Source organism: Coffea arabica, chromosome 3c (assembly GCF_036785885.1).
Source record: "Coffea arabica cultivar ET-39 chromosome 3c, Coffea Arabica ET-39 HiFi, whole genome shotgun sequence".
NCBI lineage: Eukaryota > Viridiplantae > Streptophyta > Magnoliopsida > Gentianales > Rubiaceae > Coffea > Coffea arabica.
Genome location: NC_092314.1, coordinates 2,516,746 through 2,586,648, shown reverse-complemented (window position 1 = coordinate 2,586,648; position 69,903 = coordinate 2,516,746). Strand labels below are relative to the sequence as shown.

General features: G+C 36.3%; 9 protein-coding genes, 1 long non-coding RNA gene, 1 other non-coding gene and 2 pseudogenes across 15 annotated transcripts; 3 read left to right on the top strand and 10 right to left on the bottom strand.

Annotated features, from left to right (window-relative positions):
• Positions 1 to 918: 918 nt before the first annotated feature.
• LOC113735352 (chitinase CLP-like) lies at positions 919 to 2,404 on the bottom strand. Its single transcript, XM_027262366.2, has one exon. It carries the CDS (start codon positions 2,217 to 2,219, stop codon positions 978 to 980), a length of 1,242 nt encoding a protein of 413 aa, XP_027118167.2. The 5' UTR covers positions 2,220 to 2,404; the 3' UTR covers positions 919 to 977.
• A 27-nt stretch (positions 2,405 to 2,431) lies between these two features.
• LOC113735280 (probable aspartic proteinase GIP2) lies at positions 2,432 to 4,066 on the bottom strand (annotated as a pseudogene).
• A 681-nt stretch (positions 4,067 to 4,747) lies between these two features.
• Positions 4,748 to 6,115, bottom strand: LOC113735354 (probable aspartic proteinase GIP2; annotated as a pseudogene).
• Positions 5,937 to 7,583, bottom strand: LOC113734082 (probable aspartic proteinase GIP2). The gene has a single exon (XM_027260409.2). It carries the CDS (start codon positions 7,420 to 7,422, stop codon positions 6,160 to 6,162), a length of 1,263 nt encoding a protein of 420 aa, XP_027116210.1. The 5' UTR covers positions 7,423 to 7,583; the 3' UTR covers positions 5,937 to 6,159.
• Positions 7,584 to 8,437: 854 nt separating this feature from the next.
• On the top strand, positions 8,438 to 11,753 carry LOC113734079 (dual specificity protein phosphatase 1-like). Of its 5 annotated transcripts, none has more exons than XM_027260403.2 (6): positions 8,438 to 8,631; positions 9,429 to 9,666; positions 9,780 to 9,915; positions 10,349 to 10,469; positions 10,966 to 11,111; positions 11,382 to 11,753. In XM_027260403.2, the coding sequence occupies exons 2-6, from the start codon at positions 9,559 to 9,561 to the stop codon at positions 11,405 to 11,407; spliced, it is 537 nt and encodes a 178-aa protein (XP_027116204.1). In that variant the 5' UTR covers positions 8,438 to 8,631; positions 9,429 to 9,558; the 3' UTR covers positions 11,408 to 11,753. The 5 variants fall into 5 exon arrangements, with proteins under 5 accessions (XP_027116204.1, XP_027116203.1, XP_071937917.1 ...); XM_027260402.2 differs by having other exon boundaries at positions 8,448 to 8,631; positions 9,490 to 9,666; XM_072081816.1 differs by having other exon boundaries at positions 8,448 to 8,631; positions 9,432 to 9,666.
• A 1,896-nt stretch (positions 11,754 to 13,649) lies between these two features.
• LOC113734081 (transcription factor MUTE-like) lies at positions 13,650 to 15,509 on the top strand. Its single transcript, XM_027260407.2, has 3 exons — positions 13,650 to 13,819; positions 14,070 to 14,471; positions 15,112 to 15,509. The coding sequence occupies exons 1-3, from the start codon at positions 13,724 to 13,726 to the stop codon at positions 15,208 to 15,210; spliced, it is 597 nt and encodes a 198-aa protein (XP_027116208.1). The 5' UTR covers positions 13,650 to 13,723; the 3' UTR covers positions 15,211 to 15,509.
• A 23,157-nt stretch (positions 15,510 to 38,666) lies between these two features.
• On the bottom strand, positions 38,667 to 41,720 carry LOC113734076 (uncharacterized). The gene is made up of 4 exons (XM_072081813.1): positions 41,669 to 41,720; positions 41,124 to 41,231; positions 40,762 to 40,837; positions 38,667 to 40,556 (listed from the first exon to the last, which is right to left on the bottom strand). Exons 2-4 carry the CDS (start codon positions 41,151 to 41,153, stop codon positions 39,025 to 39,027), a joined length of 1,638 nt encoding a protein of 545 aa, XP_071937914.1. The 5' UTR covers positions 41,154 to 41,231; positions 41,669 to 41,720; the 3' UTR covers positions 38,667 to 39,024.
• A 6,804-nt stretch (positions 41,721 to 48,524) lies between these two features.
• LOC113734546 (uncharacterized) lies at positions 48,525 to 50,496 on the bottom strand. Its single transcript, XR_003459325.2, has 2 exons — positions 50,277 to 50,496; positions 48,525 to 48,947 (listed from the first exon to the last, which is right to left on the bottom strand). It is a non-coding gene; the product is annotated as an uncharacterized lncRNA (long non-coding RNA).
• On the bottom strand, positions 48,879 to 48,952 carry TRNAI-UAU (transfer RNA isoleucine (anticodon UAU)). The gene has a single exon. It is a non-coding gene; the product is annotated as a tRNA-Ile (tRNA).
• Positions 50,497 to 53,411: 2,915 nt separating the features above from the next.
• Positions 53,412 to 54,014, top strand: LOC113735350 (anthocyanidin 5,3-O-glucosyltransferase-like). The gene has a single exon (XM_027262364.1). It carries the CDS (start codon positions 53,412 to 53,414, stop codon positions 54,012 to 54,014), a length of 603 nt encoding a protein of 200 aa, XP_027118165.1.
• A 2,700-nt stretch (positions 54,015 to 56,714) lies between these two features.
• On the bottom strand, positions 56,715 to 57,164 carry LOC113735347 (uncharacterized). Its single transcript, XM_027262362.2, has one exon. It carries the CDS (start codon positions 57,162 to 57,164, stop codon positions 56,715 to 56,717), a length of 450 nt encoding a protein of 149 aa, XP_027118163.1.
• Positions 57,165 to 58,407: 1,243 nt separating this feature from the next.
• Positions 58,408 to 64,912, bottom strand: LOC113734073 (uncharacterized). The gene is made up of 9 exons (XM_027260394.2): positions 64,422 to 64,912; positions 62,249 to 62,310; positions 61,467 to 61,521; positions 60,996 to 61,094; positions 60,705 to 60,791; positions 60,494 to 60,610; positions 60,196 to 60,288; positions 59,116 to 59,146; positions 58,408 to 58,852 (listed from the first exon to the last, which is right to left on the bottom strand). The coding sequence occupies exons 1-9, from the start codon at positions 64,521 to 64,523 to the stop codon at positions 58,668 to 58,670; spliced, it is 831 nt and encodes a 276-aa protein (XP_027116195.1). The 5' UTR covers positions 64,524 to 64,912; the 3' UTR covers positions 58,408 to 58,667.
• A 1,314-nt stretch (positions 64,913 to 66,226) lies between these two features.
• LOC113734072 (uncharacterized) lies at positions 66,227 to 69,005 on the bottom strand. Its single transcript, XM_027260393.2, has 2 exons — positions 68,696 to 69,005; positions 66,227 to 68,509 (listed from the first exon to the last, which is right to left on the bottom strand). The coding sequence occupies exon 2, from the start codon at positions 68,499 to 68,501 to the stop codon at positions 66,618 to 66,620; it is 1,884 nt and encodes a 627-aa protein (XP_027116194.1). The 5' UTR covers positions 68,502 to 68,509; positions 68,696 to 69,005; the 3' UTR covers positions 66,227 to 66,617.
• Between the last annotated feature and the right edge of the window lie 898 nt (positions 69,006 to 69,903).

The window sequence follows — 69,903 nt, the reverse complement described above, 5'->3', positions numbered from 1 at the left end:
TTTTTTGGTCTTCGTATTGTCTGAGATCTTAATTGGCGGACGGACACTTGAGAGGTCTAGTGTATATCCTTCAGCACAATCTTTGCGTTCCTTTGGCTTGAGAAAAGAAATAATTCATGCCTCTTAAATGTCCTGTAAATAAACGGGATATGAGCTATTTTCTACCTAACTGTTTCAACTTTTGGTTGAATCATATATGTGATCATTTCTTCGCTTCTGGTTTACAATAACTTGTACGAGGAACTATGCAGATGGTGGACTAGTGTAGGTTTTCAGCTGTCATACAAATATTGTTGTATAATACGGTAGCCTATTTGGTCAACAAATTCTGTAAGATCACTTGGTAAACGGAAACTCATCTGTGATAGCCGTAGATTGTGATTCAGGAACAGCAATAAGAATTGTCCAAACAATAGATATATTAGCTCATGAACAGGTAATAAAGGCTATATAAGACAGCATTTTCTCGTTGGAGTGTGCCTAGCTTCATGTAACATAAACTTTAATTACCATTCTAGGTACAATAAACAAAACCACTATTTTTGCAGGCCATAGAAAGCCTGATCAAGGGGCTTGATGACCATCGTTTCCCATGCATAAATTTGGTTAATCTTTCAAAAATATGCGATTGATTGATGACAGTTATCATCTATTCGTCAAGCTAAACAGGCGCCAAATCTTTTAATGTCTAAGTCCGAAAAATAGTGGTTTTTGGCTCCTAACCATGATAAGATGAAAATAACAGCAAGGCAAGAATTCTGCAACAGTGAGGCAAGGAATTGTTGAGAATCCAACCTTCAACTTGAAAATAACTTGTTAGTGATTCCAACAATGATGCCTGACCAGATGAATCCAACAGTGATTGCCAAATGATGCGTTGGTAATGCAATTAATGATAATTCAATTCGTAATGCAATTAATGGCACCTGAGGCAATTTGATTTATTTTTGAGTTGATCTTCAGAAGATATTTTGAGATCATGGTACATTTGTAAAATTAAAGTTACCACATGTGGTCCTAATAAAGAACAGGGAAGAACTGAAGCCCAGCGTTGACTTTGCTAGATCAAACAGTAAAAAGTTATTCTCCATCTGGAATGATCCAATCAAAACTGCCTGTTCAGCTGTCTTCCCACCATTGACAAATGCCAGACAGGCTATCTCTTCACCGACTTGCTTCATAGAGTTTGCGCCAAATATTGTCCAATTCTTGCCATTTGCCAACTCCAAGTCAATCGGAGGCACATGCAAACCAACCCGACTAAAGCCAATTGCAGTAGAGTTGAAACATAATCTGAATGGCTTCACTGCATTTAGCTGAGGAAGGCCCTGAGTGGACTCTAGAAAGCTGTTGACAAATGCCCCGTAAACATCAGATCTCAGTGTGGTGTAAGGGACAACTGTGCTGAGCTTCACCCCGCTGTGGCCTAATTTATCAGCTGCTAGCGACTTTCTTGGAACAAGAATCGCCTTTCCACCTATTGAAATAGCCTTAATGTCAATGTAATAATCTGGTGATTTTGGAATCTTTTGCAATGGAGTGTAAGTGAGAATGCTTGCTACATCAAAATTTGTTGGAGGCATCAGATTATACGGGCCATCCCCAAAGAAGACGAGGCCAGGGGCTGCATCTGTGTCAGGCAAACAGATTGCGAACTTCTTGCTTAGTCCAAGAAATGAAGGAGTAAATTGAGACACTAGAGCCAAAGGTGCCCTGGAAATGCCAGCCAAGCCAATAACTCCTTTAGGCAGGGACTTCGAGAGGGAGTCAGGTGCACAAGACACATAAGTATTACTGAATGCTAAGCTACCAGTAGGAGTACTACCGTTTATTGAGGAGATAGCGAAATTTTTGTATGTCAACTGGGCCGAGGCACACAATTTGGTGACAGGATTTACAGGTGTGACCAGACAAGTACATGGTACTTGCGGGAGTTGTTGTTTAGATTCTAGGATACACGAAGGTGGAGGGTAAGACTGGGCTTGCAAGCACTGAGGTGATCTGCAGATCACAAGAGGGTGTTGCTGTGGGCAGTTATACCACAGAAAAGGAGAACTGAGGTCAATGACATAGTGCTCATTGATGTTAAGTCTAATGCTGTAAAGGGAAGTTTTGGTGTCTTTAGCGATGGATGCAACAAGAGTTTTGTGAGGTCGAGCTGCAGAGACTTCATATGCTATGAAGGCCAGCAGAAGCAGGAAGAACTTAGAAAGATGCATAATTATCAGCTAGGTGCTTGTCTACAATCTTTGGTGATTATTATGGAGATTGCTGGAGAATAATGAGCTGGAACGCTATTAAAAAAAAAAGGAAAATGATATGGTCGATTCAAATTGTCTGACCAAAGCTAACAAGCAATACCATTGACTTAAAACAGTTGATTGACAACTAAGGGATATTTTGACTTTGAAATTATCCACAAAGGCCATCCTTAGTTACTGCCTCGATATCGCAGGCTCAAGTTTCGTTAGTCTTCATAAAATGTACTAAAACAGTTTGCTTTAATGCTAAATAGTGAAGAATATCTTGAATCAGTAGATGTGACAAGTAATCATCATAAATGCAATTTTTCACGCGGCATCAGTTGGTCTGCTTGTTCATTCCAGCAAAATATTACACAAACCCCCACACCACAAATTTTCACGCGGCAGCAGCTGGTCTGCTTATTCATTCCAGGAAACTATTACAGAAAATAGTTGTCTATTGCCTATGGATTGGAAATTGGAAAATGAATCGAAGCTCTTTCAGCTCGAGATATGAAGTTGAAGTTGGCACATGTTGTTTGGCGAAACAGAAGTGAAGAACTGAATCCCAGCCTTGAATTGGCAATATCAAATTGCAGTAAATTCTCCTCAATCTGATATCCGCCAATGACAATTGAGGTGGTAGGACTAACACCTCCATCAACAAAAGCCAGACAAATAACATCCTTGTTCACCTGCACCATTGAATTTGCACCAAAAATTCTCCAAAACACATTTTTGCTTTGCAAGACAAGATCAATGGGAGGAACTGCTGGTCCAGCGCGTGTGCTGCCAATACTAGTAGAACTGAAACATGTCCCAAAAGAAGCAACGGATGCCACCCTAGAGACATCAGAAAGCTCTTCAGCAAAAGCCTTGGAAACTGCATTATATATTGAAGTTTCCATAACTGTATAAGCTCTGCCAGTGCTGATTTTAGTTCCACCATTGCCTTTCTTGTCAATGGCCAACAATTTTCTATTGACTGGCACTGCTTTACCATTGATATTGATAGCTTTCACCCCAATGAAGTACTCAGAGGATGACTCATTTAAGTAGGGGACGTATCCAGTTCCAAATGGATTAATAAACAATGGAGTATAGGTAAGAGACTTGGAGATATCAATATTAGGAAGCATGATATAAGGGCCATCACCAAAAAATACAGCACCTTTAGAACTCGTGGAAGCACTCAAACATATTGCAAATTTTCTTGCGAAGCCAAAAACCCGAGCAAACTGAGAAGGGAGTGCTATGTCATTTCTTCCCAAACCTGCTGTGCCTTTAACTCCACTAGCAAGACCTTCAGTGAGAAAAGTTGGAACACAGGTGAAAATGAACTGCGGTACCTTAACAAATTGTCCTGGATTGAATCCATCAGTTGATTGGATTGATACCACGTCCTCGGCAATTTCACCACCATCATATAAAGTGTTAATGAAAGGATTTTCAGGTGTATTCAAACATGCATTCTTGTTGCACCCTGGCCTTGGTGTTGGGGAGGAGGTGCAGTTATAACAGGTATTAGGCTTGGCAATTGTGCATTGAGGTGAACCACAAATTGCTGACCGATAAGTTGAGCTCGTGAAGCCTTGTTCACAGTCTACCCATAAGGTTTGGCCACCAAGATGAATGCTTAGTTTTAATGGAACAAAAGGAGTTCGCTGGCTAATTTGGGTAAGTTATTGGGAGGATGACAAGTCTTTTGTTACTGGGAGCACAAGTGCCTTAGGACTAAAGGAAGTTTGGGCTGTGGAGATAGAGATGAAAAGGAAAAGAGAGTAGAGTAAAAACTGAAAGATATTGCGAAGATTGGAAGCCATGGAAATTATGACTTGAACAGTTTGGATGCATAAGCTGGAGACTTGTTATACGTGTAGTTGATTTCTTCTAAATCTTCTCTGGAGGGTACCGTTAGGCATTCCTAATTCTGGTAAGTCCCTTTCTTATCAAATTGGATGGTTGACTTATCGTGTAAGTCAACGATCAAACTACAGCTTGTCAACTTTATAGAAGGATATGAATGTAGTGTAAGACAATACAGACCAAAGGGATGTTGTACATTGGAAAAAAAATTAGTCAAAAAATTCTAGTTGGTCCAAATCTGCTATCGGATTTCATATTAAAAGCATATGAATGTAGTGTAATACAGCACAGACTAGAAGATATTGTACATTGGCAAGAATAGTGAAAGGTGCTAGTTGGTCCAAATCTGCATATCTGGTTTCATATTGAGGAAAGACTGGGGGCACATGACAGATCAGAAGTTGAAACATTCAACATACAGTACTCAGCTCCAAGTTCCAAGTAGTTATCATGCTTTATACTTAAATATTTGGCTCTGGCAGCTGAAACTGAAGGAGTTGTATCCTGTTTCACATTTCTCATGTAATAGATTAGGTTTAAACGAAGATTTTAACTTTGTTAGAAAATGTAGTCAAATTCCAGTTCCAACAAATATCTTTTATTCAAAAGCAGGAGTTACAAGTGGAATTTATTAGCAACTGAGATATTAGAAGGAATTCACTCGCTAAGAAATCACTCCCTAACTTGTTTGTTGGAAGACTTTTCATCTCTACTACCAATTTTTCAACCTTCAGAAGTAAAGTAGAAGTTGGGACAAGTAGTTTGGCTGCCCAAGGTTGTAGACAGGAACCCCAACCTTGATCTTGCTAGATCAAATTGCAAAAGCGCATTCTCAAGCTGATATCCTCCTATTGTAATAGATTCTGCAGGAGAATTTACGCCTCCATTTACAAATCAGAAACACAAACTTCATTTCCAACAGGCACTATTGAATTTCCTCCAAAAAAGTTCCAAAAAGCACTCCTGCTTTGCAAAACAAATTCAATTGATGGAACACCAGGACCAACACGTATAGAACCAAGGCTTTTTGCACTGTAACGTGCCTTAAATGGTGCCACAGCTTTCACTCTAGGGACTTTTGCTACTGAATCAATGAAAGCATTAGTAACAGCACCGTAAATTGACCTTTCCAAGACTCTGTATGGAACTGAAACAACAGGGCCAGGATTTGATCCATGAGTAGAACGAAGGGAGATGACATCTTTGGCATGCTCACCAATGGTTTGAATACGAACTATGGTGTTTTCATGTGAGACTGAACATGCATGGTTGTTGCAGGCTGGTTTTGGACCATCATGGCATGTGCCGCATCCAAAAGGGGTATTGATAAGTGAACAGAGAGATGAACGGCAATGGACACGCTGATATGTTGAGCTGGTGTAGCCTTTCTCGCAATCGACCCATTAAGGATTCGCCACCAAGATCTAGTGTGAGTTTTATTGGCACCAGTGGACTTCTTTGGCTGATTTGAGAGAATATGAAAAGGAGTATGGTTTCTGATCCTATGGGTCTTCAGACGTTCCAGTATTAGAGATGCTGCCGTTGCAGGTCAGTTCCATTGAATCATATGATCAGCTCATGTTAAACTGACAGGTGAATGTTTGCATGCAGGAATATCGGATTCCTAAATAGGATTTTCTGGTGACGTATTAGAGTATGCAGCCAGCGACTGGTTCTTTGGAGCCTACTACAACGTTTGAGCAAATGGCTAGTTCAGATTGCATAGTGATCAATTGATATTCTGAACTAAACGCATTGCAAAACAATGATGATATTAATCGCGATTGGTCAGAAACCACAAAATGTAAGCACAGGAGGACCGAGATATTAGAGACTAATGCTCAGTATGAATTAATCACGATGCATCAAAGAAAACTTTTTAAGTTACACAGAAAGTTTCACAAGTAATTCTACAAGCTCTCAGTAAGGGATGTTGTATTTTGATTCAGCTAAAATCCTAAACAGCTACTTCCAATGAGTTGGCCCCTAACATGTACAAGGGTCATCTGTCTTCCAAGTCACATCTAGAACTTTTCAACAAAACCAAGAATCAAAATGCTTCCCTAGGGATATAACTTGTCCTTAAATCAGAGCAAGTTGTATGTCCCATCGCCAAAGCAGAAAATCCTAGCATTTTAGTTCCAAGTTTGAACTCCAGCAAATTGTCCTCCAATTGATAACCTCCTAGTACGACAGAAGCCTTTGAGCTCGATCCTCCATCCAAGAACCCCAAGCACATAACTTTATCATTAACCTGCACGAACGAATTCCTCCCCTCAATTCTCCACTTAACCATCTCACTTTGCAGCACAAGATCAATAATTGGCACATTAGATGCATCCCTATTGGCCTCCAACCGTTCTGATCTGAAGCAGATCCCAAATGGTGCCACAGGAGGCGCCATGGTCATGTTCATACCAATTGCAGCCTTGATATAGGCCTTAATAAATGTATTATACAATGTGCTCACCATGGTGGTATAGGGAACTGCTGTGCTGATTTTGGTCCCTCCAACACCTTCTTGATTTACCGATAACATCGATTCATTAATCGACAACTTCTTGCCGTTGATTTTGATGGATTTCACATTAATGTAGTAACCTTGCACCTTGCTACCTTCTCTAAAGACAAGGGGTGTGTACATTAATGACTTTGCAACGTCATTATTAGGAGGTAAAGCATAAGGAATTTCGCCGGCGATCAAAGCCCCATTTGATGATGACAGACACAAAGAAAATGTCCTCTGGAAGCTAAATGCATCAGCAACTTGTGATGGTAGTGAAATTCTAGTGTTTCCGAGGCCTAACACACCTTTGACACCATCACCCAATCCCCGCAGTAATAATGCAGGCACACATGAAAACAGAAAATGAGGAACAGAAGCTAATCCTGTCTTTATCCCATCAGTGACTTGCACAGCTATGATCTCTTCTGTTAACTCTCCTCTGGTGACCATATTCGTGATGGGATTTTCTGCTTCAAGAGTACAAGTATTGCGACTAGTCCCGCTGGGCCTGGTGCAGCTATTAGCCTCTGCCCATGAGCACTGCAATGAAAAACAACCAAAGGGTCTGGGATGCCCAGATGAAGATAGCAGATGGGCAGAATCAATCCAAGAAGATGAACCACTAATATCTATCACAAGTTTGGTTGGAGCGAGGGGTTGATCACCTACGTATGTTTGTGTCACATACTGATGTGTTGCAATATCTTTTGTCACCGGAAGAATTACAGAATTTGGCAAAAAGGGGCCTTCTTTGGCTATGGTAACAGTGCAGAAGCAAATCAGAACAAGGGGAAAGAGGGAAGCCATTGAAGAAAATAGTCGAATACTGAGGAGGAGGGAGACACACAGAAAGAGGGGCCTTCATTCGTATTGGCGTCGCTATTTCTAACGCGCTGCGTAGGGGCGCCGCGACTGACTGAGTTGGTCAATAGTCATCCGCTGTCTAGTGGGCCTACAATGCTAAAGAAAAATGGGAAGTGGATAAGGCCTTAGCCTTTGCTGAGTAGATTTTGTATGCTTTTCTGCAATTCCAAGCCAGAAAGCTTGGGATCAGATGCCTCTGCCATGACAGGGTTTTCTCAAATTGAATGATGGAGATTAAATGTAAGACACTAATTTTAATATAATAAAAAGAAATTTAAATATATTTTTATTTATCATGTTATTGTGCTCAAGTGTATTGCATGAATAATAATATGCATGCGCATTTGATCGTAGGTTTTTAAACCATGTATACCATACTCTTGTTTAAAATGTGTCAAAACTATATAGGCCTTGATTGAAAAAAGAAAAAAAAGTTGAAATCTAAACAACTTTAGGATACTTTTATTCAAGGAGTTTAAAAATAATAAATATAGACATGCGTATTTAAGTGATGAATTAAGAAAGTATCTTCAATAGACAAATTTTATTAACAGTTGATCTTCCTTTAAAGCATGTATAAAGACATCTTGTAACCACTAAACAACTTTAAAATAGTGGGGAATTAATTGCCAATTTCACCTCTGTAAAACAATTTGGGATTAAAAATAAGAGAGTGAAATGTTTTCAACGTGAAATTGCCAACTCAAAATGAGAAAATAAATTTTTTTTTCTCACAAAGAGTCAATAACACGCACACACAGTTAGATTAAACACTCGAAGAACGTCAAAGAACGGTCCAAATGAGCAATCTAAGTCGAGACTCACGAAGTAATCGGATTCAGCCAATTGATAACTGAACCAGTCCATGGACCTTAAATCCAGTGACTAATAACAGAAAATAATAGAAAGATAAAAACAGAAAGATAAAAACAGAGAATATGCCAATAGGCAGTAGGCCAGATCACTAATAGCTGACAGAGCAAAACTAGTGGTGGACTCTAAAGAAATCCACTACAAAACCCACCCAATCAAAATTCTCTCTTAACCATTTCTTCCTTACCGCAAAGCGGTTGGTACAAGAGGTTTCTCCACTTTCATCTATACATTGCAATTCAACTATCAAAGCAGATTCCCCTCGCATCATATCTAACTGTGAGTTTTTTCTTCAGATTATCAAGAATTCGTATTATTCATGTGGTAACGTACATCTTGGCTCTCTGAAGTATTGGATGATTTGGTTGTCTTTTTCCTTTTTCCCTCGTTTTGATTGCCAACCAATTAGTAACCTGTAGGTGTAAATATATGGAATTTTGAGGTATTCTTTTGTTCTTGCTTTTGGATTTTGCAATAGCCGAGATAATATTTTGATCTGATTTGGCATCAGTTTCGACTCCTGCCCGATTATCAAATTTGATAGGAATAAAAAGATGCGATTTTTATCTTCAATTTTTTTATTGCTGGTACAATTAACTGAAAAGGAACTGCGGAGCCGAAATTCCTCATGCTTGATAGTGTACTACTAACACACGGTGAAATCTTACATGCCCCGGTTGGTCGAATATGTTACTTCCTCATTAGGTAGGAAGGTGTGTGTGTGTGTGTGTGTTCTTTTTCTTTGTTTCTTTTTTTGTTGGTGATGAGATGGTTTCATTTTTCATGGGCAGCACCTTTGCCATTTCAAGAAAATAAGCACAATAGAAGTTGGTTTCTTGACTAAGTAAATGCCAATGATCTAAGAAAATTTGCATCTTTTTGAGAGTCAAGAATAACTTAGCAGTAGAAAATGGAAAACCTTTAAAGTTGGGTGAAACAGGTGGAATGGAGCTCTATGTGTAGGTTATTGTTTCATGGATTAGGGTACTCATTTTTTATTTTGTATTTTTTCTTCTTTCGAATTTGTTCATTTAACTTGTTTTGAGATGCATCAACAGTTTGCGTCTCTTCTGCAGCAGGAAACTGATATATACTGATTACACATCGTATTCAATTTTGTTTTGGAGAAATTCTCAGAACTTGGAAAGTTCAGTACTTTATTGGAAGAAAAAGATAAAGAAATATCAACCAATTCGTGTTCTGAAAATGGATCGATTCGATGAAATCTATAAAGAACGCATTGCAGCATTATGGCGAGCAATGTATACTACAAAATGCGTCAGAGAGGACAATATTCCGAGCAAAATTGAAGAGGTAACTTGACCTGGACTTTGTTTAGTTTTTTCTGTTGTGATTAGTTGCAACCTGGTAATTGTATACTTCAAATGGATATCCTATATTCACGTTAAAGTTCTGATACTTATCAGGGTCTCTACTTGGGTTCTCTTGGAGCTGCCAGTAATAAGACTGCATTGAAAAGCTTAAACATAACCCATATTCTGACAGTCGCAAATTCTCTGCCCCCTGCTCATCCGAATGACTTTGTCTACAAAATAGTTAGTAGTAAGATTCTTCAGAGTATCATATTTCTTTTAATTTTAAGCTCAGATGATCTTTAATCCTGGTATGAACTGAGTTTTTAGTTTTTGAATGAGAATAATTCTTCTGTTATTCATAGCTTAATAAGTTGCTTATTTTTTCCTTTTATTGTCATTATCCTTCCCTCTATTCCCCCCTCCCCCCCTCTTCCTTCGGGTGGAAGGGGGGAGTTCGGGAGTTGATATAATTAAGAGGGCAGAACGTTTGTCTTGTACAAGTGCCGTATGTCAACTCTGTGCTTTGCTTAAAGCTGTTGATTCTCCCATGCAACTCATATCATCTGTACCTAAATAAAGACTTCTTATTATTGTATTAATGAGATCACTACAAATTTTGTTGTCCATTCTACTAAGTAAGATGTTATTGATCCTTTTCTGTTATATTTGAATTGAGACAGTACCAGACAGGGAAGACATAAATATCTCACAATATTTTGATGACTGCTTTGAATTCATTGACGGAGCTAAGAGAAAGGGAGGTGGTGTTTTGGTACATTGCTTTATGGGAAGATCCAGGAGGTAATATTTCTGCTTTGGGACTAAATACTTAAAGGTCTTGCAGATGTATTTGTCAAACAGCCACCACAAATTGGGCTTTGCACCTTCTGGTGGTTTGGAAGAGGTCATTTTTGGATTATGTTTTCTACAACATGCCAGATAACAATAGCATTTGAGAAGTAACTTATTCTGTAATTTGGATCTGAGTAATAGAAAGGGAAATATTTGACTACTTATAGTACTTCAGTCATGCTTTGGTTGGACTCATGAACATTTAGAAGGAAAAGATAGCTTGATGATTAGATTAGTTAACCAAACATGGTAACCAGACTGCCTCACATTTTTAATAGTCCTATTTTCTAATTTTAAGTGATTTTACATCTTGTCTTATGAGCTTTTTTTGATGCCTGGAATCATTTAATGTCTTGATCTCAAATTAGTTGAGGTTGTCTTTTGTGTTCTACAACATAGAACATGATGAATTGGAGCAAACTCAGATTAGATGTTAACCTTGCAGCGTCACAGTGGTTGTTGCTTATCTAATGAAAAAGCATGGTATGAGCCTATCTCAAGCTTTGGAACATGTGAGAAATAAAAGGCCAGTGGCATCACCTAATCCCGGTTTTATGTCGCAACTGCAGAACTTTGGGAAAACTCTTAAAGGTTGGGATTCCCTTTTTTCTTTTTGGGTTTAATATCAGCCAGACATGATATTTCACCTTTAAAGTATATGGCTCATTGGCTTCTACTTTGTTGAGTACCTTCTTCCTGGCCAGAGCTAGTAGTGCTTCAATACATAAATCCATTTTGCCAGTGGTAGATGTTTTCTCTTGCAGATATCTTTATACATTTGTTGCTCGAGCTTTGCTACTTGAAGAAATTTTCTTTGACTAGATGATCTTTTCTTTTGTTGCCAACTCTTTTGAAACGCAGGCTCTCAGTCTACAAGCGAAGTTTAAGTGCGGAAGCAATCAATTAGCAATACCACTAGAAGACAGTCAAGACAGAAGTTTCATGTGTAAAGATCTACATAGCTCAAAATAAACATTGATGTCATATGAAAATTGCCCTGAATAGGTCATGAACTTGCCACTTTATTTGATAAGAATACAGCAAGAGTTCTGATTGAGCATTCTTCTTCTTCTGATCCTATCAATCAGAAGATCAGAAGAAGATGATAGCCTCGACTAACATAGACATTGAGTCATTGACCGAGGATAATAGCCTCGACTACTCAACTGAACCAGATTGATGTAAGGCTTGCTAGCCGAGATTAGATATGTATCAGTTCCTGTGTTCCTCGCATTCTTACCTTGATTCTATGTAGCTGCACCTGTTATAATATCCTATTCTTAAGATGATTATGGGCAAATGTCATTAGTAGTTTAGTACAGCTTTGGAATTCAAAGAAGTCTAAACTACATAATTTGATGTGGTCAAAAAATATTACAAGAGTTGTGAGCAGCTACTACTCTTACGCTGGCACTAATTAAAAAAGAAAAAAGAAAAAAGAAAAAAGATGCAGTAATCTCAGTAACATATTGGCAATTTTTTCCATGTCATTAACTTATTAATGCAACAATTTCCGAAAGAATACATGTTTATGCAATATCCGAGCCAAGATGCTAACCTTCTTAACTTTGATCACCATTGTCCATGCTTTTGCGAGTCCCCTAAATCAATAGACGCAAATGATGAGATTATGATAAGGTAAGGTGAGAAAAACTGCTTCTAGTGCTCATACATGGTAGTAGTGATGACTGATGAGCAGTAGTGTGAAAATTACAAGTCTCTGTGGACAATGCCATGCAGAGGAAAGAATTCAATTTTACCCATTGGGGTCCTCCAGAAGACAACTTGTCATCCACAAAATTCCCCATCTTCAGGCTTCAGCCGCCAAAAGTCCTCCATAGGGCCCATAGGCTAGCAGCAGAGAATTCAGAGACAGAATTATTGGTGGGACACTGGGCCTGCGGCTCTCCAGTTCACACCATTCGAATCTTGATGAACGTATTATTACACAATAACGCAAGGGTTTCCTCCAATACACTCTACAATGCAGTAAACAAACAACATTGCATTGCAGCACCCAGCTTTGTAACCTTTGAACCAGGCTACCGAGCTAGACAGTTACAAAGAAACAAGGGTGTTGCAGTAAAATTTAATCTGAGCGAATAGCGAAAAGGTGAAGACAGTAGACATTAGACAAACCCTTTTTCTTCATCTGGTAAAATTTGGTTTTGGTCAGCATAGGAAACAAGGTTGGCAAACCTCACTACAATGGCACTTGCTAAATTAAAGATTCTGCTGTATTAACACTACAATTTATTTCAACTCGAAATATATTTTGTTAACACTAAAATATTACGCAGGTAGGCAGGCAGGCAGGCATATACATTCTTTTCTTCCCAAGACTTTTCTGTACTAATTGACTAGCTGGTTTGCCATGTAAGCAATTTCTTTCTTTGCATTTATTATATTACCAAAACCTTGCTTCAGCTTCAAATTTATGTTAGTTCATCTCACGTTCGTCTGGATGAAAAGTAAAATACAGTTCCGTGTCGGTTAAAACCCAGTAAAAGTATGGCAAATGTATGACCAGTACACCTATATATGAACATTAACTAACTTGGAGTTATCTATTTAGCAGATGGATCAGATGCATAATTGCTTGTAGGAAAAATATGATACTTCATCTGATCAGGGACTTAGAGAAGGCATCCGGCTTCCAACTTGGCCTTGGACAAAATATCAGAAAGACGGATGGATGGTGAGTCGGAAGAGATGAAGGATGGAGCGTGGCACGCATGAAGGGAAGCGGAGGAGCAGGAAATATGCATGACAATGTCACAAAGGATGAGAAGTAGTGGTAGAGCTGCTACCTAAGTATTAACCCCTACTGCTGTATTTTATCTCACGAGGGGGAAGGCGTAATTGTTGCGTAGATAATAAACGTGAGATGTAAATATTCACATACACTGCAAGAGAGAGAGTGACAAGGGGAGTAAAACTAATTAACCTCACGAGACTGCAACATTTTGCATTTATTATATACTACTACATCAACTTTAGACCTAGTAGAGATATCCTCCCGTCCCCTCTTTCTCTATTCACTAGGTTGATATGATTCTTTGACATGTATTTTTGCCTATATATATAGGGGGAAAGAAAGAAACTATACTACCAATTTGGTACAAAGGAATAACAAGAACGCAAAATAATTTACCTGAGCTAGCTTTGTTTCTCAGCTGCCAAGAACTCTAGCATCGCTAGTCATGTCTCACATAGCTGTGGAGAGGAACAGGAGAAGACAAATGAATGAACATCTCAAGGTTTTACGTTCCTTGACACCTTGTTTCTACATCAAGCGGGTAAACTATTCCTACCTCTTTATTCCCCATCCCTTTTTTGTTTAAGGGTTTTTGATTTGGAAAAGTTTCGCAGTGAAATTATGCCAATCGATTTTGGTTCGAATGATTTGTTCAAATAATTACCACCTTATTTAAGCTACTGGAGAACGGCATAATTCATTAATCTAATCCATGGGTATTGGTCAACTTATTAACTGAAATTTTGGGATGCTTTAACATATTGAAATGTTTTTGTTATGTGATATTGAAGGGAGATCAAGCATCAATAATAGGGGGTGTAATAGAATTCATAAAGGAGTTGCACCAAGTTCTACAATCCCTAGAGGCAAAAAAGCGAAGGATGAGTCTGAGCCCTAGTCCTGGACCTCCTGGTCCTAGCCCGAGGCCAGTCCTATTGCAGCTAAGTCCTAACTCTGAAAGTTCACTTGGAGGGCATGATAAGTTTAAGGAAGTCGGAACATGCTGCAACTCTCCGGTGGCTGATGTGGAAGCAAAGATATCAGGATCAAACGTTATCTTGAGAACTGTTTCTAAGCGAATTCCTGGTCAATTGTCAAGGATCATCAGTGTGTTGGAGAAATTCTCCTTTGAAATTCTCCATTTGAATATCAGTAGCATGGAAGATACTGTTCTTTACTCTTTTGTCATCAAGGTATATGTGCTACATATATATATATAGCTACTCTGATCATCCAATATCAAGAGCTAGCAGCGCTGGCTATGCAGAAATTGATTGCAAGAAGATATGCAGTGGAAGGGAAAATAATCTCTAAAACATGACTAGCTATATATGGTCAATCACCTTTCCTTATTTAGTAAGGATTTATCACATGTATTGCTTGCTGATTCAGTAGGTATGACATTATTTCGTAAACAATGACGGAGAGCTGAGGCAACAGGCAATCTGTGTAATTGAAACTTCACCTATACAATCAATATCAAAGAAGAAAATTGAGCGAACAAAAACTAACATTTTTTCATATATAGGAAAAGAAAATGTATAGGAATGAATACTTGATACTCTTAATGATCAATCAGATAGCATAACACCTATAATATAGTACGTAGTATACAGTATGGTAGTTAGATATAAAGCCAACAACGATTTCATCCGTTGGCTTTAACCCATTTAGCATTTAAATTTACAGGAAGGATATAATAAGAGAAATGTAGGAGTACCTTGTATATGTTCATGGATGAACATATTCATTTTTTAGTTCTAAGTTAATCAATATGGTTTCGCCTCACTTTTCTCCTCTTTTTGCTTTTGCTTTGTGATTATTTCACTGCAGATAGGGCTTGAGTGTCAGCTGAGCCTGGAAGAACTTGCAATGGAGGTTCAACAAAGTTTCCGCTTCCAATCAGTTTATGCCAAGGAAACTGTAGGATAGGAATGCTGATCGAGAAAATTTATGTAAGTGGTACATGTCTTCCCTTCTTCGAGGACATCCCATGAAACTGGGACCTAAGTGATATAGCATTTTTCCTTGTATAGTAAAGAAACTGGCATCCTGAATGCATTTTAATGCATACAACACGGTACTCTTTACTAAATAAGGAAAGGTCAAGCATTATCACTAATGGTACATATTAGTGCTCTAGCTAGCATACCCTAACGTTAGTTTCCACACTACGTGAAAGAACACAAAATCTAAGTCCACTTTTCTGTTAGTTCTTGAAGAAGCTGGTAATGGAGGAGGTATACATACAATCAATATTCTAGCTAGTCGTCCATCATTCTCCCCACAAAATTTTCATTTTAGATTATCACTCAATCTTAGAAGAAATTGAGAAATTGAGTAAGGGAAAGGTCCTATGGAATTTATTTTCAGTTGTACTTACCCTCAATGATCGATGTTACAAATAAAATGTAAACAGCTAATTGTATTGTGGGGAGGAGAAGACTTCAAGTTAGTTTCAGAAATTTTCAATACGTCAATTCTACCAAAAAAAAAAAAAAAAGAAAATAGACAAAAGAACTGGATAAACATCTTCTTTCTTCAAATTAATTAAAATCACTCTAAATGGCAATAATTACATGATTGTGCCTAGCTTTGATCCCCGATCTTAAATCGATCGATGAGAGATGATTGAGTAAAACTCAAATTTATAATCCGCGAATTATAGTATGCAAAAATCATTTGACCTTTGAATAAGATCTTAAACGCTTATTCAGATTTAATCAAAGTATGTACCGAATTAAGTACCCATTCATATTTGAGAGAAGACATGGTTCTGAGGTGGAGCTGGCGTTAGGCCAAGTGAAGGATCAAGCAGAACTTATCATGTCGGGCCCATACATCAACTTCCATGGAATGTGGAATCGGCAGACACTATTGACGGGCCAAGGCTATCCAAGTAGAAACCTCTGCACTATTATGGCCCAGTTCGTGGATTCTTAACTCCTCCCAATTGCAAGCAATACAGAGAACATCTCGTCCAACTTATACCTGTGCATGATTTTTTTTTTTTTTTTTTTTGACTGACAACGTTCAAATTCAATCCTAGGTAAAATCTTGCCGCATGCATTGAAAGAAAATTGGATAATCTCCGTCCACAAAAAACATCATATGATAAGTGAGGAACTAAATATTGTTGATATACCCACTCTCCCCCCCCCCCCCCCCCCCAAAAAGAAGGTGACTTTTTCGGCAATAAATACTGGAACCTGGGCTGGGCTAGAAGCCCATTTGTCTGCTTGTCCATTTCCAAGTGAAGAATACCTGGCAAGACGACACCTCGACTATGCCATGCCGAATCCTCAAAGTAGTGCGACTTGGAAGAAACAGTTTCCTTCTCATTCAATCCGGTGCTGTAACAAATTTGGACGTACAAAAGTTCTTTAACTAGTTAATGATACTTATTTCATTTTTTCCAGTACATGAAATTTTCTTATGATGAGAATTTTTTTTTGCCCTTTCTTTTGTTGGCCTCTCTATTCAACATTCCTGACTTAAACTTCAGAATTCCAGACTGAGCCTCCCTATGTTCTAGGTTTCTAACAACGTGTGTAGAACTGTAGGCCGGGCTCTTCCCCTCTCAACAGAATAATTGAGAATGGTCCCATGAACAGAGATTTTTGAAGGGAATCAAAAACTTGTTACAGCAACCTTATCCTCATGATTGCTCAGTCACATGAGATTAGGAAAATCATTCGTACCATTGTTTTTTGTCCATTGTCAATCCTCACATGCAATTTTATGCAAACTTCTTGTTCGTTATTATAGTACCAGTAAGAAAAATACATCGTCCTGATTCATGGCCCCAATCTCACATGATCAGCGGACTTATTAGCTACCAGCTTGCTCACACTTCCATGGTGACTTTGCCAAACCTAGGTGATACTGCACATGAAAAACAGCCATTTTCAAGCGATGTTCTTTCCACTTGGCCGATAGGATTTGGTTTCTCTCGACTCAAGTACTTGGTTTATCTGCAACTATAATATTTGTTGGTGCAGTTATAGAGAATGTCGACCAAGATAAGGGTCATTAATATATACTTGAATTAATCAGATCAAGTCAACCAAGAACTAGGTAACCATCGAGTTTTGATCTAGTCGAGAATCTCTTGGAATGCATTAATTAGGGAAAGGGTTCAAAGTCCACTAAATGAAGTATTGTGCTTCTTGTTTTCGAAAAATCCAGCGAGTACAAAAGTGTCGAGGTTCACACCACACTAGCGTGCTTCTTGTCAAGTCCACAGGTTCACTTTCTAGCACCCGTACAAGTCAAGTTTGGCTCCCCCTCCCCTGTAAGATAGTCTCAGAGAGTAAATTATTGCCGCTAGACCAATAAAAAGGTCTTTTTATACTTAAAATTTGAAATAAACGTTCGAAATTAAGTTGAGCTGATAGCGATCCTAAATTACAAATTAAATCGGACTCTGCAATTGCATAAACCTTTGATCTTAGAGGATATGCTACGCAAGTAGAATCTCAATTACTTGGCTAGCTAGTAAATTGGCTGCTCAAATCCGAACAAAGGCACAACGTGACACTTGATTCGCGCATGCACGTTGGAAAATCAAGCAACCCCCACAAGCTTCTTTGCCTTTCACGAGAGTACCAGTTTCCTCACTGTAAGGTGCAGAGTTTGAATTCATTCTGAATTTGATCTTTTACGAGAGTACTAATTTTCTGGCTACAAGATTGAATTCTGAATTTGATACTTCGGGTGACGAGGATATGAAAAGCTTAGTTATTATATTTGGCCGAATCCGGCTGTTGAACCGGTCAAACCAATGGACTTGCCATGAAATTAGGCCAGTTTAGTAATTGGATCGAAGTCGCAGACGATTCGCTTTAAACTGCTTAACATTGACGGTCGAATCGGTGACCCGCTAAACCTGGCGGTTTTTAAACTCGGCGAGTTTTGAAAATTTTTGTGAAATTACTTTTGGAATAATTTCAAAAACCTCCCCTAAATGACAATACTACCGTTAAATATTTTAATGAAATTCCCTTGTTTGGTGTGCGTATACTTAGAATGACTTTAAAATTATTGTTGCATTATTTTTTCTTCTTAATTCCTTTTTGTTTTAATTTTTTACCGATAAAATTGTAAAATTACCACTATTATCTCTAATTTCTATTGTAACCAAATGTCGAACTAAAGATTTTTTTGATGAGTTAACTTTATACGTAATTCGATGTTTTTTTGCTAATCTTTGTTCTCTATTTTTTGATAGTAAAATTAACAATAAATCAAAAAGAAATTGCCCAAAATCATTACTAAATTATGATAATCTCATTACTCAAAAAATTCATAAGTTCTGAATCAATTATTTTAACATTTTATTTTCTATCTTATAAATCTAAATTCTTAATAAAATACCATTAAAAGTATCCTATCATAGTGATAAAATTATTATTATTATTATAGTTGTATATCAAATAGTAGGTATGGATATAAAAAATTCGGCACCTTTTCCTTATAATTACATTAGATAATCATATAATTTTATAGGGAAGTAAATTAAAACTCATTGCACAAGGGCATTTTTGGATATTCATTTAAAAATTTGATCAAGTTAATATTATTTTAAGATTTTGTTAATAAAACTATCAAATCAAAGGAGGTATGCATAATTTTTAAAATCTCAGAGAAACTCAGTGAAATTGTCAAAAACCTCACTGGAGGTTTCTGAAATTATCCATTATCTTTTTACCCAAATTTTTAATTTGACCAACCACACCAACGTAGGTATTGTCGTCTTTTTGACAATTAGATGAGAAAAATTGAAAAAGAGATTTGAGAATTATGGTTTTATTTCTTTTTTTGACATTTAAATTTATCATTTATATTTGTGTTTACTATCAATATGAATTTATGAACTAAGAAACGCGTATGAACGTGACTTGTGTGTTTGAACTATGAACTATGAATTGATTATGACTTGTTAACATTTAAGAATTTATGTATTTATATTATAATGTATATATTTATTTAATTATATTATATTTTTTTTATTACATAGTGTGATCAAACGGTTCAACCAGTAACCCATCCATTGAATTACTAATCCATCAACCTGATCCTTCTGCCGCGTTGATGTCCGGGTAGGTTTTAATAACTACAGTATATGATAAAAAGGGACTTAAAGAGAGGAATAGAGTCCTGAGTTCCTTCATGTCCTTGAGCAGAAGTAGTAGAGACCCAAGAGGATTTGACCATCAAATCTTCTACTATGACACTTCCCTACTGCACACCCTCACCCAACACTGACCTCATTTCCTCATCGGCACAACCTCCTCTCAAAGTACTATACCCAATGCATCACACCACGTGTACGGTTCAGTTGTAAATGATGGGAATGTGGAAGTACTAACTTCCCCAGATCTTTTCTAAATTTTCATATTTACGAGAAATCTAATGTAAGATTTTTCTTTATGGTCCATTGGACCGTTTGTAGTACTACGGCATGGTTTAGTAACTTTGTCATAGCACTAGGTTAACCTGTGATTCCAATTCTTGTGTACAGGCTTGGAGTGCATTTGTTCATCTTTCCCGCTTTGGCTCTTTTTGTAAATTAAATTATTCTCACTTAATGCCTTTTTCCCCCTGAATTATGGGTAATTATCTTAGGCCATATTTAATAATTCAATTCAACTCTTTAACTTAATGGATTCAGATCTTAATGTATTCAGACTATTTGATAGCCAAGAATTAAACATCTGAATTAATTAAGTAGCACTAAATTTTTCAGGCAAAACTTGCTCAAAAAATTAATTGATAAGCTATTTACTTATCACTGAATGTGATATGCGTTCAAATATATTAGATTTAATATTTAACAATCTAATAACTTAATGGATTCAGACTTCATATTTCAGATTTTAAACTTCAGTTTTAAGACTTTAATTTTATGAAACGCACCTTTAGTTATCACATGATTTTTGTCAATTTTCTTTCTTATTATTTTTAAGTAAAAGTCTTATTTTAAAATGATTTTTTTAAAATTGTTTGAAAGAGAGAAGTTCACTCTATTCTAAAATCAGAACATGTCACTAACACATTAAGCGACTCTAATTAATCTCCTACCAATAGTGCTTTATCAGATGTAATCATATTATTATGTTTAAATCATCACATTTTAAATGTTAAAATTCACACGATTGAGGCACTCAGAATTGGATTTAAAGTTGTAAAGATCTTTGGATTTGAAGTTTCTAAACTATAGCTATGAATTCCATTTGTAACTTCCATTGTTGATTTGGATCACAATCGAGAATATAGCAAGAAGTTGTTCTTACTTGCAAAATCTAGAAAAAAAAGTTTGTAATACTCTACGCCCATTGAGTACAAGAATTTTATTTTTTGAAATACAATTAAGTACAAGTACGATAATACTGCGTAAAGATAGAGACGCATATCCGTGTGAAATCGGCGAGAAGGGGTAATAATGAGGCTGGCGTGGGGAGTGGGTCCCTTTCCTCCATCGTGGGACCCATTTTGAACGCATCCTACAAACAAAAAAAGATTCCGTCTCTTCTGCACAAATTAGGGCCCTCAGCTACAGGCTAACGGACAGTTCTCGCCGTTTATGGGCTTCCGTCATCGTTTTTACTCTCTATTCCTCCTTTTACCACTTTATCCCTGTTAAGGTTCTTTAAATACGTTTCTGCCACCGTAACCGTTTTCTACTATTTACCGAGAAATTTAACTGTGCTGGCTTTCGCTCGGCTCCGGCGGCTCGGCTGATTAATCCACCTTTTGTATTTGTCAACTATATTTTTTTTTTCCTTTTCCAACATAAACAAATTAAAGAACAAAATTAATTTTCCATGGAAAAATTTTAAAAACATTTTGCTGATAAAAATTAAGAAATAGGTAATTTCAGAAACCTCCTCCCTCAAATCTTCTGTGGTTTGTATTAATTACACTTACCTCCTTAATAGTGCAAAATAGCTAGAAACAACCTTCACGTAATACCCTCTTTTTTTTTTTTTTTTCTCCTCCTTTTTGGTGAAGACCTTCCCATAAAACTTAAATGCACTTAAAATAAAATAAAATAAAATAAAATGTTCAAAAATTAAACAGGAAAGAAGACTCGCTAATCTCCTTGACCACCCCTGCCGATTCAATTTTGATGGGGAATATATGACCTTATAATAGTAGTAGTATTATCTGTTCATTTATTTTCACAAACAAATTTAGGGCATACTTTCTGCAATTGTGGAGGTGTGTTATTCGTTGCTATTACTTATTTTTCTCCTTAACGTTTGCTAATTAATCAAATCATGGGAATAATTATACCTAAAACGGAACTAATTTAAAGAAAAAATATATATAGAAGCCGAAGAAAGAATAATAATATATGATCGACCGGAAACACACGGTAGTGAGCTGAGGGGGTGGCGGGTGGTGGGGCATAGGCGGAAAGAGGTGGTGGCAGTGGCAAACATGGACCAACCCCATCATGTGATATTCTGCTAATAATACCTCGGACATAGCGCTTTGCACGCAGAATTTCCCTCGGAATTAACCCCCAAACTCACTTTTTTGACTTCTATCATTCACATCAATTTTTTAATCATAAATTATTACTAACTTACCACTGCTTCTTTGATTCTCTCTGCATGAAATTTTATCACAGCCATTCTTTATTCTTTTCTTATTCTCTTCTCGGTGCAGTAGAGAGAAAAAAAAAAATGTGGCTTAGCAATTCAAGAATTGTACCCTTTTTCGTTGCTAGTTTATTAGAGTCATGGCAGGGGCTCAGGCTGCATGATTCACCAAGAAAAAAATGGCTGCACTGCAGGCAATAACTTTGTCTGCTCAACAACTTACACTTAGCCCGAGACCAAAGTAGCAGACAGCTTCTTGTGAATTTATGTCCATTTGAGGGAAAGAGATGCTCGCTTCGCATCGCATCGCATCGCATGTGCGCTTCTTCAACGCTTTCAAGTCTTCTCTTCACCTTCTGCTCGCATTATGTGCGTTGAATTTTGACTCTGCACAAAAATTATTCTCATGTACTCCTGTTAAATTCCCAAAGAGATTTGGACAATTTTTTTTTTTTTTGTTTGTCTTGGTGGGGCTAATCATGCATTAAATTAATCACTAGATATCTTTACTACTGTCTTCTACAGTAGAATCTAATAATTGAGACTTCCAGTTGTTTACATAATCTTCTGTTTGTTTGATGGACGACATATGGCCGAGCACTTGAAGTTTAGGTTCAGGTCCCATCTCCCATCTTAGATTGCTCACTTGGACCGATATATTCTATGTTACCTCTGCGTTCATGTTAAATTAATTGTGCGTGTTTCTTCTGTCTATAGAAAAAACTTGAAGTTTAGGGTTCAAGTTCAAAAAAAAAAAAAAACACAATTGATGATCAAGAAACTTCAAATTCAAGCACAACTGTACTAGTATAATTTTTGTTGGGAATGGGGGGGGGGGGGGGGGGGGAGGGGATCGTCACAACTTGTCTAATCTTGATTATAACCATCACAATTCAGAAACTTGACGCCCAATACTAATGGTGATCTTATAGAGTACTATGTGTTGAAACCTTCATTCATAATCAGCTGCTGTATCATTAATCATCCTGCAGATCTTTTATTGTTTACAAGTGTATGTACTATGTATAGTGAGTCTGGTATGAATTTGTTAATTTTCTATAATGGTTCATAATTTTGCAGTGATGTAAGATTGTTTAACAAAAATTACGTTAATCACAAGGTGATGCTCAGAATCTTGCTCAAGAATATCAGAATCTTGGATTCAATCTGGAAGGCAACTAGAAGGGAATGATTCCTGTGATGAATATTGTAGATTCTCTGCTCCGGACGAGTGAGAATAAGGTACATACGAACTAAGAAAAATACACTTTCACGACACACAACACAACTGGCCATTGGCTCTACTTTTCGCTCTATTTTCAGGAAAAAGAAAAAAACTTTTTTTTTTTTGTGACAAATTTAAGGTTTTCAAATATCTATTTTTTTTTTCCTCTTTTTGCAAATCAAATTCCATGCCACTTTTGTTTGCTTGCAAGCCCAAAAACTAGACCAATTTTATATCAATTAATTGTTTATGAAATTTAACCATTTAATAGCTTTGGATCACTGGCTCGATATTAGGAGGATGCCCCCATCCCCCCCCCCCCCCTTTTTTTAACATTCAGACTTTTATGAACCCAACTTTTCAACATGAGTAAATTAATAAATGACAATAATATTACTAACGTATATTATCCATCCTTTCACTTTGTGCAGATTGAAGCTTATCATCAAGCATCAACTTGTGTGGTTTATTATACAATAGCTAGCATGTCATGACCTACTATAATAAGGCCCTTCGTAGAGTTGGAGACGCCGGGCACCATGAACCATCGAAGTTTATCCAATGGGGCTTAAATCCTGCCATTATAGAACCCACACTAAAAGATGCAAAAGCTGATCCGTATTATATGCACTGTGATTTTAAATTCGTCATCATATGTCTAGTTCATTTATTATATTAGGATGGTTGGATCAAGGAATAGTAATTAACAGTAGTAGAACAATCGCCCATGCATCTCCCCCTTGCAATGTACATTACTTAATAATCTTTATAGCAAAGTCGATCTTCCTGTTTTTCTTATTTTTTATTTTATGTACATCAAATCGCTACTTATATTTTTTCTACGATGATGCCCGAATATGCTTTATCAAGTGTTTTTTTTCTTCCTTCTTTCAACATTAAAGCTATGATGAATAACTCTAGTGTAGATGTATTTGCTCGGTCTATACCATTGGTGTTTGTTTGTCATTCCTTGCACATTAGTTCAATTTTTGTTCTTTCGGAAGAAAAATGGCAAAGGAAGGAGAGGATGGAGCAGTGAGGAGCGAGAATTCAAGTCGGGCTCTGAGTAAGAAAACAGAACTTTGATTGCTTAATTTTGCGTTGTTCTTTATCAACCACAAAACCTATTTTGAGGAACAGGAAAGGTGAAAGAAAGGCCTGAAAATTTCGAGCCGAAGAAACATGCCTGCTGCTGTAATGATACCAAACTTGCTTACATTTTCACTTTAAAGTCCTAAACATGCTTCTTTACGCAAAGTAATCATGCTGTTGCATAGCATGATTGGTACAAATCAAAACAAAGAAGCACGTGAACGAACACAGGCATACCTGGAAAAGTCATCAAATTGAACAGCTTATAAACAGCAGCTTTTGTTGATCTTTCTTCTACCCAAATCAACTTTTGAGACAACTCGAGGTAATCATTTAAGTTGTGGCCCGAGTCCCATCTTAATTAATCATGGAGATATGTATCGCTTGTGTGAGAAATTATAGCATGCAGTAATCTGCATGCAGAGAAACTGATTTTAAATTACTTATTATAAGGTTCCTAATCATATGTATAAATTCAAACTTTGTAAAAACTTCTTTCATGCCAAATGTGTAAAACTATTCCATTGGATTTAAGAACGGTGAGGTTTAAAAGTGAAGATTAATGGGTGATTTCAAGAATGGGGTGCACTGCAGAGACTTCACTCTTTGCTCCTAATTTCAGCCAAGGAAAGTGGAAGTAATCAACCATTCCACTCTCGGGCATGAAAGGGACACGCACGAATTGTCAAAGTTTGGCAAACTCAATATTCATACCCACACACAGAACGATATAGAGCTATATGTATATATATATATATATATATATATCCATGCAGCACTAAGAATGAATCTTTGACGCTTTTAACGAATCCATAGATGTATACAAGAAGTCGTTTCCCATGATTTTAATGGAGAAACGATTCGTGGTGAACTTTCATATCATGTCCCAAGTTTATGAATATTCAAATCACTGTCACCATCACCATTATATATTTTGCATCACTTTTGGCTTAGGGTTGGCATATTGGGATCCATGCTCAGTTCCAATTTGACATTACAACGCCATGCATTTTCTTAAAGATGTTTGGATTACATTTTCTGCAGGATTTTTGAGGAAAGGCGTGTTGGAATGCCTTTTTTAAGATGTGACGTACGGAGAGCAAAAAAGTAACTTAAATATATATTAGAAAATATTTTTATAAAATAATTTTTTTTTTCAAAAATAGCAATCTAAACAAGGCAAGATCTTTTGTTAATTGTAATTTTGAGGAATTATATATATGAGAGAATTGGCTGTGAAATTATTCAAAGAATCTCGTATTAATTTAGTGCCTTTTCTACATAAGTTTGAAGCTTAAATTTAAGGATCACTCATAGTGTACAATGTTGTGACCACTATAAGACGACATATTACCCGACATGATAATCCATTCTGGACTAAAGAAGAAAAAATGAAATTCAACAACTGCACACTAAAGTCCGCTTCGCAATCCTCCTAACATATTTCGCAGCATATCCCATCAATTATCGTAATTGATTACTACTGTTTCTCAGGTCAAACTTGACAGGATCTCACCAAAAATTTTAGGGTATGGTGGCCCCTCTCGAAGAGAATTAATCATGGATCCGGATTATGTTTCGTTTTGGGAATAAACTCTTTTTTATCTTTCCATTAGTACTACTGTTTTTGGGGTATAAATATACATCCAAAATTTATCTATTATTGATGCTTCAATTTTCTTCTTTTTTTTTTTTTTTTTCTTCTTCTTCTTCTTGGTTTTATGGAAAAGGCACACTAGAGGATAAGAAGGTAGTTTACAGTTTGTGTGCGGTTTAAAAGTTGCAGCCTTAATTAAATACAATAATTACGAAGCTGGAAACTTATCGGTAAGTAGCTAGTGGGAAGGACAATTATTGCTTGCTTTCCAATTTTTTTATGTGGCTCAAAATGATTAAAAATATGCCTATGAAATAATTGTTTACGTCTTTGCTTTTGATTGAGGAAAGAAAGAATAGATACAAGAAGATGACAAAATAGTTTGTCAAGCTAAGGCAAAATTAACAGTCTAGCCATCTTATTGGAGCTCTCTTTGTATAGATCGAAACGAAATTGAGAAATTCTAGAATAACGAGAATGAAGAAAAAGGAACACAATAATGAAATGAGGAGTTGTGCTTGATTTCTTAGTTAATGAGGAGTTATACTTTTTCTTTAGAAGAAAATTCCCAAAAATAAATCGTATATCTCACTCAACATACGAATAAAGAATGACAAAAAGGGAATGCTCGTCTTTACATCTCTTAAAACATAAGTACTAATTTTGTTCCTTTTGTTTTTAGCTTGCATGCCAGATTGTGGTGCTGTTTCTAAAGTCTTTCCTTCGTTTGAAAGGTAGTTGAATTCAACTCATTTTGTTTGTTCCCTTCTTTGAAATTTTTTATGTCAGCCAAGTGAATGTTTTGAATGCCTTTTAATGATTTCTATATCAAATGCATACAATTTGGAGGTAATGCATTCAATGAATATTATATATTCTGCCCATCGACATTATTAGACGTTCGTTCATATAAATTTTCTACATGAAAATCTCTGAGACTACATGGATGCACTTGGTCTAATTGAGCTACAAGACAATTGATGGATAAAAAAAAAAAAAGAAAAAAACAACCGAATAAAGTAGAGATGAAATATTGAGAAGGCATAGTTGAAACTAGGGATGCAAACGAATCGAGCCGCTCGATTCAATCTCGACTCAAGCTCGACTCGAGCTCGAGCTCGAGCTTAAAACATTAAACTCGTTAGGCTCGCAAGCTCAAGTATATATATATCTATTTTTTTATTTTTATTTTAATAGTAAAATTACATAAATATTCTTAATATTTTATTATTTATTAACAAAAAAATATTATTTTATTTATTTTTTTAAAAATAAAATAATTATTTTTTATTTTTTCGAGCTCGACCTTGAAAATTACCAACTCGTCGAGCTCGAGCTCGAGTTCGAGTTCGATGAAATTAAGTCAAGACTCAACTCAATAAGGCCAAAGAGTTCGAGTTCGAGTTCGATGAAATTAAGTCAAGACTCAACTCAATAAGGCCAAAACTCGACTCGGCTCGACTCGTTTGCAGCCCTAGTTGAAACTCAAATGGAAGAATCTATCCGTGAAACAAATTATTGTATTGGGATATATATAGTGCCTCAACATGCAATAAAGCAAAAAATCCAAAATTATTTGAAGCTTGCTAAGGCTCATTTACTCTGTTCCTCCACTTTGCTAAAGCGCATGGAAGTATTGCCGTCGGGAATGGTTTGGACTTAATCCTCATATCATGTCCTTCTTCTTCAATGAACACAGACAAAATGCATTACAGTAGTGAAATCGGATGTGGACCTAGGCAAACACTACTGTTGGTAGTGGAATATGTACTATTATATGCTAAGAGTCCCACAAAATTTGTTGGCATAAGGTAAATTCTACTGTTTGTTTTGGAAGCAAACGGATCTTTCATTTTCTTGATGCAGTTAAAAGGGCAAAATCATTGGAGGGCTGTACAATTTGACTTGTAACATTCTCCACACAAATAATGAAGAAATAGCCTAATTTTGAGTTGGCCAGAATGAAATGTTGATTGACGCTCCCACTTGTAACATTCTTTTTTTTTTTTTTTTTTTTTTGCTGCACGTTAGTGCATGTCACATTTTGATCTAAAAAAAGTTCCAAATATCGACCCTCTTTTTCGTTTCACGAAGGATTTAAAATATTCTAAAAATAAAATTTGTAGTATATCATGTTTAAATTTGCTAATAGATGTTTTCATTCAAAACATCCTCAGCTAATTTTTTTCCCCCTAATATGATAATCCCTGGTCATGCTACTGCTTTCATTGGACGAAGTGAGATCTATCAAAAATATTTCGTCCATCCCTTTCATTGGCCTATGTTTAAGCATTATGGCTTCAAAAAGAAAAAGAAAATGGAAATCAAGAAATGGGAGCGGAAACACTCGCGAAATTCGAGGCTACGTGTCGTCCGCTATATTACAACTGCGTGCATGTGACAGTAAACGCAGGGCTGACATATTATTTTGTTCCGGCGTTTGATGGGCGCAGCTCTATGACTTCTTTGCCTATTATGGTACGAAATTACACGATTTTCATGGGCTCTTTTGCTTTTGCACCTAGTAGGAGTAATTATTATGTTTTAACACCTTTTCGTTTTGCAAACACATCAAAAGGTTCAAGGGGCTGTATTATGTTTCTCTTGTTTTGTGATAGCCGTACTTGTATTTTTCTTTTTTTTTTTCAATGCAAGTTAGTTGAAGTTTTCTTTAATGATTTCCATTTCAGTGTTCCACACGCTCTTTCTGCAGAGGGGTTTTTGGCTTGTAGATAACAAAAGAAACAAATGGGACCGTAAGAGGGTTTGATCATTGGACCTATTTTGGAGTTATCTCACTGTTTTAGGTATTTGACTGCCTCATCTTTAGTGGGGTTTTCTTGCCTTCTTTGTTTCTTTCTTTTTTCCTTTAAATCAAAGGAGTTGTTGGATAATTTAGGTGAAAAGGGTTTAGGAAAAAAGGGGAAAACTTTGAAGGATTTGACTTGTCAGAAATATTACCAATCTCCTTCACTTCATTTTCTCGTTGAAATTGTTATAATTTGCTGGACATGGTGTGTGTGTGGTCTAGCCTTGAAAACTTTGTCCTAAATAGGAATGTCGTTGTTGATTAGAAGGGAAAAAGAAGTGGTTTTGTTAAGACCTTTAACCAAGAAGGTTCATTTGATTAGTAGTTTCGGAGTTTGAGTCTGACTTGAAATAATACTAAACACTAAGTAAATCAAGAATCAATCCAATAGTCAATGCACCTTTTCCTTTCTTTCACTACACGTCTTTAACCTGTTGATCTGATTGGATCAATAGTTAATTAGTCGACAAAGCTCGACTGTTTAAGCAAGAAAAGTCTTAATATTATGGAGATCGAGCAAGCATTATTAGACAATTAATGAACCATATCGTTCCATAACAAACTCAAGTTTATGCCAATGATACATGTTGATAATGTTATTGATTGCTCAATAATGGGTTGATTATAGATTTTGATTTTAAACAAGCAATAAATTTTTTTTTTCTTTTGTAATGTTCTCGTTTACTTCTATATTTTGATTATAAATTCTTTTAACAGCTACAAAAAAGTTAAAATTCATAAACGGTTAAAAAGTAACTTTTGCTTATTTCGATTATTCTTTATACTAATCTTCTTTCGTAATCAAATTTTACAAAATCTAAAGCAAACAAGACTGAGGCCAAATTTAAATGGAATGAAAAGGGTGAAAGCTGAAGGACAGGCTTCTCCTGGCTTCTTTATGCTTGGCTTGGCCCTTGAGCAGCGTTCCAGCATGCTGCAAGAAGGTTCCCGGCTCTTTTATGCGACGACTAATTGCACTTTCCCTGGGAAAACTCCTTTGATTTTATATGAATTTTCTCCCCAAAATTCAGCTTAGATTACTCAAAAAAGCTTAGAAAAGGGAAGCTGACATAATGATGGCCTTTAACTTTCCTGCCAGCAGCCTCAATTTTATTCTATTTTCTATCAGAGAGCAAATGCAAACAAAGACAAGCTATTTATGTCTTTTTTCCTTTTCAATATGATGTCCAGGTAGCTTTTGAACTTGTTAATGCATTGCACCTAATCCCTCAAATCACCAGCTCCGATCGATTACTCATTTTTGAGTTTAAAAACTCAAACCAGATTTTCAATGAGAGTCGTAAATCTCTAAAAAGTCATTTGGACGGGCTGCCGCATAAGTCTTCGTGGGTAGATTTGGAAAACTGACTTTATTTGCTAACATTAAAACTAGGGTTAATTACATTTACCTCCCCTGACGTTTGATCATATTACCAATCAATCCCTATAATTTATCCAAATAACAGTCTCACCTTTTGAATGATCAAACATTTAACAAAAACCCCCTTAATGCCGAAAATGCCCTTATTGAGGCCATGTTGCATTAAAAAAAAGAACATATTTTTATTTTATTAACCTTGAAGCAATCCAAAAAAATAGAAAAAAATTTTTGCTTATTATTTTATAAAAACCATATCTTTGCTTCCATAAATAGTTTTGAATCAATATTTATTTTAAATCTTAAAAATGAATATTAAAAATTAGATAAATTGAAAGAAAAATAAAAAAAAAAAGAAGAAATTATTTTAATTTCTGATGTATGGTTCAAATTGAGGAAAACATGCCTTGTGCTCTCCGCAATATGTCTTGAACCACAAATTCGAACCATACTTGAGGATTTAAAATAATTGCTTCTTTTTTATTTTTCTTTCAATTTATCTAATTTTTAATATTCATTTTTAAGATTTAAAATAATTATTGATTCAAAACTATTTATGGAAGCAAAGATATGGTTTTTATAAAATAATAAGCAAAAACTTTTTTTATTTTTTTGGATTGCTTCAGGGTTAATAAAATAAAAATATATTCTTTTTTTAATACAACATGGCCTCAATAAGGGCATTTTCGGCATTAAGGGGATTTTTGTTAAATGTTTGATCATTCAAAGGGTGAGACCATTATTTGGACAAATTATAGGGATTGATTGGTAATATGGTCAAACCTCAGGGGAGGTAAATGTAATTAACCCTTAAAACTAAGAGAAGGTTAGAGTTTGTCTTATAACTGTCCAAGTTTGCTTGCTTGATCCTTTTGTACTGCATAACAACTGAATTAATATAAAACGTGTCCAGCAGACAATTATTAGTATATTTATTGTAGTATTTGGATCTCGCACTTATACTGGCTCCTTTAAAATCATCTAATTCATCTCTTTCTCATATTCTTCTATTTTGATTCGAAAACTTCCACTTACACTCTCCATCTCCTGATATCATTCAACTCATCTTTCCTTGTTTCCCTCCCTCCATTCCTGATATTTACCGTAGCACGTTTAAAAAGTAAAATATTAGGTATTATGCGTTCTAAAGTTAAAAGTTAATTTCACCGAATTTAGAAAAAGGAAAGAAAGTTACATTAGATCCATAAGATACAAAAATTTAACTCTCCAATGGAGCCCAAAGCTTCCTTTGCACTATGCCTAACCTCCTCTTCCCATCTTGCTGACCTTGTTAATCCACGTTTTATTGTTGGGATAATTTCACAAATCTCCCTTGAAGTATCTGACAGTTGCAGAGAACTTCCCTCAAGTTTTAGAAATCACACCTAGTTCCCTTACTTGTACTATTTAGGTAACAAGATAGACCCATCAAAGCTATATTTTTCCTCAAATACCCCAAATTACCCTTGTTCTATAAAAAAACAAAAGATAACTAGTTTCCTCAACATTTTCTTCCAGATTTGCAACAACACCACCATCAAACAAACACTTCGAACTCCAATGCCAAATCTAATTATTTCCAAACATGCGACAAACCTATTAAACAAACAGTTTGAACTGTTCAAGAATTTCAGCAACTCCAAAAATCTCAACATCTATCTTGTAATATCATCCCAACCTAAATGTTTTTGAAAAATAAATTTTTCCTTGACAACCAACAACCAAACTCACGCTCTAAACTTCAATTCAATACTTAACACTGTCGCAAAATAAATAATAATCTAGCCTACCACCACCGGCAGAATAATACTTCGACCGCCATAGAAATATATATTAACATTGTAAAACAAAGTAAAGCCATCCATAACAAAACCAGAACCAACGATATTAATCAAGTAAAGAAAATTAAATGCATTTATTAACATCCTATACAAGTTTTCAGGATAATAATCAACAACAATTTTTCCACTAATCCCTTCTCTTCCATGCTTCTTAGTTATCAATTGCATCATTTATTTCTTTATCATCACTACAAGTATATTCATTTCTCTTTAGTTGACAATGAAATCTACTCCTTCAAGTAAAATAGTGCCATCTTCATCAAGTAAATGGAGATGATTATGGTATAGTAGGTCATCATTAAGATAAATAGAGATGTGGATATAGAGAAATGGTAATAGGAAAGGAAAGGCAAAGGTACAAAAAAAGAAAGGAAGAAAGAATCGTTGCTTGCAAGAGTGAGAGAAAGGCAGGAAGAAAGAATGGCTATTGGTGGAGAATCGAAGAGGTAGGATAATTTCAATTAGGTGAAGAACATTATAGTCATATTATCACACCAAGGGAGGTTAGTGTAATTTCTTAAATTTGAAGGAAGTCTAGCGAAATTGTCAAAAACTTCAGGAGAGGTTTGTGAAATTATCCCTTAATTGTGACTTTCTCATCGTTTCACTGACATCAAAACAATTTTTATGTATCCATGCCACTATTTCCAATGAAAATACCACACTAACTATCCTAGAAAAAAGAGATATGCCATGGTGAGAGGGGCTTGAACCCTCATTTTAGCTGTGTGCATCAATCAATTGTTAAGAAAAACATATTTAGGCGCCCCCCCCCCCCCCCCCCCCCCCCAAAAAAAAGAGCAGAATCAGATGACAGTTTCTGTGTCTAAACCTCATTTTCAACCAAAGTAATTAAAGAATCATAAGTCTCAACGAGTGTGGGATGCGCCAACCGCTAGGCACCAATAAGCTACTGATAACTCCGAAACACACTTCACTTTCTTGTTTTTCTTCCCACTTTTAGTTGTCAGGTTTATGCAACTTTTTGTGCCACTAATAAACAACCAATGCCAAATTGATTATTGATTTAGACTTCAGATGGGGAGGGATTAATTACCACAAAATAGAGCCACAAACTAAACGACAACATCTATCCCCTCCCCATGCACAACTCCGGGTCCCCTCCCCCTGCGATTCTTGACCTGCTGGTCAAGAGGTCACTTCCATTATCTTAGCATGTGTCCACTATTTCCACCACGTGTGAACTAATTCCTTGGTTAACAAGATTAGATTATTTTCATGCAAATTATCAATAATAATAATAATTGTCTCGTTGTATAAATGTAGTAGTGCATAATTAAATTTACTTGATACTGGAATTTAACGCACCTAAAAAGTGAAGGATCTTGGATCTTCTTTGATGTAAGAAGAGGCTCTTCAACCTTCAGACCATAGGATTTTCCAAAGTGACATTATAGATATAATTGTGGATTTATAGATGAATATATATATATATATATTTTTCAAGCATGTCAGAGTACTTCAATTATTCAAATTTCGGAAATAATATTAATGTATTGATTATCCTGGAATAATCAAATTATTCTGAAACTTTTCAACACATTCTTCTGTCTTATTAAAAAAAATACTAATTACCTGTGCTTATGTACACCTTATTGATGCTTTATATTCGACTCCTCAGCTTCTGACTTGGTACATTAATTGAATATTTCTTACGAAATTCACCTTACGATGATGGGAGATTTGGCATGAATTTTTACCGAATTTATCAATCAATTCAAAGAGAATATATGCAAGAAAGTCAGGACCTTAATTTTTTTCAGTCACTAGGTTCGACCAAATTTAATGCAACTCTGTTGATAGTATTATCTGGTGCAATCAGGCGCATACCAGATCTACGAAATCTGGAGCAATCCAGCTCAATGTCTGTCTGGTACTGTCTGTGTCTCATCCATGAATTGGATCTTCAGCTAAAAGGTCTGCGACATTTAATGACTTTGTGACTGGTTCTTTGAAGGGTGAACCCCCAACCGTCCAAATTCTACGAGGCAAAAGCTGCAGGTGCATCATCCTTCACGGAATAGATATCAGATCAGAAGACAGTTGGTTGACCAATTTCCTTCGTCAATTATAGACGTAATTATCCTATATGTCTTATCAGTCACTTAATACTACTGCCAGTTTTCTAATAGTGTGTACGGGGGATGCCATGGGTGCACAATGTGCATTATTAGACATGTTAATGCATAGAATCTGGATTGCATCCTCTTTGTTTGTTCAGATTTAGACTCATTAAATTTAGTTATACCTAAATTCAAATTCCGATTCAGATTCAGACTTTTTATGGGTTTGAAAAAGTAATCCAAGACACAGACCTTCATGAAATTGAGTATCCAATGGATATTTTTATGAACATACAGAATTAAAGTAAGAATATTTTAAAATACATAGAGTTCAAAAATAACATAAACGCCATTCAAATTTTTGTTGAGAGAGGAAATAGAGAAAATAGATGCATGAAATAGATAGGCGAACTTAGGTGGTGTTTTCTTATGTTATGAGTGTATCCTTTAATCTAATAGTCGTGAAATTTTATTGTATTTGATGCAATGATCATATAATATTAGATTATTTTATAAATTTACTGATACATATACACACACTGGCATACATATTATTTATTTATATATGGGTTTGCATAGGATATGGTCTGGATTAGGGATTGGATATGAATTATAAAAAAATCATACTCTTACCCGCCCTGCCTATCAGCGGGTACCCTATAATCGGGTACCTGCTGAGATAGGGTCGGGTTAGCAGGTACTCGCTCCCGCCCCATTTATCATTTATTTTTTTCAAAAAAAATAATTTATACCAATTTAATTTTATATTTTACACATTCATCTAAGATTTAATAATTTTTTTTTTCTAAAAAAAAGTTTCCCACCAAGAAACAAGCATGTGAAGAGAATATAAGACAAAGAAAAAAAATTAAAAGAATTCAAAATCAATAAAAGTTTGAAATAAGTAGCACAATTTTTAATATATATGTTCCATATTAATTAAATTTTTCTATAAAATATAAGATCATGGCCTCTGCAAATGAATCATGGCCAAATCACCCACTATTATCTAAAGGACACGACAATTGCACGCTTATTCCGTGCATGTAATAGTAAGGGAAGGGAGATGCGTTTGAACATGTTAATAATTTTGGATTTATGTAGTGTTTTTTTTTTTTTTTTTTTTGAAGTTCAAGCGTTATTTTTCTACAACTTATGTAATCATGGGTTTTGGCATTTTAAGCATGGATTTTCAAGCTAAATCACCATTATTATTTGTCCGATATGACAATTTGACGTTTATTCCATGGTATTTAACCGTTCAAAAAAAGGGAGAGGGGATGAGTTTAAACATTTTCATAATTTTGGATTTATGTAGCGAACGATTTTGAAATTCAAAGGTTTTTACACGCGTGACAAACTTCATGAGAATAGGTTTTGGCATTTTAAGCTTTGGATTTTCACGCCAAATAACCTCTATTATTTGTCCGATATGACAACACAATGTTTATCCCATGCATTTAACCGTTCAAGAACCAAAGAAAAGCATTTTAATTATTTTGGATTTATGTAGCTATCCTATTGAAATTCATACGTTATGTTTTTTGGTGCGATTGACAACTCAATCATACGACAATAGGTTTTGGCATTTTAAGCATCACGTTTAACTACAAATTACCTCTTCGATCTGTCGGATACGACCTTTTAACGCTTTTAGACAAAAAATACCACGTGAAGGTGTCCCTTAATCTTTTAAGTTTTAACCCTATATAAGGCCGTTTCGCCATAGGACAAAATGCGTTTCTCGAGTTCACCCCAAGGTTTGTAAAATCGGGATCCTACGTAGGATCGATTTTAGTTTCACAGGATCGGATCGTAACATCCTACCAAAAGCTCCTAATTGCAATTAAAGGTTACAATTCTTTGATAAATTACAAATATACCACAAATATTTTCATTTACTTGCAAAATGGAGCTTCGTATTTCACAAATTTACAAAAAAATTGTAGGATCGTACGATCCTACGATTCTACGATCCTACAGATCCTGCTACGATTCTATGCGATCCTATGGAGATTAATATGATTTGCGACTCTGGATACGATCCGGATCAATTTTGGTTATCCGGATCGTAGGATCGTACAATCCTACGATCCGGATAGCGATTTTGACAAGTATGGTTCACACACGAGAACCGTGCCGCAAAGAAACACGATTTCGGCCAAGCGTCTCGCTAAAAGATAGTAATTCAGTAGGGAAAAAAAAAAAACAATATCGAACGTTTGGCTAAAAGATAGGTTTTTCTTGAACTATATCAAATGTTTTCAATGTTCTAGAATATTTGAATTTGTCGAGTTTAACTTGCATTTGAATCCAGCGTTCGCTATTTTGGATTTATTTGACAGCGCATCTGAAATTTTAGACGTTACATTTCTATTCTTTTGACAAGTTTCAAAGAGAAAAAAAAAAAAAAAACGTTACGAAATCCTTTTCTTCTAACCAAAAAAAAAAAAAAAAACCACCACTAACTTTTGTAGGAAACGCTTAAACATACGTTAACTGGAGGGATTTTTTTGGCTGGTTTTTCTTGTTGGGGGGGGGGGGGAGGCAGGGCTTGTCCTTTCGAGGTAAAACACAAATAGTTTCATTTTGCAACCAAGCATGAGAATCACCTAAACAAAAACTTTTAAAACTCTGATTAATTTAGTCTAGAGACTATAATCTTCGTGTCTCACGAGTTACAACCAATCATGATTTTTCTTTTTTTTTTTCAAAAATATTTTTATTTTTATATTTTTCGTGAACATATTTTTCAATCACTTTTGTACCTCACATACGTTATATCGTTACAGTATATTTTTCTAACGAAACTCTAAAAAATAACAATTCAAACGGACTCTTAGCATGCTAAAATAAATCATTAAAATCCAATATTAGTCTAAGGGTTTCTAAATTTTGTGCTCTGAAAACACGAGATATATTATGAGCTTAGAAGCATTTCCTTGACATAAATTTTTGAAGAAAATATATGTAACTCAGAGGATAAAATATACTTATTAACTTTTTGTAGTGAACAAAACATCACTTTTTTTTTTTTGTATTTTATCTTGTGGAATGAAGCATAAATTAGAAACACACTTTTCACAAGAATGGGAATTTTCAATAGCCAAAGCCAGGGGAGGGTGCCTTAAAAAAACAGATGGTACTTTTGCTAAATGTAAGGACCTACATCTACTTCCCTCTTCACTGTCAGGTTTGACAATTGATATGGGTCCCCAGAAGGCAATGTGCCAAATTGTGCACAAATGTACCAAGGTGCAATAATAATCATCATGTGACATTTCGATTCATATATTAATATTAGGGTTAATTATATTTTATCCCCTTAAAGAATATCTCATTTATCAGTTTACCCCATAACTTTTAATTTTGCTCACTTAACCCCCTTTAGGACAAAATTACCCTTGCATTATTTTGACTTTCCATTTACCTTATTTTCCTTTCTTTTATTTCTTTTTCTCTTTCTTTTTTATTTAATTCTTGCCTTTTTCCACAAAAATTTTCACCTTAATGATTGAAATTAAAAAAGATGAATTGCAGAAACCTATTTTCTCCTTAAATGATTAAAAAAAAATTAAATCACTTTCCCAAAATACAATTTGTTACCCTTTCAATTCTTTTAATTTTGAGTTTTTCTCTTTCCTTTTTAGTTTCTCATTTCCAAGAAAATACCTTAAGATGAAATTGTGACATAATTAATAATCATCAAATGAAATTTGTGACACGTTGCATCGTATAAAAAATTAAAATTAGTTTTTTTATGCCTTTTAAACTTTCATCAAAAAATATGCAATTACAAATTCAAAACAAAAATTTTCGTTGAAATAGAATTTCTATTGGAAATGATGAAAGAGGGAATAAAGAGAAAAAGAAATAAAAGAAAGGAAAACAATTTCAGAAAATGGGGTATTCTTTAAGGGGATAAAATGTGATTAACCCTTAATATTAATATAGTATAGCAATACAATTCTCCCAAAAAAAAAAAAAAAGGAAAAAAACAAAGCATAATAGTAGAATGGAGCTTTGGAGGGGTACACATCCTTTCATGTCTCGCAGCACTTGATGCGCTTTCCGCTGATAAGACTAGACCCAATTACCAGATTCGTGTCAAGCGTCAACGCCGTTCGATTGTCGAAATATAAAGTAGTTAGCTAGTCTCTGTCACAGAGACCCTTTTCACAAGATCTCTCCCCTCCTCCTCAGTTTCTTTAATGCTTAATCCGCCCACGGACAAAACTTGGGACTGACTCTAGTCACTCAACTCTTCAGTCTCAAAGTTGCATCAGTTGCAAAATTCACTGAACTGGAACGACCAAATTTAAAGCGTCCCCCATCCCAACCTGCAAGTCGTTTATTTATATATGGATAGATAGACGGATAGATATGGAACCACTCGAGAACCATATTGACATCCTAATCTATGTATCTCACTAAAATAAAGGAAGGTGGGGTGTGGTCGCTCAAGTACTACTATTTCATAACACCACGATTTCATGTCCCCCAAGCCCTACACAGTAGTGATTAATAATTTCAATCACATAATATATGGAGGACAATAATAATGATCCGTACAACAACCCAACCTTGCAGCCAAAGTGTCGATGCAGAGGAGAATTTTGCAGGCAGTCAAAAGGCAAGAAAGATGACAATTAAGGCAAATGAAAGGAGGGCTTCTTTCCTTGTGTTAAATCCCACTCTAACGTCTTATTTTTATTACTGTTTCAACATATATATATATATATATATATAAACATATATAAACATCTCATGCATTCATCATATCACAACAGCCCAAGTCCAGCTTACATCTCATGAGTCATATCATATTCCTTCCTAGCACTTTGATATTACTATTATCTATCATTACTCTGCCTATCAGAAAACTTAAATCTAAACTGAGGATTGAAAAGAGTCTAAAAGATTTAAAGGTAAAATTCCATATATATATATATATATATATATTTTTTTTGCTTGTATATGATTGCCATCCATGTTTTCCATATCACTAGCAACTTGTTCAACTGTGAATTTGACTGAAACCTTCACACCATCAGCAGCTCCACAGCTCCTCCCCCTCCACCACACTTCTCTGTCCTGGTTATAGCCAGAAATCACATGACCCTACAGCTTGAGGAGGCGTTCTCGTCATTGAATGCCTCGGTGTAGTGCTCGCCGGGGGGCGGGGGGGCATGGTAGGGGTAGGAGGAGTAAGGGTGGGGTGGCCAGTAATTGACGGCGGGCGGTGGCCGGGCATACATCATCGGCTGAAACCTCTCGTTCCCATTTGCCCTTTGTTGGTTCATCATCATGGCTGCCATTTGTTGCTGATAGTAGGGGTTTCCGGCCATCATCTCAGGTCCAGCACCTTGGAAGTAGCCGCCGCCGCCGCCACCATTACCACCATTCATTGCTGGAGCTGGCAGGCCTTGGACTGCAGCAACATTAGCCATTTGACCCATCTGGCTCAGTTGGCCCATGGGTACACTGCCCATCTGGCCCATTGGCATGCTCCCTGCTGGAGGGCCCACATTACTACCACCAGCATTCATAGCCATCATGTTTGGCATGCCATGCAGCCCATCATTCATTCCACCCGCTTTCTTGGCCCCATTAGCATTAATGTTTGGATAACCGCCCCCACCACCACCTCCTCCTCCTCCTCCTCCTCCACCCTGTCCACCGTTTCCGTTCTTGTTCTGCCCTCCACCATTTTTGCCATCTTGAGGCATCCCACCACCATTCTTACCACCCTTTTGGGCTCCTCCTCCGCCTGCGCCTGCACCTGCACCTGCACCTCCACCACCTTGGTTCTGATTATTGTTCCCATTACCACCTTTCTTACCACCACCATTATTGTTCCCCCCGCCACCCCCAAGATTCATCTGCACAGGTATATTTCCACCGCCACCAGGTCCAGGTCCACCTTTCTTCCCATTTGCTGCACCATTATTAGCACCCTTCATTAGCTGAGGATTCTGCCCATTCATGATGTTATTCATCATCATGTTAGGCATCATCCCCCCAGCCAGAGGATTTCCCATTCCCAGATGTGGCTTCGTCTTATTATTATTAGCTGGGGGGCCGTCATACATTTCATCATCATCAATCTCATCATCGTCATACTCATCATCGTCATACTCATCATCATCATACTCATCATCGTCAGATAAATCCTCATCTTCTGCAGGCATATACTTGACAGCCTTCTGGTTGTTGTTCCCAAAGGCCATAGCAGGCATTTTCATGTCCTTCAATTGAGGCAGCTTATCTTGCAAGGCTTTCCATTGTTGAAGCTGCTGCATTGGATTCATGCCTTGCCCAATTGGTACTCCCCCTTTTGGCTGCAGCTGATTATTTCCGCCTCCACCACCACCAGCACCACCCTTCTGACCGCCTCCACCACCACCACCACCCTTCTGACCACCACCACCACCTTGACCTTTATTGTTCCCACCTTTGCCACCGTCAACATGCAAATTCTTGAACTGGCCGTTCAGCTGGTTGTTGTTATTAGCCTTTGGTGCACCCCAAATTTCAGCATGTTTCCCACTTTTTGTTAGCTTCTTGATCAATGTCTCCGGGTCTACAATTCCAGATATTGTCACCTTCCCAATTTCTGAGTCAATATGCGTCTTGTAAACCCCTACAACAAGCAGAGACACAAAAACAATCGATTAGACCAAATAATAGTACCACATTTCAAAGGCATAAAAATAAAAATCAAATTTTTGTAAACAAGAATGAAATTCAGTACCAATTTTGCTTTAACCATTTCGGGTAAAAATCGAAGAACAGAGGAATCAATATAGGGAAAATAAAAATTGAGTCTTGAAAAGGAAGGTACATACCATCAATCTTCTGCAAGATTTTCTTAACCTTTTTTTTGCAGCCCTCACAGTGTATGTTGACTTTGAGCGCATATGTCTGCATGCACAAGCAAAGCCACGGAGCAAATAGCCACAGTTAAAGTTGCAAACTTTTATCAATCAAACAATCTAAATAAAACACGAAAAACAAATTTCTAAGGGGGCAAAACATATCTAATTACAAAATCCAAGAATGTAGCCAAAAAACTTTCACCCAGCTGTCAGAACAAAGTGAAAACATCAGACTCAAGCAAAGCCCCAAAAGCAAAAGCCAATGAAGTAAAAGAAAAAGCAACCAAGAAGAAAAAAAGAGCACATAAATGTTTCTATATTGGTGGGCATACCTGGATCTTCAAGATCTCTTCTTTACTCATCGTTTTTTTCAGTTCAAGGCACAGAAGTACAAAACGGAGAAGAAAAATGAGGGGCAAGGAAATTTAAAGCCGGTAGATCTGCAAAAACATGGAAATGGGATTCTGCGTTGGTGACGAAATGTGATGAATTTTCATGCAAAACCGGCAAATGAAAAACAATAAAAAAAAAGTTCTCTTTCTTTCTTTGTTTATAAACAAGGGGGGAGCAAAATGGGAGGAAACAACGGAAGATGGGCCTGAAAGACACACTCCTGTTTATACAAACAAAATGCAGAGTCTCTGAGAGCTCTTTAATATGAGAGTGAGTGAAGTGTGTGTTGTGTGTGAAAGAGAAACACACTCAGAGGGGAAGGTGGTGGGTAGACATTAAAACACTTCTCTCTGCATCCTCCCTTTCCTCTAGTTCAGAGATGGAGAGAGAAGAGAAATGGAGCAAGTCATTACCATTCTACTTAACATTAACAGAGCAGAAAAAGGAGAAAAAAAAAAAAAACGAAATGGAAGCCAGAGACTACCGGTGCTGGCAAGGCCAATGAGAAGGGGAAAGAAATGAAAAGAAAGGAGCTACGGCCTACTACAGAAATGAGAAGGGGCTGTCTACTCTTTCTTTATTTATATACAATTCTTTTTTGTTTTTTTTCAGCTGAGATTACAAAAATCTGGATATCATCAATCTTTCTCATTAATTAAAATAAAAAAATCAATCTTCCTCATTAACTCTTACTTTTTAACTTTGCCTTTGTCCTCTTTTGACATTGCAGGTTTGGCTTAGCTGGCTTGGCTTTCAAGCCCTTTGAGCCTTGGCTTCGAGTTTTCTCTTTTTCTTCTTTTCTGTCTCTTTTTTTTTTTTTTTTCCTTTTTTGGTTTGCTTCTGTTTAGGTTCCTGTGGACTTAAGTGTGGGCTGGTTTTGGGCTTACCCACATAGGGCTCTCCCTCTTTTTTTTTTTTTTTTTGGCTAACTGTTTGTAGGATAATTATCTGGTAAACCCAGTCTATAGGTAAACCATGATTTTTAAGTTATGGTAAATTTTTGAGCACTTGATACAAATTTTTAAAGTTAGGGTATTATCTAGATGGGTTTTATTTGAAGATGTTCCACTGTCCTTGGCAAATGTAGGGTAGCTTTCCTTAATTTTTTTTGGGTGGGATTCAGTATACCAAATTTGGAATGCAGCCCAAGTCTTTCTGCAAGTCTTATATTCTTTCCACGTATGGCCTAAACTCTTGAGAGGGATGTGTGACCTAATCTTTAATTCTACACAGTAGTAAGTAGTAATTAATACATACCTTATTTTTCCCCCGAGCATGTTATCTACTAACAAGTAATCCTACTCAATGCTGATAAGTAACATGCCATATAGGGATGCCCTGAATCTTTCGAACTAATGAACTTTCTTTATTATGTCAATAAAAATGAAAGTATGAACCAACAAGAAACTATTAGCTAAACAAATCAAGAAGCACAAAGTATAGGATAAATGGCATAATAGGGATGAGTTGATTTTAGGACCATGCTATCCCTTTTCCATTTTAATTGAAATGGCACGCCCTATGTAACCGCACATGTACTCGTAAGATCGTTTAATATATGCGAGGTAAAAAAGTAATTAAAAAAATACGTTCACAAAATACGTAAACATGTTTTGAAGAAAAAGAGCACTTCAAAAAGCAGTCCATGTAAAAGCTACACAACAGCAAAACTAGGATCCTGCATTAGTATGCTCAGCAGGACCTGAAAGTTGTAGCCAGTGTTTGGTATATTTCAGGCATTGACAAGATAGTTTGCATGAATGGTTCAAGCCAACTAATTTAGAACAAACTTTCTTGATTATTCCGAAATAAATGTTCTGTAAATTGGCTCTGTGAAGCACAAGTTCGTAGTAAGAATCGTTCAAATGAACTGCACTCAAATGACATGGATATTTATTCTCCTCATATTAAAGTAAAAAAAAAAAAAAAAACTGGTATCACATATTGAGATTGTATATTTCATTCTTGAACATGATTATTCTACCAAAATGGGTGGCGGACTATGACCATATATCATATCTAAACCACCAAAAGATTTTGTATTCAAGAAGAAAGGGTCCCCAAGACATGTACTCAGTGATTGTATAGATACATATCTGGTGCCCATGATGATATGGGACCAGAACCTTCAAGTTACTAAATAAATCCTGGGCCCTGGAATAGGCCGGGTTGCAATGTTTCGATCAATCTTCACCCTCGGTCCCCTTTTCCAGTTTTGGGGAATAGAATTAGAATTAACAGAGAGTTCATTCCAGGAGTAACGTTTTTGATATTTAATGCTCCCGCCCCGCAGATGAGGATAAACTTTGGGCCAAAATCTTACAGTCTACGCAAATACGCAGAGAAAAATGATGCAACTGCGACTTTAAAAAAATTCCAGGATTTCTTTCTTTTCTGACCTCTATCATTGAACCCATAAAGAAAAATGGGAAGGGGTTGTCAGTGCCATTTACGACAGGATGCAAGTGAACTTTGGTCAAATGTTTTTTCCTTCGAGGGGAAAAGCCTCATTGCACAGGCGAACTCGGAAGTCACCAGATGCATCCTCCATGGCACCCAAATTTCGTGTGAAGTGATAGTGCAGTAAAAGACCATAGAATGACTTTAATTGCACGCCAAAAAGTACCGGATATTTTGTTTGAATTCGATCATATGATTGTAAGATTCTTTTACTGGAAGAGTAGCTTTATGTTAAGCTATCATGTCAACCTAAAAAATTTGTTTATGATAGATACTATTGGAGTTGGACAGATGATTATTCGACTACAGCTCCATGCAACAAGAAATGTAAGCAATCAAATGGTAAATTAGTAAATGCCCTGATCCCAGGGACATGTCAAAAAGCACAAACTTGGGCTGCACAGCTTCATTCTTGTACTGTTATATTTATATAGAACTACTGTTTAAACTTGAAGCAAAGTTGCACTGAGCATGAAGATGAGCAATGACTACATTTGTGGCCTATCTTTTCTTCCCCCCCCCCCCCCCCACCCCCCGGGGTCCGTCCCAGTGGTTTTCAATCGAAATGGATGGGCAACAATTATGCATCACTATTGCCTTTTATGTTCAAGAATTACATGTGTGCGACACATGGTAGAGGGCTGTCCATTATCTGCGAGAATAGGGATTGATAATTGAAAATATACCATTTCTACAGATCTCTGCCATCTCATAGTGCATCCATTATTTGAGCTATTTTTAGAGCTCACATGGCCCATATATGCAGTGCATATAACTAGTCCTCCAGATTTTAGTTAGCAATTGGAAATCTAAGCATATAAAGTAAGTTGTAAAAAAAAAAAAAAAAAAGTTACTCCCGTTTTAGGGAAGGTACGGAATTTTTGATGACTTCAATCTCAAACTGTCTTATTTTTTCCCATTGGCATCTGACGTGCAATCTGCACAATGGTTTTGTGGTCTCTTGGCGTAAATTATGTACCTGCAAACAACACCCAAGTGGAAATTTTTGGGTCTATAACTCCTTTCTTTTTTTGCCCTTTTTTGCTGTTAAATAGCACTTGAGGGGATTACAAGAAAGTTGAATGGAAAGAAAATCGCCATAGTTATTGATTCAAACACTGCTACTAATTAGATGCTGATCCTTTCTTAGAGGGTCCATTATTCTCTTTTCTGTATCTGTTGTTCCCTTCATCTCTCATTTTTTTATGGCTAAATCATGGATTTTGATTTCATATAATTTCTTTCATACTAGATTATTGAATGAGTCCAATAAACTTTTAAACGAAGATATTGCATACATCCAAGTCTTTTCCATGATTTTTAGTCGTGGTTCTTTTCTTCCATCAAGTGGAATGTTCAATCATGCTTTATTTGCTTTAGAAATAAAACACGACATATATAGTATTCCATTTCTTTGTTCAATCATCTATCATAAAATTTTAGGACCCGAACAAGCTAGGGGAGGAAGAGAAAATTCCAAAATGACAGCAATCCATTTACTATATTGCATGTACCCAATGCTTTCTATGTCTGTGTCCCATTATAACAAGCAATTTTGGCATCCTCCAGTCGAATCTAGCAGGTCCATCTATGAGTAAATATATGCCGTACGAAAATGCGTTCACACAACATCTTGAAAAAATAACTGGGATCGAAAGTCAAAATGAATGTACCGATGCAGGCAGAAAGGAATCTGCAAGGGTGAAAATTATAGGCCATGGCAGAAAAAGAGAGGCTGGGCCATATGATATTCATTGATCAACCAACCATCCATCATTTACTTAGGTGTCCGATTTCAAATAGTTGGCAGTGAGATTACACCTTCTGGATTGAAATTCAAAAACTGTCTGCTACAAGCAGAGGAGATGAATATCTTCCTGCATGCCTCAACTTCATTGAAATGCAGTACTTGATATATTTCTCTACGCTTCCCCTTCAATATTCTGTTCTTGTTTTGCCTTCTGTGGGCTCACATATTTTTAGTGCACTGATTTTCACTTGAATATGTATGAATTCTTGTTTTACCTCAAAATTATTTGAATAGTAGCTAAGGTGAAAAAAAAAAAAAAACCTCCCAGTCTCATTTTTTTAAAGCATATTCGATGAAGGAGATAGGACATCTTTTCACCTTCAAGTACATACCAAAGATCCTAGAGGGCATCCAATGTAATGGTTTTTGTCCATATCTTTTCATGAACCAGAAATCTTTTAAGCTCCTGATCCATAATGAGCAGGATTTGAGTTATAAACCCTACCAAGACAGCAATCATAAATTTAATCAACAGACTTCTTCTGTACTAGTACCATGATTGGTATGAAGTAGTTAATGTTTTCCTACTTCCTTCTGCCCTATGAAAACAGAAAGCCGGTTCATACATCATAGGAGTTCAACTGCAGAATGATTCGCCAAGGCTGTGAAAATCTAAGAACTATGGAAAGCTATAAGTCAATTTTCAACCTAAACTTTGCGACTCCAAACACATGGGTAATCAATACCTTCAATGATTATAAATATGCTTCCCACAAATTTCATGAAGTAGTCTACTTCAGTGCAACTAGATTATGGTCCCCCTCCTCTTTCAAACCAAACCAAGAAGCATGAATAGAAACAAGATTGCAAGATTACAGAAAGTTTATATTCTGCATTACCAATTGGAAGTGAACAAAAAATGCTTATTAATATCAGCCCTCAACCTCCTATCCTCTCCTGTTCAGAGGTGCCCATTAAGAGCCCCACCTGAGCTTGGAGATGCGCAGTTTGCCTCTCTCGGTACTAACTTCTAGGGCAAATATTCTCTCCCAGCCACCCTTTTAGGCTGTTAATAACACAGAAGAAAAGTTACTCAGTATTCATTATTCATGCAACACGTAGATCTTCTCTTGCTTTCTCTCTGCATGCCACATTGTGCAATTTTTCCGACAGTAAATAAAAAGATGCAAAAACCCAATAGAAGTATATAAATGGTATAATTTTATCCCACTTTCTTGAGAATTTCAAGAATAAACCTTTAATTAGTACGAGAACTGCCTCTGGTACTCAAAACAGAATAGAAATATTTATGCAAGAAAGTGCAACTTCAGTAGATAATTTGAACAAAATATTAAGCTGGATTACATCTTCTTCGTAATGTAAAACAGGAATGATGCAGCAAAACCCACAAGGAATCAGACAATATCATTGAAACAAGTCAATCTTCACTTAAACTTCATGTGTTTATCACTGAAATTAAGTTACATGAGAAGTAATCCAACTCAAAGCTAAAAACTTACAGATGCCAAAAAGGCTATTGAGACTAGGTAGTAATCACATTAATGTGACTGAGAAAAAGGTAATTGCTTTACTTCGTTTTCTAAAAGGTTCAACTTAAGTGGCCTAGGTTGTATATGCATGAGAACTCCCGCACCCCCCCCCCCCCACCCCCCAACAAACAAAACCTCCTCAACAAACGAAAAGGAAATAAAAATCTGGATAGCATGCAAAACAGTGGGACGATATCACTACATTGCAAAAGATATACTTCCATGTAATATTCTTACTAGTTCAAGCCTATTTCTCCTAATGTCTGAGCTCTTTAAATTAAGTTTTTGCATACAACCTTGCCATAAACTGACAGCTGCAATAATTTCCACAAACAATAAAATGACAAATTTCTGGAGCAGAAAAGGAAATCATATATCAAGAGTGCTCATGAACGAGATAAAAGGTAAACCTGTCTAAACAAAGGCAAATCCCTATCCAACATGAAGTAACCTTTGCCTAAAAGTTTTGTAATAGACATGAAGAAGGTCATACTTAAGGTTTCCTAGAACAGAATCCTAAGAGCAAAAGTAACCTTATCCTACGTCTTTCAGACTTTCAGTAGTTAGCCAGTACAATGAGAAAGGAGGAGGTTCGTAGGGAGTTGTAAAGAAAATTATCAAGCGTACATGTTAAAGGTTGTTCACTTCTTTTGCATGATTAAGTAGTATCGTATCTCATTAACAGTAGCCAGAGATGAATCCAACTTGATTTTGAAAAAAAAAAAAAAAAAACAGAGAGAGAGTTGCTTTTCCTATTTCTTTTAAATCACTTGTCCAAAATACTCACTATACTGACACCTGTAAAACACTAAGGCTATCAGCTATTGGATCCAGTTCCCCCATTTCTTGTAGAAATTAAGCAGCAACAAGTATATCTGAATAGCAAAAACACCAGGGCCATTAACAGAAATAACCCTAGCACGAAGATATATTCATAGGGATTCATTAGTTCACTATCATCATTTTTTCCCTCTGAAAGAGTTCAATGAGTCCCAACCCCTATCAAAAGAGCCAGTCTGAAGTTAAGGTTGGGTGGAGGATAGGATTCTGGTACCCAACAAACTTCCCGATTGAAATGGTAGCTAGCTCGTTAAAGGCATACAAGGCTTTTCAACTTACTCAGCTCTGAAGCTGTTCTCGAGGCTTGGCTCAAGAAGGCTCGACTTCGGCTCAATATTTAACTAAATGCATGAGAGGTCAAAAGTGGCCCACAAAACATGTCCATCCAAGTGTGTAGCAGCCAAATGGTTGCAGTATTAACGTATAACACAAAAATAATACCTTCAATTCAGGAAAGGAAGAAGAATATCACATCACATGTCTTTGTGTTAGAGCAGCAATTTCCAATGATATTTCGCAACGATCCTGCAACCCTTTGACAAGTAATTGACACCAAAACCTTGAAAAAAAGAAACATTTTAAAATTCCAACCATCTGGTTAGCAGATAGTGAAACCAGTCCATAATCATGCCCGATTTTTCCACTTCAAGAGGCACTCATTAATTTTTTCCATAACAAAAGGAACCATCTGCATGCAAGGAACATGTATTGTAGAGGGCCAATGTGATGCAAAACCAAAATGAAATGGTTAAAAAATAAAATGCACATCTTGCTAGGTCTATGATTCCAAGAAAAATAGAAAGTATCTGCATACATCCCATGGCTTATGAGATATTATTATATCCTAGAACAACAAAAGCTTAACAAGGTTGAGCATTGAATAGCAAATAATAAATACTCGACGCATATTTCATGCATATGACAATATTGTTTTCAATGTTATGAAACTTCCAATTGAGCAACAGACACATCCACTAATAGGATTGACATACTGCTATTAGACACTTCCACTAAACAGATTTCATAGTTAAACACACCGTCAAGAATATGCCTACAATTACAAGTTATATAGAACTGCCAATAATATGTTGATGCTGCGGAGACGGGATTTGAACCCGTGACCTCAAGGTTATAAGCCTTGCGAGCTACCAAGCTGCTCTACCCTGCACAGAAGAGAGTAAGTTCCTAGATGAACAAAGACTCGATGTGATTATCAAATCTTATTCATAAACAGACAACATGTTGTTAATGCTCTGTGATTCAAGATAAAGAACTGATGCTTTATATCAAACTCTGACCTAATCACTGAGAAATAACAGAAAGCTGCCAACAGCGCCTTCTCCCCCATTCAACTCCCCAGGAGAAAAAGTTCAAGCATTATATTACCATTATTTCTATAACTTCCTCACTTCGTAGTTACATTACTTTCTTTGACTTACAGTTCAAAAATTCAAATTTCAAACTGAAAACTGAAATTTATTGAGGCATATTGTACACAAAGAATGTAATTAAAACAATTACAAACTCATAATCAGATCTCTTGGGTACATAACACAGTCACCATTTAATACAAAGATATCCAGTCTGAGGCACAAAGATAATATCACAATCTAAAGAGATACTACCATAACTAGTTGATTATGCAAAAAGAACTAATATCTCACTAACTGCCATCTGAGCATCCAATCAGGTACATATCCTACTTATCATGCCCTAGAATAGTTTTTAATAATATTCTAAGGAATTTTCAGAGATTCATAAGACATCTACAAGCAAGTTGGTTTAAAAGGATTATCTCAGACAATTCCAGAATATATTGCAAGCTAAAGAGCCTTAAGCTTTTAGAAAACAACCCACCTGTTGCTTTGCTCAAAACCCATCAGTCAATCCAAATCATCCCAAATACAATTACTCATTTCCAACTCAACTTTCTCCATCCCCCTCAGTAACAAGAAATTAATTCTCAAAATATTAGATCAACAATGCAACAATGATCATGCGTCCATTGTTTAGCCGACTACACAAAGCTAGATGTTCATAAAAGCTCTCATTACAGTTCTAAAATGTTTTTGTTCAGACTGCAGGAATTGCAGATTTCAGTGTATCACAATAGTGGGACTAAGTATTTTTCAGATACTAATCCTAGTTATCCAACATTTCTGTATCCAACTTGCGCAATAATTTCTGCGCTTCTAATTTGATTCAATATCACTTAGCTTCTATCCTCCACTGGTGCTCCATTGTTGTTCGTTCCTCCTACTCAATAGTCTTTTTTTACTGAAGTAATAGTCTTCTTACTGAAGTTTATGCCAATGAAAAAGCTCAAATTACAATCACCCTCTTTTCACATAACTAATTTAAAGACCCTCGATTCTACTCTATTCCGAGCGGAAAGAAACGAATTAAATTAAAAGATCTGTTTACAATGAAGTAAATGCTTAGAGAAACAAGCATGAATAACCCAAAAAAGAAAAAATGAAGAAAAATGTTACCTTTCAGCAGCTGATCAAGGGGTGTGCTACTTCATTCAAAGGGCAGTTAAAACTATCCAAGCCAAATCTAAAGTACCATCTCCCAGCATTATTCACCCACTCTAAGACATAAAAGGGTAAGCTTCAATTCAAAATCCAAATACTTATCGTTTCACAAAAAAAAAATTAAAATCCAAACTTTAACGGTTCATTTATGAAGGCGTATTTGCACAATTCGAGGCCGGGGGGGGGGGGGGGGAGGAGGGGAGGTTACTAAAAATTTTGGAACGAAAGTCATTTCGGACTCAATACTTATTAGATGATCAAATGACTTTTATTATTCTTGCAACTTAGAAAATATTACGTATTTTTACGTAGAGAAACAATTTAGTCACTTGTGCTAAATTAATCATGATTTTGAATATTAAAAAATTTGAAAATCTTGAATACTAAATTTTATAACAATAATAAATATATTTACAATTAGATTTTATTAAATTATGGATAAAATGTAACTGCACATAATCTTCTTTCCTTTCTTTTCCAAAATACTTGGCGTTTCATTTCTTTTCTTGTAATCTAGACATCTAGACAAGATGGTTAGAAAAATTTTTCTACTTTGATGTATTTGTTTTCAATTAAAATCATACCCCTTTTAATAGTCCAAATGTTGCTTGAGAGTTGTTTTTTTTTAATTACAAATGATGAAAATTTCTTGTTAATAATGTGAAATAATGAACCCAGCAAGTTAAAGAAATAATTCAAAAACATAACATATTTTAGCATATTCTATATTTTTATCATTAGCCATCTATTGTGATTTTTTTTTTAAAAAAAAAGGTCATACTTTGTCTTGTTCAATTCTTTTTCAAAATCTTTCAAATTCTTATACTAATAGCTAGTTTGGATGTTTAGGTTATAAAAGAAAAGATGGTAAATGTTAAGTTATGATAGAAAAAAAAAAGAGAAATGAAGAAAAGAGATTTTAATATTATTTGAGAGTTAAGGTAGGGAAAGGGATGATTTTGGATATATATATCAATAAAAATTTGTTCGGTTGACATTTGAGGACAAAATTGGCATTTAGAAAAAAATTTATTAGGCATTCTCAGCTTTTCCGAACTTTGGTGACGATAACAGTAGGACATCATCCGTCCAAATCAAATGCTTTCCATCCTTTTCTAACCTTCAAAAACTCCTAAACGCTAAAAAGAGTGTCTTTTTTGTGACATTTTCTTCTTTTCTCATCAAATCACAGCTCCCAAACTAGCTATAAGAGTTTAGGAATTTTTCATGTAAATCTTGATTTCCCCTCCAGTACTTTGATTTTACTATTTTATGTAGTACTATGAAAAATATAGTTATTGTTACAAAATTCTATTACACTCGTGCTAGAGTTTAGTTTTTATTATCTATTTTTAACCAATAATTCCTTTTGATAACCAACAAATAATAAGTTAAGGGGTATATTTGGTATGAAATATTCTTCTTACTCTTGAAATCATTATTTTATTGTTGATTTTTTCGAATTGATCGAATTTGTAACAAGAACATTAGTTTTTAAGGGAGATTAATGATATTTTGGAAACCTCGAGACAGGTTTTTGAAATTATCCCAAAAAAAACTGAGAATACAGATTGTGAAATCATCTAATCGAGATAAATTGGATTAAACCCAATATGGAAATCATAACTCCCTACACGAGAAGAAAAAAAAAAAATTTACCCAAGAATCAACAGGTAGGCATCAAGATTTTTCTCTCGCACTTTCAAATTAAGGCAAAGTAGACCATACGGTCCAAATTTTAACACATCGGGTATACCCAAGTGTTCGCCTAAGTTAATGCGTGGTTTTAGACCTTCAAGAGTAAATCATTGGCACTGCCTATTGGACTTGCCATTGAAGAAGGCTTGATGTAAAGGCGCTGTGTGTCGTAGTGTTAAAGATCACGCCTTTTAAAAACGTAAGATGCGTGATGAGCACCAAACCACGCCTTCGAACGGGGTTATCTGAAGTAATTAATTATTTTATTTTTAATTTTTTGGTTCGCAATATGACATTAAGGTACTAATGTTCTGTCCAGTAATAATGTCACAAAAACTCTCTTAAAATGAAAACATTTAGGGTTAAATGCAAAACCCCCCAATGAATTATATATCTTGTTGCAGTTTACCCTCCAAACTATTTTTATAGAGGCTTTGCCCCCTTTTACGATATAGTTGGACAAATCTACCTCTTTTATCTTAAGCATTGTTATTTTTCTATATTCCCTATCATTTTCTTTTTAGATTCTTCCTCTTTATTTTCTTTAAGCATTGTTTAAATCAGTATACTAGATTAATCAAAACTTGTTTATTTCTTAATTTTTCATATCAACATTTTATAAAAAGAATTCTATAGTATAGAAGACTTTTTTTTCCAAATGTTGAAGTCAATATCATTTAAGAAATTGAACTATTCAAATATATAAGAACAAAATAGAGATATTGATTAATCAATTATTAATAGTATTAATAACAAATAAAAAATGAATTACTAATGTTGTTTATTCTTATCTTTTTATTTCACTTCAAATAACAATTGTTAACTTTTCTTTCTTACGTGATATATAATAAGTTACTTTTGTTATTAATAGTTGAGTAATTGTAAACTCTAATTGATTTATATGTACTTAAATTGTTGAATTACTGGATTAGTACATTTTACAATATAAGCTACTTATGTTTTGTAATAAGAAGAGTTTATGATGAATTATTAAGAATGAATTTAACAAATAAATGAATTCAAAAAGCAGTTCAAAAAATATTAAAAATGAAGGGAAACATTGGCTAGTTCCATGAGAGAATGGAAAAAAAGGAAGAAAAGAAATGGGAGAAAAGGGAAAAAATGAAAAAAAAATAGAGAAAAAAGAAAAAAAAATTAAGATAATAAGGGTAGTGCTGTTCAAACATATAATTCAAGGAAGCAAAATACCATTATTATAGTTTGGGCAAATTATCCAATTGGCCCTTAAACTCTTTGTCTAAGTAAAAATAAGCCCCTCATCTATTTTTTGCTGACTTTAAGCCCTCGAACTTGTAAAATTGGACACCCGTGACCCTTTTTGCCAGTTTCTCCGGTTTTGCAACCGGAAAGTGAATTCACACGAATACCAGTATGCTTTTAAGAAGGGCATTTTTGTCAAAAGATTCAAAACTCGCGCAAAAACTGAAAGAGATAGCCATCGGGTTGGAGAGGAGCGAGCAAAAGTTCCTGTGGGTGGTGCGCAGTCCGCCTTCTGAGGACAAAACCAGCCGCTTTCAAACTCCACCCGCCCCAGATCTGGATTTGTTGCTTCCTCACGGGTTTTTGGACCCGACAAAGGGTAGGGGTTTCGTGGTGAGATCTTGGGCACCGCAGGTGGATGTGTTGAATCATGGGTCGGTGGGTGGGTATGTGACCCACTGTGGGTGGAACTCAGTGTTGGAAGCAGTCTGTGCGGGTGTGCCTATAGTGGGGTGGCCGCTTTATGCTGAGCAGAGGCTGAATAGGCTGTTCTTAGTTGAGGAGATGAAGTTGGCCTTACCAATGGATGAAAGTACGGAAGGTGGGTTCGTGAAAGCAGCTGAAATCGAGAAGCGAGTTAGGGGGTTGATGGATTCGGAGGAAGGAAAGGTGATCAGGGAAACAGCCCAGGCAAAGAAGGAGGAAGCAAAGCAAGCCATCGGCATTTTTGACAGTCTCGCCACCGCAGAGCGCTACAAAGCGATTGTAGATTGAGGTGCCTGCTTTGTAGGCGAGTTGCTGATAGAGAATGCTCTGGGTGAGGGCAAGGAACGGGGAGTGGTGAGACTCAAATGCCGGAGGCTGGTGGGTATCGATCAGGGTAGCAAGTAAAGGGTCAACAACGCGGAGGTGGTGGAGAGCGGCATTGATTTTACCCTCGACCGACAGGGGTTTGATGATCTGGGGCAGAACCCTAGCTGATTGGACAGCACTACGCCTCCGATTCTTGGGCATAGATGCCGTGGGTGTGGAAACTGTGGTGGAAGTAACAGCAGTGCTGATCGACGCGAAGGTGGAGATGATGGTAGTGGTGGTGGTAGAGGAGGAGGAAGCAGTGGTCGGAATAGGTATGGCAGAAGGGGAGGAGGAAGAATCAGTAATTTGTTGGGCTTTGGCCTCGGAAGCCTGCAAGGTGGGCATGAAGGAGGAGTTAACGGCGGTGAGAACAACGGGGGTGGTGGCAATGGTGGATGTAGGGTTAGATGACAGCTTTCGGATTTTTTGAGGTCGAATAGGTATTTTGGAAGGATTGGAGAGCTTCTGGGAAACGTCGGCATTGATGGTGTCCATGGGGGAGGAGACGAATGGGAGGGAGAGGGAGAGGTTGCGGGTGAGAGGAGAGGAGAGGGAGACGGCATCGGTGGAGAAGTCAATGAGGAGAGAGGAGAGAGGAGTTGTTCCTTTTTTGCTTGACAAAAATGCCCTTCTTAAAAGCATACTGACATTCGTGTGAATTCACTTTGCGGTTACAAAACCGGAGAAACTGGCAAAAAGGGTCACGGGTGTCCAATTTTACAAGTTCGAGGGCTTAAAGTCAGCAAAAAATAGATGAGGGGCTTATTTTTACTTAGACAAAGAGTTTAAGGGCCAATTGGATAATTTGCCCTTATAGTTTAGAGGGTAAGCTGCAACAAGGTATATAGTTCGTTGGGAGGAGGGGGGTTTATCGTTTCAAAACTGAATTCAATACTCAGCTAGTAAAAGGCGTAATTATTAGTATCTTTAAAAGAAATTTGCTAAGAAACTAAACTAACTGTTGTAAAGTAACGTTTAATTTTTGCAGCTTACAAGTCGTTATGTTCATTTACCATCCTTGCATAGGTATCGAGTATTCAATAAAATTTGTCTCAAAAATTGATTGAACGCCTAACATTTACAAAATTGAGACTGCGAAGAAAATTTTACGCGAATTGTAGCATAAAATAAAATGTACTACTAAAAATTTGTTTCTCGTGAACTTCTCCACTCTCCGGAGCATTATTCAATTGATTTTATCTTTGGTTGAGTATATGCCACTTGCATAAGAATGAAGTAAAGAAAGTAAAACATAATTATACTCTCTTAATTAGTTCAATTATCAACCTAAGTATTTGGTAAATAATTATGTTAAACATACAACGATTAATACCAAAACCTTAGACATTGAATAACCTCATAAACATGAGCCATGTTTTAGACATTCATAATATATTGTATGCGGCTATCTTAAACTTTTCTGAGCGTTAGCCTTCAATGCATGGGTAGAGGAGTGTTAAATTCACTGAAGTGACGACTTCATCATCATCACATGGCTAGGGCTTGAAAGAGTAAATCTTATATGTATTGACAGTGTATACATTATTACAGTTAGTTGGATGTACGATACATGTGTAAAATTTTAATTTCAAATTCAAATTTAAATTATGTATCATACATCCAATGGTAAAAATGTATGCACTATCAGTATATAGAAGATTAATTCTTTCTTCTTAACGTTTCTATTTAATATAATTGGAGACTAAATGCGAACAGTTGATAATAGTTTGTATTCAAGATCAAGGCAAATGGCAAACATTCGTGCATATTAACACAATTATCAATACAATGTAAGTAATGAACTTTTATAAGGAAGTAGGATCCTCCCCCCCCCCCCCCCCCCCCCCCCTCCCCTTCCCCTCGAGTGACCTACCTGTAATGAGATCCCTTAACTGTGTATGATAATTCTTTAAGCAAGAAAGTCCGGTAATTTTTCTACATTAAGCCAAAAGCAATACCACCTTTCTTTTATACTAGGATAGTGAAGGCTCTATGAACCTGAGAAAGTGCATGAATGATGCGACACTTTTCTGTACTGCATGCAATGAAGTGCTTGCTTTTTCCACAATGGCCAACAAAATGATGTTTAGCTCAGAAGGACAAGAATGGAGCACTCCAGCTCATTGCACTATAGCTGCACAATTTGCATGATAGCAGACAGCAGAGATCTTACTGCTTGAGAAAGATAATTGCACTTGCTTGGCTAAAAGCCCCAGTGGAATTAGACAGAAGGCAAAAATATCTAATCAAAATCATCCCAATTCTACTGATTTTGCCAAGATTACTGAACATATAGTTCGAAACAATACTTAGCATAGAGTTATTTCGCAACAATTTAGCAGACAAATTGAGATGGATGGAGAGTTCCATAATACAGAATGACAAACTCTTACAGGAAGACAAAGATCAGAAGTTCCGGTCCATGTCATTCCCTTAAGCAAACTCAATACATATAATGTACTAACTTAGCATCCCTAAACTTTCAAATCCCAGTGTCAGAGAGCTGTATGAGCGAAGAAAGATGCATAAGTGACAACAAATGAAGTAAATAGATTCCCCAGTCACATATCACACATTTATACACTTACAAGAGTTAAAACATAAGCCTCCAAAAATAGTTCAACAAAAGTCTGATCTGAACTTCTTACGAACTGATATGCAGCCCCTCTGATGATCCCTGAAGATTCTGATCTCAGAACAATCCCTCAAATCCTCAAGACTAATATATTGTTGCTTCACCATCCTAGAGAAATCACATCCAGTATCATGTATCCAGATATAGGGTTGACATGTTTCATCATAGTAATACAGCAAGCTCCTCATCCCTCCTCCATTGCTTCCTTTTCCTTTGCCAGGCATGTAACTCTTATAAATACTCTTGCATTTCAGCCTTTTCGATGATCCTGGCTTCAAAGAATGAGCTTTCTTGAGTATTGATCCCACTCTTACCTGCAACTCGATTGCCTTGTCACTGAAGTTCCAAATCCTGGTTCCAACTCCTGTGACTTGCGTATGATCACGACATCCATTGAAGCACTTCGCAAGCGAGAGAAAGCTTATCTTTCGCATTTTAGCCCCAGAGAGTCTCAAACTTGGGAGCTATAGATTTGCAGTTATCAGAGTTTGGTGATGTTTCTAATCAGGGAGACACTACACTAAAACCATAACTCTCGGTGTTCATTCTAATGTCTGCTGATTTTGATCATTGATTGCTGGTCCTACGAAAAATCTATCATCAATAGTCCACTCCTGATATTAAGAGAACTCATTCCTAAGAGCAGAAAGTTTGTTAGTATAGGGACGCCCTTTGAGCACTTTATTAGAGGATTAACATTTTGAGCAAAACAGAAAGTTAAATTTTATCGCAACTAACACCTTTTGGGCCTGTTAGGAGAGCAAAAAGAAACAAAAGGCGCCCATAAAGCTCTCAGAACTTAGAATGTCATGATGAAGTGGTATACTTTGTTGCTTCTACTTTCATCATTATGCTCATGCTTTTGCATAGACTTTTCTTTCAAGTTTCAAACAAGCATCTTCCCCTGATCCCAGCAAAACTTAAACTATTATACGTATTTCGGTTGACCCTGACTTTTGATCTACCATCCATTTGGTATGAAGCACTAACAATAGTTAGTTGATTTGATCCCACGATTGCCTTTCTCAGTGGAACTGTAAAAAGTGCAGCAGCTGGTAATGGTGATTGTTGTGAATTTCAGCATTCTGGAATCGTATGAATAGTGCTACCTCTTCATAAGCGAATTGACTATAAACCAAGGTAAGGACCACAGCCGACATCAACCCCAGTAAGAAACTCAACTGGCCACCCCTTAAGGCCTTAATTAACACCATATGTCTGAAATCAATTTTGTTTATTTGCATGCGAGCATGGTCACATGCATTCATTCATCACCTGTATGGTGGTTTTATTTCATTTACCTGGTGGTCCGAACAAAAGATTTTCTTCTTTTATAATTTTATTGCTCAACTACTATAAAGGGATAGGTAGCAACATCAGGTGCGGGAATTTGGACTTGCTATCCCAGATTAGTGAAGTTGGTCTTCTGGTTTTCCTACTCTATTAATGATTTTAATCTAACATCCATTCTCAGCCACAAATTGGAGCCGATAATCAGAAGGCTAAAGAATGCCCATGTATTCATTCCATTGCTGCAGCAAAAGAACCAATTAATATGAAAAAACAAAGGACTAGCAATATGTATTAGCAGTTTATACCATTTCAAGATGATGCAAAAAGGGATTTCTCACACGAGAGAGAGAGAGAGAGAATAAAGTACAGAAGAGTGGAGCAACATTTACATGGAAAGACTAAAACTAGTTCATTTATGAATTTGACTGATAGGGTTTTTTCTTTGAAGTACAAAACTGATTGCTATCCATGAAATATACCTCATGCTCTCCAAAGTCGAAATGGTGTGTATTGTGTAACATTATCAGACTGTACAAGTGAAGAATATCTATTAACCATTATCAGATGGTGATGATGACAAGAACATTGGAGAGGTATACTCTATAAAAATAGATTAGTCAAAAGAATTTACATTAACAAGAGGTCTACTTCTCGTGATTATCTTGAGAGGGATCTATCTTGATTATAAATGGTTCATTAAGATGTACAGGAGAATCAGCCACAATCGGCAACTGCGGTGACGGAGCAATACCATCGAAGTCCTCATTTTCAGCCAATGCTTTCTCCAAAGCCCTCTTTGCAACTCTCGTTACACAGAATATTAGAATGACTGCAAGGACAGCCAAATGAGAAGTAAACATCTGGACCTCAAACAAAGTCAACGTTCTTAGGAGATGACATTTACCAACAATGCTCATGAAGAATACAACCTTCTTCATGTCAGAGTTCATATTTCATATTTCAATTTCTATTAGCACTGAGACCCTACAGGGAAAGTACAGGAAAATACAGAAGCCACTAACAACAGATCTATACAATCCATGGGTCAAGATGGAACTCATGGAAGATGAAAGGAGAACCAACAAAACTTACCAGACACTACAAGGCCCAATGCAATAAATGCCTGCATCACAAAAAACAGAACACAGGAGCACAAGTCAGAATTCACAAAGAAGAGAACTTCATCTTTGTTCTAAACATTTTCATGTCATGATTTGATGATTAGAACGTGGAAAATAAATCTTGGAAACAGATATTCAGGCCAAAAGGTAGTCAGAAAACAGCAAAAGCTTTATATTCCTCTCATGCAAGCACCACTGTTGCTCACAGAAACCAGAGTTAATAAAGACTAGATCCAGTATTACATGTCGCCACTCGATTGAATTTGACTACTACGTGCAAAGAAAGCGCAGATACAATATACTTGCAGATTTTAACATCATCTGACTCATGCCCTTTACTTAAGAACCCAAGACTATGCAACATAGGAAAAAGTGGGCTGTAAAGTGGGAACCGTGTAAACGATATATATAAAGCTAGTCTTTCTTTCCTTTTGTAACATTTTAAGTATCTTGGAGAGTGCATGTAAACTTTGATATCTTAGTTACAGGCAGCAGTAATTTTTGTTAATAAAAAACCGGGTGTGATTCTAAACATTTGAAAGCCAGAAGTAAACTATTCAGTGTCAATGATGATATCATCAGCAATGGGTGTGTAAAATAGCAATATATACATACAAGTAGCCACCAGAAAATTTCAAAGAGAACAAAAAAGAAAAAGAAAAAATAAAATATTCAAAAGTGGTTCTCCTCCTTCCTCAACAGCAAACATGAACATACATGTAGGATCTATGTGAGCATATGCAGGCAATATCTATCATACAGCTATAACATGTAACCAAGTTTCACCAATTAAACCCTCGCTAGAGTTGAGATTAACAATTCAAATCACATTCAATGATGGAACCATTCGCAGTGAAGGGGAGGACCAGACTATTTACTGCAGTATGTGAGCCATCAATTAAGATCATCATTTTTCCCCCTTCTCATACTTGGAATAAGCAAATAATGTCAATATTTGGAAACTTGCATCTTATTCTTATTCAAGGAAAAAGAAAAGGGAAACCAAAACCATCTAGGTTAATCAAGGATGAGTGTCAGGCTTGGCTCTTACCCAACGAGTTTTCGAGAATTCACTCCATCCATGAGTTACATCAGAAAGATCCTTCAACGTTGTTCCAACATATACCAGAGCTAGAGTTATTGGCTGCACAGAAAAGAATAATAGACAAGTTTAAAACTATAGAACGTACAGATGAAAACATAGTTGAGAGATGTATAATGGCTTCATTTTTTGTTGGCACAACTTAGGTCAAGTCACAAGTGAAGCTCCTACAAACCAAGTTTGATAAAGACATACATAGTGTCATTCAAAACATTCAATTACAAACAATTTCTAGTTAGATACATACCATCATTCCCAACCATGAAGCCAGCACATATTCGCCAAAGGGTACTGGAGTGACGGACAGTAGGTAGTTTAACATGTTAAATGGAAGTAAAGGAACAAGTCGTAGGAGCAGCACAATCTGTCACAAAGCCATAGGTTAACTTATAATTGAAGAACTCTCCTACAAGGTACAGATAACGGAAGTAGAGGATTAACTGAATTAACAACCCAACCTTAAAGCCAGATCTCCGAATAGCAATTGCAACTGCTTGGAACTGTGGATAGTCTTTTAATTTGGAAATAACAAATGACCTCCCAATCTATTGTGACATAGCACAAGAACATTCATTAGCAAGATGAAGCATCCAGTTTAAGGCAATAGTTGATTATACATTCTCAAGGGAAGATGACTAAAAAGATTTTTTTTTCTTTTAGCAAATGAAAAGTTTTTTTTTTTTTGAGCAATTGAAAAAGTTAAACATAGAGATAATGGAGCTCAAGGAAATGGCTGTCACAAAACTTACAGTTCTGCCAAGAAGAAATGCTGCACCAGCACCAATTGAAGCACCAAGGGAATCAGCGATGAAACCCACAGGCAAGCCAAAAAGATAACCACCACCTAGCTGAAAGAATTACCGAATAAAAGTTTGGCTACATAAGAACTGAGCATTATTACAAAAGACCGCACTATATTTTCTCTAAATAGAACTGAACTCTCAGCAGTGAAAGGACAGTCAATTGATTTATCAATCAAAACTACATTCAAGAACATCACTCAGCTCGCTAGATCAAATTATTTTGACAAGTAAGCTTTTAATGTTACCACTTTTGAATAGTCCAGTCACTTCAACATACTTGAGTTCAATTACTGCACTAAATTTTCACAAAAATCTTGTCTGTCAATTAGTGGAATAATATGTTGGCAGATGTTCCTCCTATACACGAGAAACAGAAAAATCAATTATGACTTTACAAGAAAAAGGTAGACATCATACTGTGAGTATTGAAGCTGGAACTGCCAGAATTGTCAGGGGGATATACGCAACCGCCCTGCGAGTTTCAGAAATCACATTAGCACAAGCTTAGAAGCACAACAACACATTCATGTCCTATGATATCATTTATATAGCTATGATCCTAATTTCAGAGGTGATCAAGTACAGTAGGCTCTTGATCTACGAATCCAGTGTACAACGATTTCATAGAAACCACGTCAACACATTCTTGCTTATGCTTTTTGCCTCAGCAAACCATAATATACATAACAACAGAACAATTGTTCTTAGTAGACACTTAACCACCCCAATACAAGGACAACTTTCTAAATTTTATTCAATGAAAATGTTTAAGTTTTGAAGACACAACCACCAGTGAAATAGAGAAACAATTATCCGGAATAGTTTTACCAAAATAACAATACATAGCAACTGATCACAATAGTCTTGGTGCAATAAGTTATACATCTCCATAGGCACAGTCCTTTATATTCTAAACAAAATTCGAGAAACGCAATCTGAAAGAAAAAACGATGTCTATGCTACTTTATTAATGCACAAAATGTCACTGTTGTCTCACGTTATTGACTACCATGTAACCAATCATTCTCATAATTCATCAATTCTCTTTAAGAGAAGGCCATCGTTAATCTCAGGGGGATTATTTATAATAAACATGTACACTGCAAATGCATCAACTATGTTTCTCAAAACAAGAAAACCAGAAACCAAAATACATTAAGAGAAAACAACAAAACTCTATCAGCAAAAACCATACTTACAAAACAAAAGGACCCCAAGGACCAAGATCCTGCTCTACCCATACTAAAAAGTTCTTCAGCATCTGCAAAAATAAACAAGTTATATAAGCACATAATTTTGGCAACCATAAGTTACTCCACGAAACAACAGTTTAGATGACAATATTTGGGATCCTAAGTGAAACCAAAACTAAACACTATACCTCCTGACATAAAGCCTAAACCCTAATGCCCCTTATTGGAGAGAGAGAAGATTATAGAGGGTAGACGAGTATCATACCAAATCATTCATGTTAAATTCTGAGCTCCAACAAGGACTATAATTTCAAGCACAATGAAAGGGTTACTGCACAAGATGCAACTTTTATCTATGCGAATAAAGTTGAAAATTTATGTGTTATATTATGCTATCAATGGGAAAGGCATATGCTAATGAAGCTTATTACACATATCTACTGTCCATATAACTACTCCTTTGATCTCTTGTTGCATTTACATCCTTTTCAAATTGTTGCAAATGTTCTTGAATGAAAAGTTTCAACTAAAAATCTTAATTTGCTTCAACGTTTTAAAACAAGAAAAAGGGTATTGGGTCCTATTATATCCTCAAAATTGAAAATTATATGATCATTGTCACATATATTTCCTTTTCCTCTACAGACAACGTACCCTTCCAGCCCTTACTTAATGCTCATGATTATCAAATTAAGTCATTCAACTTGGGTGAAAGGGAGCATGTAAGTAAAAGATTAAATGATGGACAAAGTTTACATATGCTCTAAAACATTCCCACTGTCCTTTAGTGATCATATATTTTCCTGAAAAGTAACATTAAAATGCAGGGTCCAGGAACATATCCTGGCAAGTGCCTCCTGCCTAGCAAGAAAAATTCTTCCACTTAGCTATAGATGGCAGGCCAAGAAGTCAAAGTTTCTTTGACTTAGCTACAGATGGTAAAGCCAAGAGGTCAAGGTCCCATTCTTCCGCTTGCTCATACCACTACCTACAAACTAACCAGCCATCATATTTGTATCAGGTAGCATGATACTGGTGCCAAGGATGGCCATTACTATTCATTGAAAAATCACATTGTTATACTACTAGCATACTTTTTTACATGTTATTTCAGTCGATTTTTTAATCACTATTCTCTGTAAGCTTAAATATCTTATCTTGATTTTTTAGCCAAAAAACACTTAGTTGATACCACCTCTTGATGACGTCCATTGTTCAGTCATGTCTAATAATGTCAGAAAATAAGCTTTCGTGGTTCCAGATCTCTGATGTTAGATAAGAAGTCCTAGATGGAGAATGGAATCTTTCAACCTCAAATTTTATGAACCTAAGAAGCGGCATTGGTGTTAGAAGGCCTTAAAAAAAAAGCACACACATACATATTGCCACATTCAGAGAACAACAAAGACATGACCACTAGAGAATTTATCGTATAGGATGGTGCACCTAATTAGAAAAAAGCAGATCCTGCAAGATGATAAGCATCACAATGAGTTCTTAATTGGCAATATAGATGAAGTGAAGATAGTCAAAACACTTCAGCAGCTTAAGCTCTAGCTCTACTCTACTGTGGTATTCTTTTTTTTTTCCCCATTATTTTCTCTTTGGGGTCTCTATTTCTTTTCTTGACACTTCTTTAGGTCCAGCTAAACTTAGTCTTACAGTCGCTAGACTCAAAAAACATATGGAACAAAATCTTCAACAATTTTGATAGAAGTAAACCGAATCAGACTAAATCGCAGATTGATGGCATCACATATAAAACGGTACACCAACGTAAATGGCAGAAAAAGGTTGTACAATACGAAGGTAAATGCCAAATGCACAAGCATAGAAGCAAACATTAATTAAAAAAACTGGAAAAAGCAAGAAGTCAAGGTGTCCCAGGTAAATGTACCTGATGTGACAAAGAATGCATCGAGGTAATTCTCACTTAACAAAAATTGTGCGCACTCATGATTCAAAATGAAAAATCTCAGAAAATAAACAAATTTTGGATAAATTAAGAAAGCCCAGATCAATCAATACTTGGAATCATCCAAAGTTACACCAGAAGTGCAAAAATCAGGAAGGAAAACAAACCAGACCTAGATCAGGAAAAAGAACAAAAAGTCCAACAAAGCACAAAAAAATCAGCAAAATAGAACAAAATAAACCTGAACCCGATGAAAATTCGTACCTTTTCAATGGGGAGAGTGTAACAAGCCGTGGCAATAGCAGCAACAAGGATCAAAAAAAGGGTAATTTTGAAGAAAGAAACCCAGCTGAATTTGAACGCCATTATTGATAAAGAAAGCCTTTTTCGCCAAGGCCTACACTCCTCTTCGTCTTGGTCCTCTGGATAATTGGATTGTTTGAATGGCAACCGAGGCCTTAAATTCAATCCGCCTAAATTTGCCAGATTTTCTCAATTGAAATGAAAAAAGGAGAAAAAAAAAAACTAAAAACCCACAATTACTTAGTTTGAATAGAATCCCAAACTTTAGCCCATGTATTTCTGGTTTTCCAAAACACACTCAACTGATTCTTCTCTGCGTATAGATATTAGATAGTCCGTTTTTGTGAGTGTGCTCGGAAGGTGGATTATGTTTTCCTTTTCTTTTCTTTTTTTTTTTTTTATGTCGAAGAAAGAGATGACGGCAGGAGTTAATTTACTTTTTTGTTTGCTTCTTTTTAGTTTCCTTAATCACTCGGTCTTGTTATTGTTTCCTTGGTCAAGGTTCAATGTGCTTGGAAAGCAACTTCGCAAAAGTGAGATCCAAGTCTTCTAATTTTTTGTTTTCTTTTACCTTTCTAGTATTTAACCTTTTTGGTGTGTGTTGGGCTATGTTTGGCTCCACGTAGGGGCGTAAATTGTAAACGAAACTTTTTAGTCACTCGAACACCTAGTGTTCAAATTTATTTAATTATTTTAACGAGTTTAAAATTATTGTGTTCAAGTTGAGTTTGTTTACTTAATTTATTACATTTAAATGAAATTTTATTGACCTGAAGTCCTCTCGAATTCGAGTACTTTGAATCCGTTGCCTAAAAATTTTAATTTTATGCTAATCGAGCTATATCCTAACGAAAGTCAAGAATTGTAAAACTAAAATTAGACAAAAATGAAATAAAACATTATAAAGAAGAAACATATTGGAACACTCACAATTTGAGAGAAGTCATCTGATTTTCTTTCGTTACATTTTTTTTTTTTTTTGGCAAGGGGTCTTGATTAAATACCTCTACAAGCGTCAACAACAATTACATCATGCTAGATAAACTCCAGCAAACAAATGCAAACACTAATATAATAGATGTAGACGCTAACACAACGAATTTTTTTTTTCAGTTATTGAATTTTGTGTCTAAAAATTGTGTTAACATTTGCATTTTTATTGATTTAACTTCTACATTATTATTTTAATATCTATACTGTGCAGTGCAATTGTGCATGACAATTGCAGTGCAGGTTACTAGCAAGTGATGTTTACTAAGGATTGACCCGTAAGGATTGATCCGGACACCCCTCTGTGTCGATAAAAAAAAAAAAAAAAAAGTGATGTTTACTAAGAACATCAAGAAACTTTTAAATTTACTTGCCTAGGTACAGCTGTGAAAGGGGTACCCCGACCCCCAGAAAATAAACAGGAGGGTGTTCTTCAAACACAAGGCAGTGACAAAAGGCATAAATCCATAGCCACTAAATACAAACACAAGCATACGAGTCAACCACTGAAGAACGCTCCAAAAGAAAACAAGAGCAGAAAAAGAGTACCAAGTGCACAACATCCTAGTTGCAGCTTTCTTTTTCTCTCATTTTCTTAAGAGAACTCAAGAATTCGGCAAATAAACCCTGTATCCCTGTGCTATCGTCAAAAGCCGGCAACTTTTGACAACGCTCAAGGGACTTATCTACCCATTCCCAAACCCCCCCTCCCAGTACCGACGTGGGAACGAAACCCCCCACAGGGGCAGCTTTCGATGGTAACTTTAGGTGATCGATTTTGATGATACTTAACATCGTACTTTATTGGAACTTTACAGCAAAACGGTTATAAAAAATAAAGAATCTATAGATGTATTCAACTATTCTACAGTGGTATTTGACCAAGTGGGACACCAACGAACGACAGAAAATGAAAAGAATCACTACTGAATTTTCACAGTACAACCAAATGTAAGTAGTATGGAAGGACCAATTTAGTCCAACCTCCTATGATTGCGCTTCCTTCTTTGCCTTGGCAGACCATCTTTCCTCTATCAAAATCTCAACAGCCCGGCTTGAACTTTCACTATGCCAATACTTTCCTGCACTCGCCGACTCCCAACTAAGAATTGAGGCATTGACAGCAAAAGGCCTCCCAAGTGAGCAATATGGTTTTGCCTTGATACACTACGATCTTGCGCATAACGCGTTCAGCAGTACATGACCAAGCATAAGGTCCACAAAATACTGGTGACCAATTTGGCCATCCCTCCACTTCATCTTCAGCGGGGCACGGCCATAATGAACCCCATCGTTGGCCCTGTTATCATAGTGCCACGGAAAGGTCATATCAAAATCATCGATCACTCTGCTGATCACATTGTACTGCCTCAACTTATCTATCACTACTCCATTGAAGGCCTCCATCTTGGACGGATTAAATCCCAAGCTTCTAGCATAGCCACCAGTTGTCACGGTGGTTCTATATATGACTTCTGGCAGGGGCATCCCCTTCCTCCTCAGCCCTTCCAATATCTCAGACCAAAATGCTGCGGCATAATCTGCTCCCTTGATGAAATGCCTAAGATTAGGCCAATAGATCCCGTCGTGTAAACCAGAATTCATTATCAAAGTGTCTGGGACAACTTCACGTGAAAAGTAACCTTTCAACAATTCTCTGTACTCTGCGTTTGACAATGAGTTCAATCCCTGATAGTTTGAAGTTTCATTCCAATGACCGTTGAAAATGCTCGTAATTCGAACAACTTGCGAAGGATTCTTGGGATTTGTGATGTTCATATCGAACCTTCGAGGAACAGTTGCAAAGTCCAATCCTAGGATGAAGTTAAGGATGTTACGGATGGTGTCACAATGGTTTGAGTCTCCCCACCAGAAAATCCAGCGATTACTTAAGCAATTCCAGGCTTGTTCACTGTTAAACATCTTAAATGAACAATGTGTTGAATACACCCAACCATTACTTTCCAAAATCCCCATAGGGCCATCACACCATGGATGTTGGCAGGGGAACAGTGGTTCTTGGCATCTGTATCGTCCATCGTAACTAATAGGGCAGCTATCATTCTTGGCATGCCGAGTCCATCGACCAGACCAAACATCTCTGACAAAATCAGACTTCACGCATTGACAGATTTCTGGTAACTGAGCGGATGATTTCTGGAATTTAATTGGGAAAACACGAAGAACTCTATCAATTGCAAATCTAGCAGGAGAAAATTTTAGTCCTTCATAATGTCGAAACAGCAGAATAATGGTAAGATTATAACGTCCTTCAAAATCTGGATGGACTTGGAGCCGAAATGTGTAGGTGCCATTCCCCATATCCGTAATTGGAGGCCTAGACTTCCAATTTTCACCAGAAAGGTCAATTTCAAAATAATCACCACCTAAGCAATGATGCTTTCCAAAACCATCCAATGCCTGGATCCTAAATTCATGGATATCTCCAGTAGACAACTCGATACTCTCCTGACCATCCAGACTTGGGACTGAGATACCCTCAGTTCTTGAATCCTTACACGGTTCACCACCAGGAGCCAACCAACCAGAAAGCAACGTTGATGAATAATTTGCCTCTAATTCAGCTAAAACCCAAGGGATAATCATTGGCTTAACAGTGTCTTCCAAATTTTCATCTTTTCGGGCTGAAAACAGGGGTAAAGCTTGAGGATCAAAACGGGTATCATTAACTCCCTTCTCAGCCAAATTGGCTGGTTCAGGAGCAACATCTGGAGCCAAAATTTCGTGGATTTTTGTCAAGTTTCTCAGGGTGTGATTCAGATTCAGGTAATGCTGTCTTATATACGGCTGAAGTTGAGAAACATCAGTAATGTTCAAATCTTGAAGGCTTTTTGTCAAGTTTGTACTACTATTATTAATCTTCAAAGTAACAAAATTCCTCTGAAGTCCACCCATATATATACCATCCATGCTACAAAAAATCAACATCCCAAGAAAGACAGCCATCAATAAAATCTTGAAACCCCAATGAACAGTAGGATAAATCCATGCAAAGTTCCCAACTTTCTCTGGCATGTGAGGAGACATCATTGTATTTCCTAACATAATTGCCAAAACCAGCAAAAACTCACTAAAAATTTAAGCACTATAATAACGTAAAGGAATTAAAATTTCCCATAAAACTCGCTGACAAACATACCCAAAATATACGCAGTGTACTAGTAAACAATAGAATTGCAGGTTTCTTGAAAAGATAAAACAAATAATTATTCTATAATACTTACCGTTAAGCTTCAATTTTCTGCTGAAAGATGATAAATGCACATCAAAGTTGGAGCGGTATAAACTTTTTTATCCAGCTAGCTAGCAGCTTATGAACTAATACAAAAGAAACTCCAGATGAATTGTGCAGAAATCAAAGAAAAGAAGACAGAGAAAAAGAGGGAGAGTTCAATAATGGAAGATAAGAACACTTAGTGGAGCACTAGACTACAAACTACAAAGTAGAAGTGGAGCAGGAGGGGAAAACTACTGGTTTTTAATGATGATAATACCCTTCCAAGGGATCAAAATTACGTTGAGGCACGTAAAGGACGATTTGTACGGCGCCGACAGACTGGTGGGCAAAACTGGCATCTGAAATTGATCCGTGCTCCACATTAGTACGAACAGTTAAATTTAAAATTTTTTTCCTCGCATCATCGTTTTATTTATGGGATAATATCAGAAACCTACCCTTAGGAGGTTTCTCTTAGCATCACCTAAGGTTTCAAAAATATCACTTACCTCTCTTACTTTAGTTATTTGTGTATCAAAATTTTTAAAAATCCTAAACTACCCTTTCACTTACTAAATAAAAATGTTCCTAAGTCACTTTGTTTACTTCAAGAAAACCATCACTTCGAAAACAATCTCTTGTAGTACTACTACATCACAATGCTATATCCTATAAAAATATAAATTTGAAAAATAAAAATGATATTTGAAAAGAAATACATTTGTATCAATTTAATTCGATATGCTCAAAATCGATTTCTTATGAATTTACATTTTTTCCACCATCTTCTTAACCCTTGCTCAAACCATAAAATTATACCAATTATTATAAAAATCAACTCAAAATAAGCAAATAAATAGTACCCTACTTTATCACAATCACAAAAGGTAAAAGATAAATAAAATTTAATTTTTTATAATTTATAATATAATATTGCATATTCATCCAAAAATATATGAGTAAGAGAGAATGATGGAGAAAAGGGAAAAAGAAGAAAGTGACTTCCATTTCTTTTTTTTTTTTAAATTTGAGCTTCATTTAGTTAATATGTTGTAAAATATGTGTTAAATGAGGGTTAATATAGTCTTTTGACAATTATTAGGGGAGGAAAGTGATATTTCTAAAATCTCAAGAGTGCTAAGTGATATTAAGAGAGGTTTCTAATATTATCCCTTTATTTATACTTAGTTGTAGACAAGAAAGAAGAGGAAATAC

Bases quoted from the DNA above. Each gene is read 5' to 3' on its own strand.
- LOC113735350 (XM_027262364.1), top strand. From the start codon at position 53,412: ATGCTTTTAAGAAGGGCATTTTTGTCAAAAGATTCAAAACTCGCGCAA.
- LOC113734072 (XM_027260393.2), bottom strand. From the start codon at position 68,501: ATGATGTCTCCTCACATGCCAGAGAAAGTTGGGAACTTTGCATGGATT.
- LOC113734079 (XM_072081814.1), top strand. The intron at 10,470-10,965 runs GTAATATTTCTG...TTAACCTTGCAG, and splicing joins TTTATGGGAAGATCCAGGAG to CGTCACAGTGGTTGTTGCTT. The intron at 11,112-11,381 runs GTTGGGATTCCC...TTTGAAACGCAG, and splicing joins CTTTGGGAAAACTCTTAAAG to GCTCTCAGTCTACAAGCGAA.
- LOC113734073 (XM_027260394.2), bottom strand. From the start codon at position 64,523: ATGGCGTTCAAATTCAGCTGGGTTTCTTTCTTCAAAATTACCCTTTTT. The intron at 62,311-64,421 runs GTACGAATTTTC...TTATTTTTGCAG, and splicing joins ACACTCTCCCCATTGAAAAG to ATGCTGAAGAACTTTTTAGT. The intron at 60,611-60,704 runs GTTGGGTTGTTA...GCTTTGTGACAG, and splicing joins TTCGGAGATCTGGCTTTAAG to ATTGTGCTGCTCCTACGACT.
- LOC113735347 (XM_027262362.2), bottom strand. From the start codon at position 57,164: ATGCGAAAGATAAGCTTTCTCTCGCTTGCGAAGTGCTTCAATGGATGT.
- LOC113734081 (XM_027260407.2), top strand. From the start codon at position 13,724: ATGTCTCACATAGCTGTGGAGAGGAACAGGAGAAGACAAATGAATGAA. The intron at 13,820-14,069 runs GTAAACTATTCC...GTGATATTGAAG, and splicing joins CTTGTTTCTACATCAAGCGG to GGAGATCAAGCATCAATAAT. The intron at 14,472-15,111 runs GTATATGTGCTA...ATTTCACTGCAG, and splicing joins TTTACTCTTTTGTCATCAAG to ATAGGGCTTGAGTGTCAGCT.
- LOC113735352 (XM_027262366.2), bottom strand. From the start codon at position 2,219: ATGCATCTTTCTAAGTTCTTCCTGCTTCTGCTGGCCTTCATAGCATAT.
- LOC113734076 (XM_072081813.1), bottom strand. From the start codon at position 41,153: ATGAGTAAAGAAGAGATCTTGAAGATCCAG. The intron at 40,838-41,123 runs GTATGCCCACCA...TTGTGCATGCAG, and splicing joins AAGAGATCTTGAAGATCCAG to ACATATGCGCTCAAAGTCAA. The intron at 40,557-40,761 runs GTATGTACCTTC...TGCTTGTTGTAG, and splicing joins AATCTTGCAGAAGATTGATG to GGGTTTACAAGACGCATATT.
- LOC113734082 (XM_027260409.2), bottom strand. From the start codon at position 7,422: ATGGCTTCCCTCTTTCCCCTTGTTCTGATTTGCTTCTGCACTGTTACC.